Raw genomic sequence first — 72,089 nt, forward strand, 5'->3', positions numbered from 1 at the left:
CATTATGTTTCATTTAGAGTTATTAATGTAACTTTAGTTGTTCTACAAACATTGGCCTATACAGTGCCTTGCGAAAGTATTCGACCCCCTTGAACTTTGCGACCTTTTGCCACATTTCAGGCTTCAAACATAAAGATATAAAACTGTATTTTTTTGTGAAGAATCAACAACAAGTGGGACACAATCATGAAGTGGAACGACATTTATTGGATATTTCAAACTTTTTTAACAAATCAAAAACTGAAAAATTGGGCGTGCAAAATTATTCAGCCCCCTTAAGTTAATACTTTGTAGTGCCACCTTTTGCTGCGATTACAGCTGTAAGTCGCTTGGGGTATGTCTATCAGTTTTGCACATCGAGAGACTGACATTTTTTCCCATTCCTCCTTGCAAAACAGCTCGAGCTCAGTGAGGTTGGATGGAGAGCATTTGTGAACAGCAGTTTTCAGTTCTTTCCTCAGATTCTCGATTGGATTCAGGTCTGGACTTTGACTTGGCCATTCTAACACCTGGATATGTTTATTTTTGAACCATTCCATTGTAGATTTTGCTTTATGTTTTGGATCATTGTCTTGTTGGAAGACAAATCTCCGTCCCAGTCTCAGGTCTTTTGCAGACTCCATCAGGTTTTCTTCCAGAATGGTCCTGTATTTGGCTCCATCCATCTTCCCATCAATTTTAACCATCTTCCCTGTCCCTGCTGAAGAAAAGCAGGCCCAAACCATGATGCTGCCACCACCATGTTTGACAGTGGGGATGGTGTGTTCAGCTGTGTTGCTTTTACGCCAAACATAACGTTTTGCATTGTTGCCAAAAAGTTCAATTTTGGTTTCATCTGACCAGAGCACCTTCTTCCACATGTTTGGTGTGTCTCCCAGGTGGCTTGTGGCAAACTTTAAACGACACTTTTTATGGATATCTTTAAGAAATGGCTTTCTTCTTGCCACTCTTCCATAAAAGCCAGATTTGTGCAATATACGACTGATTGTTGTCCTATGGACAGAGTCTCCCACCTCAGCTGTAGATCTCTGCAGTTCATCCAGAGTGATCATGGGCCTCTTGGCTGCATCTCTGATCAGTATTCTCCTTGTATGAGCTGAAAGTTTAGAGGGACGGCCAGGTCTTGGTAGATTTGCAGTGGTCTGATACTCCTTCCATTTCAATATTATCGCTTGCACAGTGCTCCTTGGGATGTTTAAAGCTTGGGAAATCTTTTTGTATCCAAATCCGGCTTTAAACTTCTTCACAACAGTATCTCGGACCTGCCTGGTGTGTTGCTTGTTCTTCATGATGCTCTCTGTGCTTTTAACGGACCTCTGAGACTATCACAGTGCAGGTGCATTTATACGGAGACTTGATTACACACAGGTGGATTGTATTTATCATCATTAGTCATTTAGGTCAACATTGGATCATTCAGAGATCCTCACTGAACTTCTGGAGAGAGTTTGCTGCACTGAAAGTAAAGGGGCTGAGTAATTTTGCACGCCCAATTTTTCAGTTTTTGATTTGTTAAAAAAGTTTGAAATATCCAATAAATGTTGTTCCACTTCATGATTGTGTCCCACTTGTTGTTGATTCTTCACAAAAAAATACAGTTTTATATCTTTATGTTTGAAGCCTGAAATGTGGCAAAAGGTCGCAAAGTTCAAGGGGGCCGAATACTTTCGCAAGGCACTGTATGTTTTGAATTTTAATACGTTATAAGGCTGCATGATGCGACTCTAATGATGATTTGAAAAATGCTGCTTGAAAGGCATGAGCTCTGATTTGTTTTTTTTTTGCACAGGCTGTACACACTTCACCAGTCTCCCATTCACAATTTGACAAGCTCTTGATATTGCCTCTAATTCCACGGATGCATCCCCTTTGTGTGGTCTTAATGCACCCTAAATAAATCAATGCCCATTGTGGCCAGTGGCTGTTGTGCCCTTGGCCCGGAGTGCTGCATTGTGCCCTTCTCCCTGAGTGCTTCACACTCAGAAGCACCTCTCCCTCACATGTCTGTTTCACCTTTCTCTGTTTCTTGCTCCTGTTTCCTAGTGCTTCCCGGTTTTGACCCTTCTGCCTGCCCTGAGCCTGCCTGCCGTTCTAAACCTTGCCCCACCTCACTGGATTATTGACCCGTGCCTTCCCTGACCCTGAGACTGCCGTTCTGGACCCTTTGCACCTTCTCTGGATTACTGACCCGTGCCTTCCCTGACCCTGAGACTGCCGTTCTGGACCCTTTGCACCTTCTCTGGATTACTGACCCGTGCCTTCCCTGACCCTGAGACTGCTGTTCTGGACCCTTTGCACCTTCTCTGGATTACTGACCCGTGCCTTCCCTGACCCTGAGACTGCCGTTCTGGACCCTTTGCAAATACTCTGGATTACTGACCCGTGCCTTCCCTGACCCTGAGACTGCCATTCTGGACCCTTTGCACCTTCTCTGGATTACTGACCCGTGCCTTCCCTGACCCTGAGACTGCCGTTCTGGACCCTTTGCACCTTCTCTGGATTACTGACCCGTGCCTGCCTTTGACCTGTCGGTTGCCTGCCCCTGTATTAGAAATAAACATTTGTTTCTTTGACACTGTCTGCATCTGGGTCGTACCTGATTTGTGATAACATGATCGGGTCTTTCTTACAGGCTACAAGTGAAGACAGACACATCGGGGATGCAACTGCGCACATCCTTATCCAATTCCGAGGTGCATATTGAAGATATTGGAAGAACTGTCCACATTGACTTTGTCAGCCAACAAGATGAGTAAGCTTAACGAACAGCAAAAGAACTAGCCTATGTCAATCTACTATCCCGCATTGTACAAATTTGACCTATTCTATTCTGTGAAAGAAATGAATATTCCAAACATAGTCTGGGACAGTTGGGTATACGACAGATCCCAATTAATACAACCACTAGCATCAAAAATACTTTTTTTATGCAATGTGGCTGACGCAACAGATCAGAATGTTTAGCTTAAAATGTTAAACTATTAGGCTATTTCTTCACATTATAAGCATAGCAATGTACACATGGCAGTATGCTATAAATGTGAAAGTATAGAATGTCATATTTTTGGGGGAGGTATTTTCATACATAGCAGTTTTACCCCGGTTTTACTGTTTAGAAATGAAATCACTTCATGTATCTAGTCCTCCCATTTAAAGGTGCCATAATATTTTGGAGAAATTCACTTATGTGTATTAAAGTAGTCAAAAGTATTTGGTCCCAAATTCCTAGCCGCCATATTCCTAGTACTTGCAGTTAGTTTTGGTTGTGTTTCAGATTATGTTGTTCCCAATAGAAATGAATGGTAAATAATGTATTGTATTATTGTGGAGTCACTTTTTTGTAAATAAGAATAGAATATGTTCCCGAATACTTCTACATTCATGTGGATGCTACCATGATTACAGATAATCATGAATGAATCGTGAATAATGTTGAGTGAAAAAGTTAGAGGCACAAAAATCATAGCCCCAAGACATGCTAACCTCTCACCTTCACCAATAACTGCAAAGGTTAACCTTTTTTAGGGGGGGTATGATCTTTGTTCCTGATGATTCATAATCATGTTAGTATCCACATTAATGCAGAAGTGTTCATTAACATCTTATATTCTAATTTAGAATGGGGTGGCATATAGTCTAGTGGTTAGAGCGTTGGGCCAGTAACCGAAAGGTTCATGGCTCGAATCCCTGAGCTGAGAAGGTATAAGTCTGTTGTTCTGCACCTGAACAAGGCAGTTAACCCACTGTTCCTAGGCAGTCATTGTAAGAAATAATTTGTTCTTAAGGATCAGCCCCTTTTTTTCAATTTTCGCCTAAAATTTTTGCCTAAAATGACATACCCAAATCTGTTGCTCAGGCTCTGAAACAAGGATATACATATTCTTGGTACAATCTGAAAGGAAACACTTTGAAGTTTGTGGAAATGTGAAAGGAATGTAGTAGAATATCACCCAATTGATCTGGTAAAAGATAATACAAAGAAAAAAAAAAACATTTTGTATTTTTTTTTTGTACCATCATCTTTGAAATGCAAGAGAAAGGTCATAATGTATTATTCCAGCCCAGGTGCAATTTAGATTTTGGTCACTACATGGCATCAGTGTATGTGCAACGTTTTAGACTGATCCAATGAACCATTGCATTTATGTTCAAAATGTTGTATAAAGACTGCCCAAATGTGTCTAATTTGTTTTTTAATAACTTGTCATGTTCAATATTGTGCACTCTCCTCAAACAATAGCATGGTATTATTTCACTGTAATAGCTACTGTAAATTGGACAGTGCAGTTAGATTAACAAGAATGTAAGCTTTCTGCCAATATCCGATATGTCTATGTCCTGGGAAATCTTCTTGTTACTTACAACCTCATGCTAATCGCATTAGCCTACATTAGCTCAACCGTCCCATGGAAGGACACCGATCCCAAATATGTTTTTAACTGGCTTGCCTAGTTAAATAAAGGTAAAAAATAAATAAATAAATAAAAATGGGAGGACTTGATACAGTTGCGGCAAAATATATTGGCACCCTTGCACTTTTCATCAATAATTCCCATTTTCTTCTAAAATAAGTAAAAACAAGTAAATAAATGCTTGTATACCTTGTTATTGGATTTTCAACATTGGAGAACCAATTGTATTTTTGTAAAGTTAAATTTACAATTTTAATTAAGGAAATAAAGACATTCGGCATTAACAAAATGGAGCTAGTACTTAGTTGCACAGCCTTTGGCCAAGATAACTTCAGACAAATGATTCTTGTATCCATCAATGAGCATGTTGCACCGTTCTACTGCCAATTTGGCTCACTTTTCAGCAGCAAACTGTTCTAATTCGTCCACGTTTGAGTGGTACCCTTCACTAACTGCTTGTTAATAGAATTATATGATTAGAATGATTAGAGTATTACACTCTGAAACCATATGATTGTATGAAATTGATTAGAATCATTAGACTATTTTAATGCTGTGTGTGATGTAGTCAGTAGACTACATTTTCAGCTCTCGCGTTTCTTCTTGAACTTTTCCTTGGTGCTTTTTGATGTGTGCTTGTGGTTGTTGTCCTGCTGGAAGACTCACAACCTTCAATGGGGACCCAGTTTTTGAACAATGGGATAACAATTGGACCACAAAACACCTGTTAATCTGATGATTTCATGATGCCTTGCGAAATGTTTAAGGCCGTCAGTACCAGAGGCAGCAAATCAACCCCACAGCATTATCAAAGCTCCCCATATTTGATTGTAGGGAGGGTCAGGATGCCAAGGTCTTTTGGAGTGCAATGTTCAACCCAGTGTTCAAAAACTCTGTCTCTGTTGAAGGTTGTGGAACTGCCAGAAGGACAACAACCCCAAACAAATGCACCATGGAATGGTTCAAGAAAAAAAACGCTGAATTGTTCTGGAGTGGCCAGCGAAGAGTCCAGATCTGAATCCCATCCATAACCTGTGGAGAGATAAAATCAGCAGCTGGTGAAGGGCACCCCTCAAATATTGAAGAATTAGAGCAGTTTGCAGCTGAAAAGTGGGCCAAATTGCCAGTAGAAAGGTGCAGCAAGCTACAAGAAAAAATAACTGCCAACAAATGTTTATCTTGGCCAATGGCTGTGCAACCAAGTATTAGCTCCAGGGTGCCAATACTTTTGTCCAGACCATTTGTCTTTATTTTCAAAAAATAAAATGGTAAACTTAAGTTTACAAAAAAATTGCATTGTTGGAAATCCAATAACATTGTAACTAAACATGTATTTAAATTGTTTTAATTATTTTAGAGGATATTTGAATTATTTAAGAAAAGTGAAAGGGTGACAATATATTTGTCTGCAACTGTACATAAAGTGATTTCATTTCTAAAACGGTAAGACTGGGGTAAAATGGATATGTATAAACATACCCTCAAATAAAAGATGACATTCTGTACTGTCACATCATATGAAATATTTGATTTCAAATCCAAAATGATGGAGTATAGGGCCAAATGTACATCATAAATTGGCATGGCATCTGAGTAGAATTCAAATTTCAACTGTCTCACTCAGTTTCATGTTGATCTCAGTTGATCATAAAAAAAGACAATGCTAAACTAGTACAGAGATCTAACTTGTACATTGTTATTTTGGGACATGTCTTGCTGTTTCCTACCATTAGATGTGATTCCATATGACTGTATCTTGGGAAACCCTCCAGATCTCTTGGGATGTCATACTGTACTTGTTGTGGGTTGTCTAATTAAAACAAAATAAACTCTCAACTGTCTTAATTTTGAAAGATGTTGTTTCATTTATATCAAGCTTGAACTTTTCATAGGTATGATCCAGAAATACACCCCTGTTCTTTTAGCCCATCGAGAAGCATTGCATGATATCAGAGTCGAGAGACAAAATGCTGTATTTAAAAGGAGGCAGTGCAGCAGGTGTGATGTTAGCCAATTAAACTCAACTCCAGGATGTACTTCACATCAACTGAGTTGAGAGGCGACCAATGTTCCCTCTCATGTTTTTCATCACTGAGCAAACTTAATCTCTGCTGAGCGCAAACTTGAACATTGTGAAAATCCTGTGCAACTTCCGGTGCGCGTTTACTGTGACCACTGAGGCTGTACCTGCTTTAAGTTACAGTTTTAACAGTGGCCAAGTAGACTAATGTGGTTATTTGATCATAATGTAGGCCTACCAGAGTGGCCCACCATAAAAAACTAAATGGATCCCATAAAATATTAACAAAGAAATAGCTGATCTGTCAACAAGTCTACTGTAGCAGCAAATGTGTGGTGTTCAATGTTGGCCTACATTCCATGAGACTTTTGAAAAAGGCTTGACATTAATCTGCTTATCCACTTGTCCTTCAGACAAGGAGGTGACTGAACATGTTGTGTTGTTTGATGCAAGAAACCCCTTTACAAAATAAAATACATTATTATTCCCATAACATTATTAGAGAGAATCAGACACATGATGCTACCATCTGTCTTTTGGCTACTTAGCTTATTCAAGACTGTCTCAAAATACAACACTGCCCCTATAAGTTATAAAAAAAAAGGTCTCAAAGATGGCTAGAAAAGCGCACATTATGTGCTCTTGTAGGAAATAACCACTCCCCCATTGTTGACTAGAAATCAGCTATAACTGGGCTAATAACTCACTAACTAGCAAAGAATATGAACAAATGTGCACAGGTGGCAACATGCAGCTCTCACTTTGACATAAAAACAAGCTCATCTACTCATGCTATAAACACAGTCTAGCTCAAAGTGAATGGCACAGATCCATATATGTCAACAACTATTTGCATGTACGTTTACTGCAGCTTTGATTGGTTATGACTCACCAGTCTGTGTAGAGTACAGGCCTGAGTCATCCCAGTCAATGCAATATAATCCTACTCCAATGCGCTCTGCCTACTAGAAAATCTCTTGCACAGTTTTTTATACTATGTCTTGCATAGTTTGTTTTGTTTTGGTAGGTAACATTGAAAGTGGCTAATATTCCGTTGATTCGATCACAATTCCCACAGTAAAGGGAAATGTTGATAGTGTTAACTAAAGGGGAAAACTAGAAAGTTGAGTGAAGTTCACTCTCATGCATCTCTGCATGAGCAGAAATGTCTTCTGCGTGGCGCGCATTCGTGCAGCTTAGAGGGAACATTGGCATGACTAGTGTGTGCCGACATCACATGAAAAAAACTACAGATTTCAGCAAACAAAAATACTGTGTATTTGCACGCTATTCTTTTGGTGCTGAAATACGTAGTTTTTATCTAAACTTAATTTTATGTGACGTCGGAGCTCCAGTCCACCCACACTAGTTGCCGCTGAACTTCGTGGATGGGATGTATATCAGGGAGTTGAGTTTAATTGGCTAGTGCGATGTAAGATATCTGAAGATGGGAACTGCTCCCATGGGTGACAGCGCTTATTCTCTCTGTTTTAATTATTTATTTCCCCTTTAATATGCTGCAGACGACAGCAGCGTTGGGGCAAAGATCATATGGAGACTGCTGATGTCTGTAGTTCCCAAGTTAATGAACGTGCTTAGACCGGTAAGCTTGGGGAATATGGCTTTGCCCTGTGTTATGATCCCCACTCCATAATCTACCTCCTTGAAGTGGCACCAGTGTGGATATGTTACGGTTAGTGAATGAGGACCCAAAAGCGACTTAACGTAAACAGAGCTTCTTTAATAGCAAAACAAACGTAGGCTCAGATGGACCGGCAGATTCCGACAGGACAGGACAAGGTTGCAGCAAACATGACGATAGTCTGGTTCAGGCATGAACAACACAAACAAGAATCCGACAAAGACAGGAGCAGAAACAGAGAGAGATATAGAGGACTAATCAGAGGGAAAAAGGGAACAGGTGGGAAAAGGGGTAACGAGGTAGTTAGGAGGAGACAAGGCACAGCTGGGGAAAAGAGGGGGAGAAAAGGTAACCTAACACGACCAGCAGAGGGAGACAGGGTGAAAGGAAAGGACAGAAACAAGACACAACATGACAATACATGACAGTACCCCCCCACTCACCGAGCGCCTCCTGGCGCACTCGAGGAGGAAACCTGGCGGCAACGGAGGAAATCCTCGATCAGCGCACGGTCCAGCACGTCCCGAGAGGGAACCCAACTCCTCTCCTCAGGACCGTACCCCTCCCAATCTACGAGGTACTGGTGACCACGGCCCCGAGGACGCATGTCCAAAATCCTACGGACCCTGTAGATGGGTGCGCCCTCGACAAGGATGGGGGGGGGGGGGGAAGACGAGCGGGGGCGCGAAGAACGGGCTTGATACAGGAGACATGGAAGACCGGGTGGACGCGACGAAGGTATCGCGGAAGAAGAAGTCGAACTGCGACAGGATTAATGACCCGAGAAATACGGAACGGACCAATGAACCGCGGGGTCAACTTGCGAGAAGCCGTCTTAAGGGGAAGGTTCTGAGTGGAGAGCCAAACTCTCTGACCGCGACAATATCTAGGACTCTTAGTTCTACGCTTATTAGCAGCCCTCACAGTCTGCGTCCTATAACGGCAAAGTGCAGACCTGACCCTCTTCCAGGTGCGCTCGCAACGTTGGACAAAAGCCTGAGCGGAGGGGACGCTGGACTCGGCGAACTGAGATGAGAACAGCGGAGGCTGGTACCCGAGGCTACTCTGAAAAGGAGATAGCCCGGTCGCAGACGAAGGAAGCGAGTTGTGGGCGTATTCTGCCCAGGGGAGCTGTTCTGACCAAGACGCAGGGTTGCGAAAAGAAAGACTGCGTAAGATGCGACCAATAGTCTGATTGGCCCGTTCTGCTTGACCGTTAGACTGGGGGTGAAAGCCGGAAGAGAGACTGACGGAAGCCCCAATCAAACGGCAAAACTCCCTCCAAAATTGAGACGTGAATTGCGGACCTCTGTCCGAAACGACGTCTGACGGAAGGCCATGAATTCTGAAAACATTCTCGATGATGATTTGTGCCGTCTCTTTAGCAGAAGGAAGCTTAGCAAGGGGAATGAAATGAGCCGCCTTAGAGAACCTATCGACAACCGTAAGAATAACAGTCTTCCCCGCTGACGAAGGCAGTCCGGTGACAAAATCTAAGGCGATGTGAGACCACGGTCGAGAGGGAATGGGAAGCGGCCTGAGACGGCCGGCAGGAGGGGAGTTACCGGACTTAGTCTGCGCGCAGACCGAACAAGCAGCCACGAAACGACGCGTGTCATGCTCCCGGGTGGGCCACCAAAAACGCTGGCGAATGGAAGCAAGCGTACCCCGAACGCCAGGGTGGCCGGCTAACTTGGCAGAGTGAGCCCACTGAAGAACGGCCAGACGAGTAGGAACGGGAACGAAAAGAAGGTTCCTAGGACAAGCGCGCGGCGACGGAGTGTGAGTGAGCGCTTGCTTTACCTGCCTCTCAATTCCCCAGACAGTCAACCCGACAACACGCCCCTCAGGGAGAATCCCCTCGGGGTCAGTGGAGGCTACTGAAGAACTGAAGAGACGAGATAAAGCATCAGGCTTGGTGTTCTTAGAGCCCGGACGATAAGAAATCACGAACTCGAAACGAGCGAAAAACAGCGCCCAACGCGCCTGACGCGCATTAAGTCGTTTGGCAGAACGGATGTACTCAAGGTTCCTATGGTCAGTCCAAACGACAAAAGGAACGGTCGCCCCCTCCAACCACTGTCGCCATTCGCCTAGGGCTAACCGGATGGCGAGCAGTTCGCGGTTTCCCACATCATAGTTACGTTCCGACGGCGACAGGCGATGAGAAAAATACGCGCATGGGTGGACCTTGTCGTCAGAGAGGGAGCGCTGAGAAAGAATGGCTCCCACGCCCACCTCTGACGCGTCAACCTCGACAACGAACTGTCTAGAGACGTCAGGTGTAACAAGGATAGGAGCGGATGTAAAACGATTCTTGAGGAGATCAAAAGCTCCCTGGGCGGAAACGGACCACTTAAAGCACGTCTTGACAGAAGTAAGGGCTGTGAGAGGAGCTGCCACCTGACCGAAATTACGGATGAAACGACGATAGAAGTTCGCGAAGCCGAGAAAGCGCTGCAGCTCGACGCGTGACTTAGGGGCGGGCCAATCAATGACAGCTTGGACCTTAGCGGGATCCATCTTAATGCCTTCAGCGGAAATAACAGAACCGAGAAATGTGACGGAGGAGGCATGAAAAGTGCACTTCTCAACCTTCACAAAAAGACAATTCTCTAAAAGGCGCTGGAGGACACGTCGAACGTGCTGAACATGAATCTGGAGTGACGGTGAAAAAATCAGGATATCGTCAAGGTAAACGAAAACAAAGATGTTCAGCATGTCTCTCAGGACATCATTGACTAATGCCTGAAAGACAGCTGGAGCGTTAGCGAGGCCGAAAGGAAGAACCCGGTATTCAAAGTGCCCTAACGGAGTGTTAAACGCCGTCTTCCACTCGTCCCCCTCCCTGATGCGCACGAGATGGTAAGCGTTACGAAGGTCCAACTTAGTGAAAAACCTGGCTCCCTGCAGGATCTCGAAGGCTGAAGACATAAGAGGAAGCGGATAACGATTCTTCACTGTTATGTCATTCAGCCCTCGATAATTTATGCAGGGGCGCAGGGACCCGTCCTTCTTCTTAACAAAAAAAAACCCCGCTCCGGCGGGAGAGGAGGAGGGGACTATGGTACCGGCGGCAAGAGCTACAGACAAATAATCTTCGAGAGCCTTACGTTCGGGAGCCGACAGAGAGTATAGTCTACCCCGGGGGGGGAGTGGTTCCCGGAAGGAGATCAATACTACAATCATACGACCGGTGTGGGGGAAGAGAGGTGGCCCTGGACCGACTGAACACCGTGCGCAGATCGTGATATTCCTCCGGCACCCCTGTCAAATCACCAGGCTCCTCCTGTGAAGAAGAGACAGAGGAAACAGGAGGGATAGCAGACATTAAACATTTCACATGACAAGAGACGTTCCAGGAGAGGATAGAATTACTAGACCAATTAATGGAAGGATTATGACAAACTAGCCAGGGATGGCCCAAAACAACAGGTGTAAAAGGTGAACGAAAAATTAAAAAAGAAATGGTTTCGCTATGATTACCAGAAACAGTGAGGGTTAAAGGTAGCGTCTCACGCTGAATCCTGGGGAGAGGACTACCATCCAGGGCGAACAAGGCCGTGGACTCCCTTAACTGTCTGAGAGGAATGTCATGTTCCCGAGCCCAGGTCTCGTCCATAAAACAGCCCTCCGCCCCAGAGTCTATTAAGGCACTGCAGGAAGCTGACGAACCGGTCCAGCGTAGATGGACCGACAAGGTAGTGCAGGATCTTGAAGGAGAGACAGGAGTAGTAGCGCTCACCAGTAGCCCTCCGCTTACTGATGAGCTCTGGCTTTTACTGGACATGAAGTGACAAAATGACCAGCAGAACCGCAATAGAGACAGAGGCGGTTGGTGATTCTCCGTTCCCTCTCCTTAGTCGAGATGCGGATACCTCCCAGCTGCATAGGCTCAGCACCCGAGCCGGCAGAGGAAGATGGTAGTGATGCGGAGAGGGGGGCAACGGAGAACGCAAGCTCCTTTCCACGAGCTCGGTGACGAAGATCAACCCGTCGCTCAATGCGAATAGCGAGTTCAATCAAGGAATCCACGCTGGAAGGAACCTCCCGGGAGAGAATCTCATCCTTTACCTCTGCGCGGAGACCCTCCAGAAAACGAGCGAGCAAAGCCGGCTCGTTCCAGCCACTGGAGGCAGCAAGAGTGCGAAACTCAATAGAGTAGTCTGTTATGGATCGATTACCTTGACATAGGGAGGACAGGACCCTGGAAGCCTCCTCCCCAAAAACAGATCGATCAAAAACCCGTATCATCTCCTCCTTAAAGTCCTGATACTGGTTAGTACACTCAGCCCTTGCCTCCCAGATTGCCGTGCCCCACTCACGAGCCCGTCCAATAAGGAGAGATATGACGTAGGCGACACGAGCAGTGCTCCTGGAGTAAGTGTTGGGCTGGAGAGAAAACACAATATCACACTGGGTGAGGAACGAGCGGCATTCAGTGGGCTCCCCAGAGTAACACGGCGGGTTATTGATTCTGGGCTCCGGAGATTCGAAAGCCCTGGAAGTGGCCGGTGGATCGAGGCGGAGATGGTGAACCTGTTCTGTGAGGTTGGAGACTTGGGTGGCCAGGGTCTCAACGGCATGTCGAGCAGCAGACAATTCCTGCTCGTGTCTGCCTAGCATCGCTCCCTGGATCTCGACGGCTGAGTGGAGAGGATCCGAAGTCGCTGGGTCCATTCTTGGTCGGATTCTTCTGTTACGGTTAGTGAATGAGGACCCAAAAGCGACTTAACGTAAACAGAGCTTCTTTAATAGCAAAACAAATGTAGGCTCAGATGGACCGGCAGATTCCGACAGGACAGGACAAGGTTGCAGCAAACATGACGATAGTCTGGTTCAGGCATGAACAACACAAACAAGAATCCGACAAAGACAGGAGCAGAAACAGAGAGAGATATAGAGGACTAATCAGAGGGAAAAAGGGAACAGGTGGGAAAAGGGGTAACGAGGTAGTTAGGAGGAGACAAGGCACAGCTGGGGAAAAGAGGGGGAGAAAAGGTAACCTAACACGACCAGCAGAGGGAGACAGGGTGAAAGGAAAGGACAGAAACAAGACACAACATGACAATACATGACAGGATAGACTAGCCCCTCACCTCAAAATGGTACAGACTGTGTCTTATTTCAGCATCTACATTATTCCAATTATCATGGTATATTACAGCCTCCCTGCTTAAGTCCACCAACAAAGATCCCTTTTTGTTGCTTGACAACACTCATCAGAAGGCCTTGACTCCATTATATTTTACCTTTTTTTTTTTACCTCTCAGAGATCTACATCTAGGCAATGCCCTTTCCTTGGATTACCTCTCCTTTTTAAGTGATGTCTGTACCAAGAACCATGTGGACTGTTCCTACACAGAATAGCCAGACAGCCATAATGACTTTCTATCAGTTCCTGGGATGAACACGAGCATGGAAGTAGGTGACTCCCTGCTGTTCCATAAACCACATCTCCCGTGTGCCTCCCTGGTAAATAACAACATTTCCCAGGAGTCTGTCAAGCAATCACTAGGGGGGAAATCACTGACATCCTTGACTGTTAAAGTCCTGCAACATCAGAGTAGTGATAAATCTGTCCCCTATGAGGAAAAATGCAGGGGTCATAAGGGCTAATGATCAATGGGCTTTGGGATTCTTTGTGCAAATGGAAAACATCATCAACAAATACATTCGGGTAAATGACATAATAGCCCTCCTGTTTCTTGGTGCAATGTTATTGTTCTGATTACCTGTTCCTTGCAAAGCTGAGAACTCCATAGCTCTCATCAGGAACTGCTTCTCTGCTGTCTCATAGCAACCTATAAATAGAAATGTCCCTATTAGGCAGTATGGCTGTGATGGCTGGAACAAGTTGTGGCCTCTTTAATTGTGCTGTAAACATGTCCTGTTTTCAAGATTATGATTTACCCATTATTTTTGCAATATAATAAATCCAAGACAAAAATGTCAAAAAACATCTGCAATGTGTATTCAAGAAATAAACATGAGTGTATTTGTCTTTGTGGTCAGGAGGGCTAAATATTGCAACCAAATTACAATTTTGATGTCTTGGACATGTAGACACCCTGACATGATTAGGCTACTGAACCTAACTTCAGCACAAGTTTTCCACTTCTGTCATAGGGCAGACAAGTGACAGCCACCTTCCCTGGCTCAACATCTGTGATGTTAATATGAATGATCACATGAAACTGTATAACTTCCAGTGTACAAAAATATTAAATTATACTTTTTGTATATACTGAATCTTGATTCTCCCTATGTTGTGGAAGTGAGACATAGGCTAATCTCTAAAAATGTTTTGTCATTATATGCTGTAAAAAATGTGTTATAAAACTGTGAACCTTTCCATTTTATTGGAAGGTAGAACTGGATTGTTTGTGTGATGGTTCTTACCAGACGCAATCTTTATTTTTGTCGACTCTGACGTCAAGAAAATGCACGTTTCATTCACCAGGCAAAAAAAAAGAAAGTTATTTACAACCTCAGTATCTTGAGGTTGTGGTTATTGAACGCGCAGTGAAAGGAATGCCGCCTAATGGATTGATTTAGAACGTTTCCATAACAAAAGCGAGGAGCATGATGCGCTACGCTCCCAGAGCTCGGAACCTAAACCAGGACAGTAAGCTCCGAATAAACTCCGAATAAATCCAGGGATTATAAAGAAGAACCTTGTATTTTCATTTTTTTCCCATTATGTTTCAGGGTCGCTAATGACAAAACATTGGGACACCTTTGAACATGACAAGCCTGCATCAGGTAAGATAAGTGGTGGAATGACAGTTACACCTTCTTGATATCTTGAACATAAGAATATGTGGATTAATGCAGGTCATTTTCACAGAAAACGTAAATAGTCTACATATTAATATATATATATATATATATATATATTAAATCCCACACACCTTTTTGAGTAGACAAGTATATTATAATTCGATAATGGAAGATAGTTTGTTTAGCTAATGAGAATATTAAATGTGAGGAGTCCATGGTTATGTGAAGAGTCAAAATAACACATTAAATTGTGGTCCTTCGGGTTACTTCTGCTGATAACAAGTTTACTGTTATTTTAACGACATAAAGGAATCATAGTAAGTACTATATGTCTGTAAAAAAAAGTCGCCTAAATTGTACAACAGATCAGGAATTTTGTATTGAAACGTTTTCTAACAGATGCGCATCTCTAACACAAGTTATCCAAAATGAGGACCATGGACAGCGACGCGGTATAGCCTAGTCTAATGGTAATCTATTAAACAGATAATGCACGTTAGGTAGCCTACCCGAAGAAGATACATCTTAGTTGTCGTTGAATACAGTAAGAAAAAATTATCTGAACATTACATAGATGTTTTTGCTGAAAACATGTGACCCAACTCTTCAACTCTTCTAGGATGATTAGCGCTTATGGTGACGATGTTTTTTTCCACAACCATATGATTATCTCAATATGTCATGTCATTTATTATTGGTATTTAATGATCGAAAAGTTCAGCTAATTCATTTATAGGCTTAGATCTGGGATTAATTGGTCAATTACAGAGCAACAATAACAAAATAACATTACAATATTGAATACTAGGCTATTGTCCATCAATATCTAACAAGCAATACATTCAAGATAAATGGCTTGATTACATATAGGCTATAATGCACAATCTTCCATCTAATTGATGTTTTACACAGGGAGATGGAAGCTTACAGAAGATACATGTGACAAGTTTTGACCACTATTCACAAAATTCTATATTTTTTCGTTGCCACTAGCACAGTTTACTGTTTTGACAATAAAACTACCTAAATAGGTATAAAGTTCCTTCCACAATTTCCATACCTGTTCATGTCTTAATAAAATAGATTTTTAGAACACAGATTGCCTCCTGGTGGTAGTCTTGGGAGAGGCTTGGAAAGTATCCATTGTGCTTGTGTGTTTGTGATAATACTAGATGGATGAATCAGTAAGCCGACCTATATATTAAGCAAAATATCATGCAAAATAATCTATGCTTTGTTTGAAGGGCTGCAGGTAGTGACTGTCTTTCACCACTGAGGGAGGGCACTATCTGTGTATGTCTTGGTGATGATGGCAGACATACTAGAGCTGCGGACAGACGGGAACTCTCTCCTGAAGGCGGTGTGGCTCCGACGCCTGCGGCTCACCAGGCTCCTGCTGGATGGGGGTGCCTACATCAATGAGAGCAACGAGCGAGGAGAGACACCGCTCATGGTGGCCTGCATGTCCAAACACAGCGACCCGCAGAGCGTCAGTAAGGCAAAACTGGTTAAGTACCTACTGGATAACAAGGCTGATCCCAACATCCAGGATAAAGCAGGCCGGACGGCCCTGATGCACGCCTGCAGCCAGAGGGCGGGACATGAGGTGGTGTCCCACCTGTTGACCAATGGGGCAGACCCAAGTCTGGAAGACAGGAGTGGGGCCTCTGCTCTGGTCTATGCCATTAACGGAGACGATAAGGAGACCCTAAAGGGTCTCCTAGACGCATGTAAAGCCAAGGGCAAAGAGGTCATCATTATCACCACAGACAAGTCACCCTCTGGCACCAAAACCACCAAGCAGTACCTGAATGCCCCCCCTTCCACAGAGCTAGAGGATAAGTGCTCCGCTGCATTCTGCACCACTCCCTCTGACATTGAACTCAACACCTCCTCATCACCTAACTCAGCCGAGCAGCACAACACGATCTTCAGTTTCCAGACAAAGTTGAAAACATCATCCAGCACAGCAGCAAAGCTTCCCAATGGGCCGACTTCTCCCACGCGGCGACCAGCCAACCCCAAGCGTGCTCGTTTACCCCAGCTGAAACGTCTGCAGTCAGAGCCCTGGGGGCTGATCGCTCCCTCCGTCCTCGCTCCAGCTGCGGCCCACGAGGAGAGTAAAAGAACGTCCTCTGATGAGGACGTTGTCACAGGCATCAATGGACTTTCTCTGTCCAAGAGATCGACTCTGTCTCGACAAAACAGTGTGAATGGCAAGGATGTGTTGTTTCCACAAATTTCGTCCTCATTATCTGTCCCTCCAACTTCCAAATCGGCATATGAGAAGAGTCTGTGTCAGCAGCACCAGCCCCTAGCCCGGCGTAGCACCGTCCCTGCAGAGCAGGACAGTAGCAGTAACACTGGGCCAGCCAGTTTGAGAGACACAGTCTACAGGAGATGGCTGGGCACTGACCACTATGACTCAGACTTCCAGCTGTACTCAGACTGTTGCATGCTGGACTCTCCTAAGGTTCCTCTAGAAAGGAAGAAACTCAACGGATCTCCGTTAGCCATTCTGACCAACTCCACTGACATCAACAACAGCACGTCATCTCCCAGCACAGCACGACGGTGCGCACCAGGCCTCCTGGAGAGGCGAGGCTCAGGGACTCTGCTGCTGGACTACATTTCCCATACCCGGCCTGGCCATCTACCCCCCCTGAACTTCAACCCCAACCCTCCTATACCTGACATTGGAACCAGCAGCAAGCCCTCATCCCCTCTTGCCTCAGGTTTCAGATCAATAGCTCCAGTAGCAGCAAACTCACCAAATAGAGGCCAGCTCAAGTCAAAGAAGAAACTTGTAAGGAGGCACTCTATGCAAGTGGAGCAAATGAAACAACTCTCTGCTTTTGAGGAGCTGTAGTGGGACTCATTGTTTGTAGACGTAGCAATGTTCACCACATAAAAAAAAATGTAACCTTTCTAAAGAAAATGTCCTGATTTTGTAGATTTTTTTTATTTCAACCTTTCCTCTTAGAAAATCAGTGGAACAAGAATATAGCTTGCTTATACAGTTGTAAATGTTATTAATGCTCTTAGAATATCAGCACCACCTATTCAACATTACAGGTTAGACACTAGCAACATCTCAAGGTAACAACTGATGGCTGAGAGATTCAAAAGCATTACATTTCTAGACAATTAAAAATCACAAAAACTATTTGAATGTAACCGTATGAATAACAATTATTTGTTGGGCCATCAAGTCCTTTAGATGTGCAATCCTAAGAACACATACAGTAGGAAATACATGTGTAGCCAACAAACCAGATGGTTGTGTAGAATTATGTTATTCATTCAAAATGCAGGTGGGCTAACTAGAAATACAAAAAAATGTGTTATGTTTTGTATGTTGTAGCTCTAGTATGAAAGGGAGTTTGACTGTTTTGTAGCAAATTTGTATACAGTGCCTTCAAGACAATTATCGGAAAAGAAGGTGGATCAAAAAGTTATTTATAAGTCCCAATGCAACCAAAGGGTGTTTTGTTTTAGTGCCGTTGGTTTCCTGCCCAATATGAAAGGCTAAGAAAACGTACAAATCCTATGACTTATATGCCTTAAGTACAATTAAAGAGATTATGGAAATCAGCACTTCATTATCGTAAATTCTAAATTGCCCAAGAGAAAAATAAAATGTTGTTTCTCCAAATGTTTTGTAGATATAGCAGGGCATGTATTTTCATACATTAGTTCCATGACAAAACAACACAAATTCAGCAAAAAAAGCAACTGCGTTTATTTTCAGCAAACTCAACATGTGTAAATATTTGTATGAACATAACAAGATTCAACAACTGAGACATAAGCTGAACAAGTTCCACAGACATGTGACTAACGTAAACGGAATAATGTGTCCCTGAATAAAGGGAGGGGTCAAAAGTAACAGTCAGTATCTGGTGTGGCCACCAGCTGCATTAAGTACTGCAGTGCATTTCCTTCTCATGGACTGCACCAGATTTGCCAGTTCTTGCTGTGAGATGTTACCCCACTCTTCCACCAAGGCACTTGCAAGTGGCCCTGGCCCTCACCATCCGATTCAAAGGGTGCCAGATGTGCTCAATGGGATTGAGATCCGTGCTCTTCGCTGGCCATGGTAGAACACTGACATTCCTGTCTTGCAGGAAATCACACACAGAACGAGCAGTATGGCTGGTGGCATTGTCATGCAGGAAGGGTACCACATGAGGGAGGAGGATGTCTTCTCTGTAACGCACAGCGTTGAGATTGCCTGCAATGACAACAAGCTCAGTCCGATGATGCTGTTACACACCGCCCCAGACCGTGACGAACCCTCCACCTCCAAATCGATCCCGCTCCAGAGTGTGTAACGCTCATTCCTTCGATGATAAACGCAAATCCGACCATCACCCATGGTGAGACAAAACAGCGACTCGTCAGTGAAGAGCACTTTTTGCCAGTCCTGTCGACGGAAGAGCACTTTTTGCCAGTCCTGGTCCAGCGACGGTGGGTTTGTGCCAATAGGCGACGTTGTTGCCGGTGATGTCTGGTGAGGACCGGCCTTACAACAGGCCTACAAGCACTCAGTCCAGCCTCTTTCAGCCTATTGCGGACAGTCTGAGTACTGATGGAGGGATTGTGCATTTCTGGTGTAACTCGGGCAGTTGTTGTTGCCATCCTGTACCTGTCCCGCAGGTGTGATGTTCAGATGTACCGATCCTGTGCAGGTGTTGTTACACGTGGTCTGCCACTGCGAGGAAGATCAGCTATCTGTCCTGTCTCCCTGTAGCTCTGTCTTAGGTGTCTCACAGTACGGACATTGCAATTTATTGCCTTGGCCACATCTGCAGTCCTCATGTCTCCTTGCAGCATGCCTAAGGCACGTTCACACAGATGAGCAGGTACCCTGGGCATCTTTCTTTTGGTGTTTTTCAGAGTCAGTAAAAAGGCCTATTTAGTGTCCTAAGTTTTCATAACTGTGACCTTAATTGCCTACCATCTGTAAGCTGTTAGTGTCTTAACGACCATTCCACAGGTGCATGTTCATTAATTGTTTATGGTTCATTGAACAAGCATGGGAAACAGTGATTAAACCCTTTACAATGAAGATCTGTGAAGTTATTTGGATTTTTACAAACTATCTTTGAAAGACAGGGTCCTGAAAAAGGGACGTTCCTTTTTTTGCTGAGTTACATATCTGGACACTACAAACGTAAATACAGACTTTAGTGGTTGTTGTTCCTCTAGAATATAATTTACACTTATGGCAATTTAAGTAAAAGTTAATACAGCTGCCATGTAACTTAACTGTAAGACATTCCTTCTGATTAAACATTAACATATTTTGATGCATAGTATTTTTGTATGTAGTTTGCTGTATATTCTAAATAAATGTCTCTAAGCACTTGTCATTCAACAGTTTCTTACCAAATGCAATGATATTTGAACGCATTTCACTTACAGAGTTCATCATCATCAGATGGTAATATGTGTTGACTGCTGTGTATAGTTTCATTCTAAAGGCTAGGCCAGTCCTGGTGGTAATCAGGTCCATCATGCCAGACCAACCATGGAAGCACTTAAGTCCCACAGCTTCTGGCAGCTGCCCTGAGGACCCACAGTTTTTGAGGTGCAGTCACTTTAGCTAGGATAGAAAACAAAGTCAACTGCAATGTCTCTCCTGCCCTCTATCCACCATTCATAGTGACAATAGCAGTAGGTGGATGGTTCTTTATGGTATTTATGAATGTCTTATTCAATGCGTCTCTATGGGCTATAGTAGTAAAGGTCAAAGAAAACATTATATCCCCCCCAAAATATATACTTTTTCTACACCTAAAGGGGTCCTAAAATTCCTAATCAAATATCTAAATGATCCATGGTATGACCATCTTAAAACAATTCCATGTGTTAGCTTAATGCATCTGTTCAGAGAGAGATGAAGCCTGGGCCAAGTACCATAGAACCAAAGATCAGAATGATTGGAAATCATAGAAAATTAAGAAACGCCAGTAAAACTAAAATTAGAAATGCAAAAGCCTCGTTCTATATGGATAGTCTTATAAATAATTCAAAAACAAGCACAGCAGTTTTGGAAATACACATATTGTATTACCTTTTAAATAGGTTAACTAACCAACCCATTCAGCAACTAATCCTCCAGGACAGTCATGAGCCAGCAGATATAGCTGCTGTTTTTAATCACTATTTCTCACCTATTAGCTCATCTGTTACCTCAAATAATAATTCTACCCATAATTCCATTAATGCTACAGTGCCTTCGGAAAATTCAGACCCCTTCCCTTTTTCCACACTTTGTGAAGTTACAGCCTTATTCTAAAATTGATTAAATAAAACATTTTAGTTATCAATCTACACACAATAACCCATAATTCCAAAGGAAAAACAGGTTTATAGAAATGTTTGTACATTTACAAATGTTTTTAAACTGAAATACCTTATTTACATAAGTATTCAGACCCTTTGCAATGAGACTCGAAATTGAGCTCAGGTGCATCCTGTTTCCATTTATAATCCCAGAGATGTTTCTACAACTTGATTGGAGTCCACCTGTGGTGAATTCAATTGATTGGACATGATGTGGAAAGGCACACACCTGTCTATGTAAGGTCCAACAGTTGACAGTGCATGTCAGAACAAGAACCAAGTCATGAAGTCAAAGGAATTATCCGTAGAACTCTGAGACAGCATTATTTTTTACTATTTTTTATTTATTTAACCTTTATTTATAGTTTTTTCCTCATTGAGATAACATCTCTTTTCCAAGAGAGACCTGATCCAATAGCAGCAGGGGGAACAACGTTTCAGACAAAACAACTTACATACACTAACATAACATTAAACAAAACTATAAACACACATACAGTACAACAATTACATATTACATTAAAAACACAAACATCTTGACTAAAAACAGCTGGCCTAAAAACAATTACATTATTATTACAATTATGTTGAGGCACAGTTCTGGGGAAGGGTACCAAAAAATGTCTGCATAATTGAAGGTCCCCAAGAACACAATGTCCTCCATCATTCTTAAATGGAAGAATTTTGGAACCAACGAGACTCTTCCTAGAGCTGGCCGCCCGGCCAAACTGAGCAATCTGGGTTGAAGGGACTTGGTCATGGAGGTGACCAAGAACCCAATGGTCACACTGACATAGCTCTAGAGTTCCTCTAGTTCCTCCACCAATCTGGCCAGATGTAAGCCACTCCTCAGTAAAAGGCACATGACAGCCTGCTTGGAGTTTGCCAAAAGGCACCTAAAGGACTCTCAGACCATGAGAAACAAGATGCTCTGCTCTGATGAACACAAGATTGAACTCTTTGGCCTAAATGCCAAGCATCACTTCTGGAGGAAATCTGGCACCATCTCTACGATTAAGCATGGTGGTGGCAGCATCATGCTGTGGGGATGTTTTTCAGTGGCAGGGACTGGGAGACTAGTCAGGATGGAGGGAAAAATGAACAGAGCAAAGTACAGAGAGATCCTTGATGAAAACCTGCTCCAGAGCGCTCAGGACCTCAGACTGGGGCAAAGGTTCACCTTCCAACAGGACAACAACCCTACGCACACAGCCAAGACAATGCAGGAGTGGCTTCAGGACAAGTCTCTGAATGTCCTTGCGTGGCCCAGTCAGAGCCCAGACTTAAACCCGATCTAACATCTCTGGAGAGACCTGAAAATGGCTGTGCAGCGACACTCCCCATCCAACCTGACGGTGCTTGAGAGCTTCTGCAGTGAAGAATGGGAGAAACTCCCCAAATATAGGTATGCCAAGCTTGTAGCGTCATACCCATGAAGATTTGAGGCTATAATCGCTGCCAAAGGTGCTTCAACAAAGTAAAGGGTCTGAATACTTAAGTAAATGTGATATTTCAGTTTTTTTTTATACATTTGCAAACATTTCTAAAAACATATTTTCACTTTGTCATTATGGGGTATTGTGTGTAGATTGATGAGAATAAGAATAGAAAAAAATCATCCATCACAAAATAAGGCTGTAAAGTAACAAAACGTGATAAAAGTCAAGGGGTCTGAATACTTTCCCAATCCTCTGTAGGTCTTTTTTCCATGTTTTTATTTATTTAACCTTTATTTAGCTAGGCAAGTCAGTTAAGAACAAATTCTTATTTACAATGATGCCTACCCCGGCCAAACCCGGACGACGCTGGGCCAATTGTGCGCTGCCCTATGGCACTCCCAATCACGGTCGGATGTGATACAGCCTGGATACATTATACATTGTACATTATACATACTAGCCACTTTAAACAATGCTACTTAATATAATGTTTACATACCCTAAATAGTATCTCTATCCACAGTTAAACAAGTCCTATATCGACATAACCTGAAAGGCCGCTCAGCAAGGAAGAAGCCACTGCTCCAAAACAGCCATAAAAAAAGCCAGACTACGGTTTGAAACTGCACATGGGGACAAAGATCGTACATTTTGGAGAATTGTCCTCTGGTCTGATGAAACAAAAATAGAATTGTTTGGCCATAATGACCATCATTATGTTTGAAAGAAAAAGGGGGAGGCTTGCAAGCCAAAGAACACCATCCCAACCATGAAGGGGTGGCGGCATCATGCTGTGGAGGTGCTTTGCTGCAGGTGGGACTGGTGCACTTCACAAAATAGATGGCATCATCAGAACGAAAATTATGTGGATATATTGAAGCAACATCTCAAAACATCAGTCAGGAAGTTAAAGCTTGGTCGCAAATGGGTCTTCCAAATGGACAATGATCCCAAGCATACTTCCAAAGTTGTGGCAAAATGGCTTAAGGACAACAAAGTCAAGGTATTGGAGTAGCCATCACAAAGCACTGACCTCAATCCCATAGAAAATGTGTAGGCAGAACTGAAAAAGCGTGTGCAAGCAAGGAAGCCTACAAACCTGACTCAGTTACACCAGCTCTGTCAGGAGGAATTGGCCAAAATTCACCCAACTTATTGTGGGAAGCTTGTGGAAGGCTAGCCGAAACGTTTGACCCAAGTTAAACAATTTAAAGGCAATGCTACAAAATACTAATTGAGTGTATGTAAACTTCTGACCAACTGGGAATGTGATGAAAATAAATAAAAGCTGAAATAAAATCATTCTCTCTATTATTATTCTGACATTTCATATTAAAATAAAGTGGTGATCCTAACTGACCTAAGACGGGGAATTTTTACTCAAATTTCAGGAATTGTGAAAAACTGAGTTTAAATGTATTTGGCTAAGGTGTATGTAAACTTCCGACTTCAACTGTATCATCATTAATTGAATTTAGACAAATGACCAAACCCGGTCGGTCACAGGCTTGGATAACACTGGAGGCCCCTTTGTTCTCCACAGAGATGGGTATAGCTGCTTTTATATTTTGATTTGTTTAACACTTTTTTGGTTACTACATGATTCCATATGTGTTATTTCATAGTTTTGATGTCTGCACTATTATTCTACAATCTAGAAAATAGTCTAAATAAAGAAAACCACTTGAATGAGTAGGTGTGTCCAAACTTTTGACTGGTACTGTATGTTTGATGTATTAATGCAGGCCTCATCTAAAAAAATAGAACCTAGTCTCAGTATGACTTCCCAGTTCATTGTTATTAATATTAGACAGTAGTTGCCTTATTATTCTTGTTTCTCTGCATTTTCTTTCTAGGTTTGTTTACATTTTTTCATTTGGATACTTGAAAATTAGATGGTGCATCTCAAAATATTTCATTGCGCAAAAACCTCAAAAAAAGAAATAGATTTTTTTATATATTTTTAAACCTGTGATTGTAATAAGAGCGATCCCTGTCGGATGTCCAAAAAAAGTATTTATTGCTTTACTGTAGTGTAGTTCTGCATGTTTTCAGTTTTGTAACAGCTTCTGACTATTGAAGTAGTCTCTGATTCAATGGTGCATGCGTCTATTCAAAGTTATAAAACCTGTGTTTAATTCAACAAAAATATATTACCATCCCATACATACCAACTTTGTCAAAATACAGTAAAATTGTTTACCATTGTGATATAATGTACAATCAGGAAGTAGTGGAAGGTCACGGGAACAACTTGTTACAGAGCGGTCAGTGCTTTGGAATCCTTGGGATGTCCCTACCCTAAACTTAACCCTAACCTTAGGCCCTACCCTTAGCCTATCCATAACCCTTACTTAAACCTAGTCTCAACCAGAAGTTCCGGTTTTCAGGGCAAATGGAAAGAGAGCATGTGACGTGACTTGCGCTTTTGGACGTTAATAAGGCGACACTCCAGATGAACTCCTCCTCCACATTTACTGGATTGGTTGAACAGTATCAGAAGAGAACCTCCTCAGACAGTTTTTTTCTTCACGTCAAAACCAGTATGTAGGGGGATCTAGTTTGAGGCGTTTCTTTTAAGCCCTCTATGTTAGGTTACCCTAACCTTTTTTTTACCTTTATTTAACTATGCAAGTCAGTTAAGAACAAATTCATATTTACAAATGGCACTAAACTCATATATGGTTCCATGAAAATGTTTTAACTGGTACCCGGGATCTTCAGATGTGTCTTGTGAGGCTTATGAGCATCCTAGATCAACACAATCATACTTGTGAGAGTCTCCGCTTTCAATAGTGGTTAGAATAGTTTGTAGGCCAAACCATTCTGATGCTACAGAGATTTTTGAGAAGACCGATTTTGGAGATCTTCTGGATTTTCTTTGTGTTATGTTAATTCGATTTCTGTGGTGGCGCAAACATTGTAGGCCAAGGGTTAAGGAATGATTCCCTCTAAAAAACAACAAATTAATACCTTTGAAAACCTCTTATGTGACATTGATATGAGTCAGTAAGAAACATTTATTATAGTTTCAAAATTGGCTACAAAGTGTAAATAAGATCATTTTTGACATAAATTCAGTCTTGTTAAGAAAAGAGTGTGTCACAAGTCAATTGTAGGTTGGGTTTGGATTACAATTATGTCAACAATTCATGCACTCTTTTGCCAAGCTCCATCCATGTGGAAATTGCCCCTCCGCCCACTTCACTTTCCTTCATTGAATGAATGGGTCGCTGATGTTTCATCTGCCGTTTGAGACTGAAAAGCCCAATACGTATTGACCATGCCTTCGGCTCCAGTTCGACAATGCATGCTTCCAACAGGATGCACAGCCAACAATAGTTTGCATGCACTGCTGAAGGACCCTGCCGTGTGGAATAGGTGGTTGGAGTTCATTGGTCCCCAGTGGTGGTAAGTATACCGGTAACTAGACCATAGACTGCTGGTTATGTATCTGACATTATTTTTTGCTTAATATCTACTTAGATGCATATAATGTCCAGGGCATAACCTAGCCTGGTGGAACCTACCTAATCGCTGTGTTCACCATTCTATTGGACTTCACATGTTATGATATCTGAAGTGAAATAAAGGTGAGCGCATCGATCTGGTTGATTCCACCAGGCTAATCATAATAGACATTGATAATGTAATCAGTGCTCTGTGTGTGTGTGTGTGTGTGTGTGTGTGTGTGTGTGTGTGTGTGTGTGTGACCGACCAGTATCTGAGCTGATCTACGCTGCTATTTCCATCAATGAGGCTCTGGCAAAGGCCTCACCTCCAGCCTCACCTCTTGTCTTCTCACCAATGGTTGTTGATGGGAAGAACAGAATAAGGTAGGTTTAGTCTGACCTGTTCAAACTTCAACATAGTATCTGTTTGTGTGTCAGATATCACCTACTCTAACTGCCATTGGTAATAGAACAGCAACTACGTACGTATGTGTGTATTTTTTCACAGATACCTACTGTATATGGAGCCAGCATTTGGGAGACTTGCAAGATGTGATAAGAGGCCAGACTGACAGACGGCTTGATGCTGATGTCTCTGAATGGAGCGAGCCCTTGCACTCAGCAATAGAATTATACAAGACATCTATAACTTGTTATCATATTTTGTTATTATTGAATCAAATGGCACTATCAAGGGTGGGGGAGGGGGGGGGGGGGGGTGGTATGTGACACCATATAGGAAGGTTTGACGACTGACATGTTTGGTTAAGGTGGCCGTCTGGAGGCGGCAAGGTAGCCGCAGCACCACCAGACAAAAAGTTGATAGGTACACTATCTCTGTCGGCTGTGAATGCCAATATAAGATGAAAGACGGGTGTAATATTTGCACATTGTTATATTAGCAGAACACTGCTTCTACAATATTATGTGAAGGATGGTTTATTCTACATGGAACTTATACTTGAAAGTCGTCAAAACACTTTGTTAAGAATATCTTTAGCAATTTCATTCTTCTCATATTACTCTTTAAGCTATCTTGCCATAACCGATTTGACAGAGAAATATCAGCTAGATTGGATAGCCAGCTTCAGCCATCACCAAGCTATGCTACAGTGCCTTGCGAAAGTATTCGGCCCCCTTGAACTTTGCGACCTTTTGCCACATTTCAGGCTTCAAACATAAAGATATAAAACTGTATTTTTTTGTGAAGAATCAACAACAAGTGGGACACAATCATGAAGTGGAACGACATTTATTGGATATTTCAAACTTTTTTAACAAATCAAAAACTGAAAAATTGGGCGTGCAAAATTATTCAGCCCCTTTACTTTCAGTGCAGCAAACTCTCTCCAGAAGTTCAGTGAGGATCTCTGAATGATCCAATGTTGACCTAAATGACTAATGATGATAAATACAATCCACCTGTGTGTAATCAAGTCTCCGTATAAATGCACCTGCACTGTGATAGTCTCAGAGGTCCGTTAAAAGCGCAGAGAGCATCATGAAGAACAAGGAACACACCAGGCAGGTCCGAGATACTGTTGTGAAGAAGTTTAAAGCCGGAAGGAGTATCAGACCACTGCAAATCTACCAAGACCTGGCCGTCCCTCTAAACTTTCATCTCATACAAGGAGAAGACTGATCAGAGATGCAGCCAAGAGGCCCATGATCACTCTGGATGAACTGCAGAGATCTACAGCTGAGGTGGGAGACTCTGTCCATAGGACAACAATCAGTCGTATATTGCACAAATCTGGCCTTTATGGAAGAGTGGCAAGAAGAAAGCCATTTCTTAAAGATATCCATAAAAAGTGTCGTTTAAAGTTTGCCACAAGCCACCTGGGAGACACACCAAACATGTGGAAGAAGGTGCTCTGGTCAGATGAAACCAAAATTGAACTTTTTGGCAACAATGCAAAACGTTATGTTTGGCATAAAAGCAACACAGCTGAACACACCATCCCCACTGTCAAACATGGTGGTGGCAGCATCATGGTTTGGGCCTGCTTTTCTTCAGCAGGGACAGGGAAGATGGTTAAAATTGATGGGAAGATGGATGGAGCCAAATACAGGACCATTCTGGAATAAAACCTGATGGAGTCTGCAAAAGACCTGAGACTGGGACGGAGCAAAATCTACAATGGAATGATTCAAAAATAAACATATCCAGGTGTTAGAATGGCCAAGTCAAAGTCCAGACCTGAATCCAATCGAGAATCTGTGGAAAGAACTGAAAACTGCTGTTCACAAATGCTCTCCATCCAACCTCACTGAGCTCGAGCTGTTTTGCAAGGAGTAATGGGAAAAAATGTCTCTCGATGTGCAAAACTGATAGAGACATACCCCAAGCGACTTACAGCTGTAATCGCAGCAAAAGGTGGCGCTACAAAGTATTAACTTAAGGGGGCTGAATAATTTTGCACGCCCAATTTTTCAGTTTTTGATTTGTTAAAAAAGTTTGAAATATCCAATAAATGTCGTTCCACTTCATGATTGTGTCCCACTTCTTGTTGATTCTTCACAAAAAAAATACAGTTTTATATCTTTATGTTTGAAGCCTGAAATGTGGCAAAAGGTCGCAAAGTTCAAGGGGGCCGAATACTTTCGCAAGGCACTGTAGATAGCTGCAGTCAACTTGGCTAAACACAAAGTCAGCGCAAGCTTTAGCCTACACATAGAACTGACCACCTTGAGATGGTGAGTCAGTTAGGAGGGGAGAAGTCCTCAACTTCAAAAATGTGTTCTTGCCAGAGCAAAGCTAGCCTAGCTTACATCGCTGTACTCACTACTGCATTTGTTTGTTGTGATTGCATGGCAAAGACACACCCACATCAAACTTCTTAGGATCCCTCAACCTTGATCCATCATCCTCTACATTCTTCACTGCCTCAGCATACGACACCTGTACTTCTCTGGCACTGGCCACCTCAACCTGCCTATTTCACACCAGACACTTCTGATCCCCAGTAATATTGGCACCCCTACAGTTGTCACGCACAACTTGTTCACCCAAACAACACATTCCTCTGTCCCATGCCCTCCTGCACACTCCTCACATCTAGGAATATCCCTCCTACACACTGCTATAACATGACCATAAGCATGGCACCTGAAACACCGTAGTGGGTTCGGCACAAAAGCTCTAACAGGATACCTGACATATCCTAACATGACTTTGTCAGCCAAAAGGCAGTGATCCACTTTCTCCAAGAATGTCACTCCTACTGGGCCAGAATCATTGTTGTCATAACCATTGGGAAAAGACTTGGGGATCTTCACCACACCTGCCAACTCACTCAACTTCACTTTCTAAGCACACTTTGCACTTAGCGGCAATCCTCCTCGACACACTGTTTCCCTTTGCACTCAGCTCCTCTCCTTCTTCCTTGCTTTCCCATCTCCGCTTCCGACCAAGAAACAGGGTCTCCTCCACTCGCCATCTTTCCGGGCTGCTTCTCTCTCTTCATAACCGCCGGTCTCCAATTATCATACATTTCTGACAGATTCCAAGAACACAGGATGAGATGTTACTATCCTTTGTGCAAGCACTTCCAAGAGTTCATGAACAGTGAGCCTGGTGAAATTTGGGGAGTGCATCGTCAGTAGTGTACCTTTGGTTCCTAGGGTGTTTCAGCCTTTCACACTATACACCCTCCCCAAAGGCGGCCAGCGACTGGGTGATCAATCCTATGCTTGCGTCCCATTCCCAATTAGTCATAGAAGTTGCCTTGTTGATAGCCAACATCCTAACATCCTAACATCAACAACATACTTGAAAATGTACCATGTCCTCCTCTTAATGTTTTTAACTCGGCAAGTCAATTATGAACAAATTCTTATTACGGCCTTACCTGGCCGACGCTGGGCCAATTGCACACAGCATGGGACTCCCAATCACGACCAGATGTGATGTAGCCTGGATTTGAGCCGGGGACTGCAGTGATGCCTCTTGCACTAAGATGCAGTGCCTAAGACCACTGCACCACTCGGGAGCCCCATTTCTGCCATCCTCGCAGATAACCCTTGTTTTAACACAATACAATTAATCTTCTTAGCTAACTTAGCTAACCATCCAGCTAGCCAGCTGCCATAATACCTCCAATCGAACAGTGGAATCATGTTGGTATTAATGAATTGTATGGGTTGCCTATCATTTAATCTACAATATTCAATCCAGCAGAGGTCGCTCTAGGCCCACTCAGGTTCTACAAATGCATTCATATTTTATTCCAGCAGGTAGGGCTGATAGAACACAGTGTCAAATGATTTTTCAAAGACCTACAACTGTATAAAAACCACACTTAGGAGATAACATTTCTTGGGCCACATTTATGCAATGTGATTAATTACATATTGCCTATTGGGTGACATCTACACTTAAATAAAGGGTGGCAGGTAGTCTAGTGGTTAAAGGGTTGGGCCAGTAACCAAAAGGTTGCTAGATTGAATCCCCGAGCTGACAAGGTAAAACTCTGTCGTTCTGCCCCTGAACAAGGCAGTTAACCCACAGTTCCTGGCCGTCATTGTAAAAAATAATTTGTTCTAAACTGACTTACCTAGTTAAAAATAACCTCTTTCACGTGGAGAAACTTATCCTATAAGTGTAGAATGTCATACATTTTTCTCTCTTACTGGTTTGTATTGTGATACAGGATGTTATGCTAGATTTAGATAATTTGAAATGTTTTTACATTTCACTAGGGTGTCCTAGAGAGATGTGGGTAACCTGGACCCTGTCATCTCTGAACCCAGACACGAATCGTGTGTGCACTGACAATCTGTCACAAGATGAGAGACTACTAGGTGTGCCATCCAGAACAGAAGGTGCCCTAAAGATATGTACCTGACCTTAGTACCGTAGAGCCTTTTGTTGGGTGATTCTTCATCTGTTAGACTATTTGAACTGGCATTGGTTGAACTGCATTCCAACTGTATTACAAAACTGTTTACATTCCAAGGGTCCAAAGGTTGGGTGCTCACTCAAGTCATCACATTATGTCATAGCACTGACTCTCCTCTGACTGACCTTTCATCTAGATCACTGTAATAGTGAAAATGAATGCAAACATATTGTCCAGGTATCTAGAGGTTAACCAACCACATGCCCATCTATTCGGAAAATTGATACATTTGTGTTCTTCTGAGTTTCAAAGATGTGCAGTGTTTTTGTCCTTTAATGCTCCCTCTTCCTTGGGAGGTGACCTGGCTGCTCTGAGCTGAGGGACTTTAATGTGCTGCAAGCTTCGACTCCCACATGACTACACACTACCCATTCTTTCTCCCAGTATGGTAAACAGCCCCAGCTAAAATTAGGGCCCTTCACAGTGGTGACTGAGGATATGGAATGTGAGAGGATTGTTTCAGCTTCATAAACCAGTCATAAATCAACCCTTATAATATATAACCTACACTGAATTTGGACTACCAGCAAGGTGCCTTTGCTCTTACTGCTGAGAATCAATTATACCTACATAAAGACATACTCATCTATTCACATTATAATCTATTACGTCTATACATGGCTGCATGGCTATTCACTCTATAATCTATTCGATCTATGCATGGCAGCATGTAACATTCTGCCTGTATGAAGGTCCAGGCTTCTAACATCAAATCAAATTGTATTTGTCACATGCGCCGAATACAACAGGTGTAGACTTTACCGTGAAATGCGTACTTACGAGCTCTTTCCCAATGATGTTAAAAATAAGAAATATTTTAAATGATAACACAGAGGAATAAAGACCACCTGAATGCGGCTATATACAGGGAGTACCATATCTCGTACCATACATCTCAATGAACGAAAATTAACTGACCCTTATCTGGAGTCCAGACAGCAGTACTAGAATGAAAGTCATAAATACTCTTCTGATTGGGGCTGGTCAATTAGAAGTCCCTCCCTCTATCACTTTTTTTGTCGTAGCGTCAAGCGCGTAGAGTGGGGAGGTGCTGAGTCTATTGCAGTGCGCCGCATTTCATTTCGACCCTTCTTTGCTCGGAGTTTGTCGGGTATCAGCTGCTAGTAATTTGGGCAAGCCATGGCTGGATACTTGAAGGTCCTCAGCTCTCTATCTAGGTCGGCGGCCACTTTCTCCAAAAACCCCGCGGTACTCGCTCCAGCTGCAACCTTCCAGAGTTTGCAACAGAGGAACTGTGAGTTTTGAGCAAAATGTCCGACCTTTAACATGGTTACATGATATTTTACAAAATCATACAGAAAGTGAATGTATAATGCCTAACGCAAAACCCCGTCAAATAACGTTGGCCTTTTCACTGTGTGGAAGCTAGCCATAGACGGAAGAGGAAGCGAGGCTTCCCACTCATTTTTTCTGGTTCATATGTGTGAACTAAGAAAGTAGACCAGACCCAGTTTTAATCGCATTGGTGGCTTAGCTAGTAGTCTAGCTTTCTCGCCGTTACTTTTAGCTAGGCATAATTTTGCGCCACATTTGGCCAGTTTTGGATTGTTTGTTGGTGAAGTAACTGTTGCTACCATAATGAAATATTCGTCAGTTCGCTAAATTATCCCATTAATGCAGAGTCCCACATTTGCTCGGTGAATGGAGCTAGGTAACGTTAGTTGTCACAAAATGAACTCTCCTCGCAAGCAAAGTCAGCCGCCTTCCCTAGAAACCGCTAGCGAGGGGAAGATAAAAGGGTCGAGGGAGATTTCTTTGTCTGCGTCACTCTATTGGCCATAAAAATAAATCACATTTGCTTTGGCCTAAAAAGTAGAGTGAATGTACATACTGTTAAATATACTGTTAAATAAATCAGCTTATCTCGAGATTGGTTTAAAATACTCTTAAATAGTTTAATCTAAAATGTGACCATTTCCATTCGCCACGCAACCAAACCAATTGGCAGCAATTGAATCGAAGACTCCAAGCCACCTGCCCATGCCAATCATGCATGTGAACTGTGTAAACACGCTGTGGAAATGTGTCAATCAATTAGAAATATTGAATATACATTGATACAATTGTTTTCAAAAGTTTACACCTTCATTGTTTGAGCGCTAGCTACTTTTTTTGCTAAGAAACTTCCACAAGGTCAGCCTATAGTGGGACGCTCTGCAATGGCTGCCACAAGTGTTCAATGGCCCACCAAATCCTATTTTCTGCAGCAGCATAACTAAATCATGTCTGAACTGTGGAGTCGATCTAGGAAGCTGTTTTACACGCACTGTACAAATAAATTTGACCCTCTTTGTCCTCCTATATAACCTTCCAGAATAACTTTCAAATTAGAAAGTCCAAAATATGGTATTTAGGCTAGCTGTTTTGTTAGATAGCTTTAAGGCCTAAAATGCCCTGCCCCCTCTATTTGACTTTGAAGGACTGTATAAAGTAGCAGGTCAATTGAAGGGCAGTTCGTCTTCCCCAGTCTGCACATTCTACAGTCAGCTGTCTCTGAATCATGATCCTGATATTCACCAGATTGCAGAAGTCACCGATGTGTTTGTATAGGGTTATGTGATGATTGAATCAAATTGAGGGGCTCTAGATAGTGTGTTGCTTTAACATGACCAAAGCCTTGAAACTATCTAGCCAGTCACATACCCTTGTGGTTGTTAAGGACAGATGTAAAATAAAATATATAACAATGATCATGAATGGAAAATGTTTCAAAATATGGGGTATTTTCTGGGTCATTGTATTTTGGTGTGACATTATTTGACACATTTTCATGTCTTGGGACCAATGTTTTTTGCCTGGTCATGCAATACAGATCATTGATCTGATTTGTATTGCATTGATTCAGATCATTGATCTGATTTGTATTGCATTGACTCAATTGACATGTAGATCAAATTCAGTGATCTGTTTTTGTTTTATTTGATATAAGATGTTAGTTTAAAAGTTGAGTGATATAAATAATACAGAAAATGGAGTCATAGTGGCACAGGTTTTGGTCATCTTTTACTACCATACACAATCCCTTCAAATCAATGAATACTTTCATTTGCTAGTTTAATGTGTCTTGAAGAGTAGCCAAGTGCAGTTGTGAACATAGGGCCTACATTTTAGTAATATGTTTTAAAATGATCATAAACACAATCGTAACAGATTTTAACTAGCAGAATATGCATAGCAAAGGTGTTGCCCTTCGAAAAGTTCAGCTGTCACTACATATTCCACTTAGTTGTTAGAAATGGCATATAAGCACCTTTCACCCATCCCCCTACAGGACTGATGTCTGCAGTGAATTTGATCTATACTGATTGTGCAGATGGATTTAGGTGTTTCTGTAATTCAGCCAAAATCATCAGCTTAAAAACAATGAGTTTGAGGTTGTTGTTTTTTTTACAGGGACAGTGCACATTAATCAATGTTTCAGTAAAAGTGACTGTTTTAGCCAGCCGGCAATTTTTTAAAATATATATATCTCTACCCATTATACATTGCAGCAAGACACAGCTGGGGGGGTAACTCTGTCTCATTCAGACTTCACCCGGTGTCTGTATGCTTTTCACACCTGGCAAACTTGTGCTCAAAACACATCTTCTGAGTTCTGCTACGTGTTCAATACAGTATTATAAAGGATAACCTAATCCTTGCCTATTGCGGTGGCTCTTCACGCAAAGTAAACTATTGTCTCTCAATGGATGAAGCTAACAGGCTTGCGGGAGAAAGGAATAGGCGATCAGTCAGTGTATATACCCAGGTCTTTGCTTGCGGGCAAGGTTAGCCTATATGGGCTTTGTTTTACAGTCTCTTGCTGTGAGGGTTTGTTCATGTCCAACTGAGTTGTGAGTAGGTTGTTTTGACAGGTGCGTAGTTGCAGTAAAGGTCTCATGTTCGTGTGTATACTTGGTATCAAGGTTGTCATACAGCACAGATCCACGTGATGGTGTTATTTCATCATTCCGCTGGATACCGCCATTTTGTTTCTCCTTAAGTATAAACACTATTCTTGGATGTCATGGGGAGCAGTGGAAGCATAGACTTGGCAGGAACATTAGAAAGTCACTTGATTCCCTGCACCGCCCCTCTTCCACTCTGTCTCCACTGCATGGTCTAGCTGGGAGAGTGGGTGAGGGCCTGCCTTCTCCCAGGGACACTAAAGGGCAGAGCAGTGTGGGAGCAGAGACTTGTTTTACTAGATAATTGGACTACTAGTTTGGGTGAATCAAAGGGCAAGATGCATGGTAGCTACAGATGAATGAAAATAGAAATGTCTTGCTGTCAATATTCTGTATGTATAGGCATGAAGAGAGCTGAATATGTTACTGTCCATGGAGAGATGAAACCATGAAGTCTAAATGACAGTGCAGTCTCTTTGTAGGATGAGGTGACTTTGATCACACAACTCCCCTAATTTAGAACCAACTGTTTCTTGAACCCTCACAAACGGCATGAGCCTATTCAGGGAACATTTCCCGAGACCTTTAGACGCCGTATAGGCTATTCATAGAGACCATGTCAAACAAAAATATTCCAGTATGTAGTATTGGTTGTCATAGTTCTTCGGGGCCATGTTGCCAGTCAAACAGATGTATTATTGTAATATATAATTGTATGTCGTAATAAGCTATAATCAGTGACTGGTTGCTCAGCAGTTTTTGTGCTGAAAACACGCTAACGTGCTCCTTACTAATGTGTGTAGGTCACAATTGTGACGACAGGCAGTCTCCATTTAATGTACGGTTTCTTTTTATTTTGGACAGATGGGGACAAGCGCATCAAGGTGTCCCAGCCTGTGGTGGAGATGGATGGAGATGAGATGACCAGGATCATCTGGGAGTTCATCAAAGAGAAGGTGCTGAACTTGGAGGGGAGGGGAACGACAGTGGTGTCTGTCACCCCCAGGGAAGGCCTGTGCTGACTAGTCTATTTTTACACAACTGACTGAAGCATAGATTCAGAGTGAATGAGTGTGTATGTGCCTGAGTGTAGGGAGATTGTCTGTATGATGTGGGAGGAGGGGTTTTTGTAAGGTTTGTCACCCATTGGCTACTCACCTCTGGAGTAGTTGGCTCAGTCTGAACATGGAGATTCATGGGAGTAAAAAACATTACCTTTTTTTTCTGACAATTTTAAATGTGTATTGTCCCCCACGTAAAACTACACATGAATGAAGATACGATTATTACATCTATCAATAGATATGGTGCAATCTATATTGCATTAAGTTATAGTATTTTTAAAGATTGTTCTTGTAAATATTACTGTTTTTGTATTTGACCTTTTTAACTAGGCAAGTCAGTTAAGAAAAATTCTTATTTACGATGACTGTCTAACCCAGGCGACACTGGGCCAATTGTGCTCTGCCCTGTGGGACTCCAATCACGTCCGGTTGTGATACAGCCTGGAATTTTGACCCTTATGTGCTTGGACTGGGGTGCGTCCATTGACTAAAGCACGTCCATTCTAAGTTCACTGACATAAACAGTGTGAAATCCTGTAGAGCAGTTGACAATGTAAAGAAAGAATGAGTTCTGATTCCTCTGTCACTATGTTCTGCTTTTCCAGCTCATCCTCTCCAATGTGGATGTGGAGCTGAAGTACTATGACCTGGGTTTGCCATACCGTGACCAGACTGACGACCAGGTCACCATTGACTCTGCCATCGCCACCCAGAAGTACCATGTCGCTGTTAAATGTGCCACCATCACTCCTGACGAACAAAGAGTAGAAGGTATTTGAATAGCATATAAGCAGTGTTTTTATAGTTTGCTATAAAGGTTATATAATTATATAATTATATTAATATTATTATTATTATTATTATTATATTATTATTAATTATAATTATATAATTCCCTCTCCAAATGCTCCCTTTAAGGGTCACTTGGCTTAGAGAGCAATCACACATTGCACTATTTTTGTAGTTAAACCGACAATAGGAACCTATGGTTGGTGTTTTAAATGTTGCTGTTTTGTGAGAACTGTCGTTTACCATCAGAGTTCAAACTGAAAAAGATGTGGAAGAGCCCCAATGGAACCATCAGGAACATCCTGGGAGGCACAGTCTTCCGTGAGCCAATCATCTGCAAGAACATTCCCAGGCTTGTTCCAGGTTGGACACAGCCCATCACCATTGGCAGACATGCCTTTGGTGACCAGGTCAGTTCCTTCTAAATTGGAGCGATTTTAATATTTATCTTCATTGTGTTATTTGTAACCGATCCATTGTTTTACAGTACAGAGCAACAGACTTTGTTGTCAGCAAACCAGGCACTTTCAAGATGGTCTTCTCTCCTACTGATGGGAGCAAAGGCCAGGAGTGGGAGGTATACAAGTTCCCCGGAGGTGGCTGTGGAATGGGCATGTACAACACAGATGAGGTGAGTTCAGCACTGTGGTTTGTTTTGCTAACTAGATTTATTTTATTATAATTTGTCAGACTTTATTTTGCCACAGATTTTTCCCTTCATGAAATTATAGCAGTAGTGAATGGAGTGAGTTGGCCTCCTGTAAACATGCCTTAATATTGTTTGTTTACCATCACAAGCAAGATTTTGTTTGATTTTATGCCGTCAGAGGTCATGTGGCAGACTTTCAACTTGTCTAGTGGAAATGGAAGTGTGAATTGGGGACTAGTTGAGGGTTAAGAGATAAAGGTTGTTAACCTCTTACTGCTGCTCATATGACCTACATGCTACGCTAGTGGAGACCTTTGTACACTTTCTATTCCATCAGTCTATTTCAGGCTTCGCACATAGCTGCTTCCAGTATGCCATTGGCAAGAAGTGGCCCCTCTATCTGAGCACCAAGAACACCATTCTCAAAGCTTATGATGGCAGATTCAAGGACATCTTTGAGGAAATCTACCAGGCGTTAGTATTTGTTGCTTTTTATGATCTCATTAGCCTCAACATGTATTGGGCTGTGGTCCTGGATACTGATTGGTTGAAACAGGATTCCAGACCTGTGAATATAAAACAATTGGGCAGTGAAATACCAGTACCTCAGCCATGCACACTTTATTAACTAAAGTCTAATATTGGGTTTCTAGCATATTGGCCATTATAAACTGGGTGGTTTGAGCTCTGAATGCTAATTGGCTAACAGCCGTGGTATATCAGACTGTATACCACGGGTATGACCAAACATTTGTTTTTACTGCTCTACTTATGTTGGTAACCAGTTTATAATAGCAATAAGGCACCTCGGGGCTATGTGATATAGAGCGGAGGTGTTATAATGCTCTATTTACTGAGATTCTAAAATGCTAATTAGCATCAGTAGACATCATGCAAAACTACAAATCCCTGCAAGCTCCTGCATGTCATATTTTAGCTGACACCTTTGCCCACAGGTTTTGTGTCTGTTTAAAACTTGCACAACACAGTTCACACAATTTTCCATGTAAAGAAATGTTGCCAATTTATTCATTACTACATTTAACTATGTAATGTTAGCTAATCTAGAGATTTTTACTTTTGCCTCAATTTGGCGGTCTCGTCCAGATGGTCATGGAATTTGTAGTTCTTTATGATAGCCACATTAGCGGCTAATTAGCATTTCATTTTTTTGGGGGGGGGGGGAGTAAATACAGGCAACTATATTGGAAAGTCACATTGTCCTAGATTGACATGGTTATCAAAACGTCACGCCAGGGTAAGCCTACACGACACCCAGTCCTTATTTTAAGTGTTTCTAAAATTCCCTATGGGGAAAGATGAATGGTGGAAAGACCATTGGAACCATTAACCTGTTTGACCTCTAGGTTTTGTGGGTATTATGACTCATACTGTGGTGCTCTATATACCGTGGCTACGGGCTGTATCCAAGCACTCTGCATTGCATCGTGCGAAAGAACATACCTTAGCTGTGCTATATACCACACCCCCTCGGGTTTTATTGCTTAAATATACGCCTTAGGGCTCTTCTTAGCCACAACGTGATTGCCTGGATACAGCCCTTAGTTGTGGTATATTGACCATATAACACAAAACCCCAAGGTGCCTTACTGCTATTATAAATTGGTTGCCAACATAAATATAACAGTAAACAAGTAGTTTTGTGCCATACCAAGGGGTATATTGTTTGTTATACGCCTAGCTGGAATGCTGCTTCAGCATCCAGGACCCAAATTACCCAGGTTATAATGTTTAATGCAGTGCTCTCACACTACCATGTGTTTTGTGTCCATAGGAACTACAAGCCAGAGTTTGACAAGCTGAAGATCTGGTATGAGCACAGGCTCATTGATGACATGGTTGCCCAGGTGCTGAAGTCTGATGGTGCCTTCGTGTGGGCCTGCAAGAACTACGATGGAGACGTACAGTCTGACATCCTGGCTCAGGGTGAGGGATTAGGAACACCTCAGTCTAATTTCAAATGGAATATAAATTATGATCCAAATGTTGAGTGCAGTAGAGATTAGATTAAGAGAGTCCTATATCAGACTATGGGTGATGGACATACTATTTGGGCTCCATAGGTTTCGGCTCTCTGGGTCTGATGACGTCAGTGCTGGTATGTCCTGATGGTAAGACCATTGAGGCTGAGGCAGCCCACGGCACAGTGACCAGACACTACCGCGAGCACCAGAAGGTTAGACTCATTCTACTAACTTTCATTGCAGCCCTAGATCCATATTTAGAGAAACATAAATCATCTTCCGTGGTACGTACAACAGTCAAATTTCAGTGGCTCTATTTGAATGTCTTATGTGAACAGTGCCATCTTGTGGTGGACAATATGCTGCCAGAATGACTTCATAGGATGAAGGAAATGATCCCTCAACATGGGATTATTGGAGTTATGTTGTCCATACTTTACAGATTATGTAAAAGTATCTGTATTTCCACTGGTAAACTGTAACCTAACTTTACCCCTTCTGTATCCACCTTTAGGGAAACCCAACCAGCACCAACCCCATTGCCAGCATCTTTGCCTGGACCAGAGGGCTTGAGCATCGGGGTAAACTTGATGGGAACCCTGACCTGATCAAGTAAGAAATGAATGCATCATGTCATTTTTTTAAACTAATATTGTCACTAACTATATAATGGTGTACTGTCCCCGTGTCCTATTCCATTGGGGCAGCAGGGTAGCCTAGTGGTTAGAGCGTTGGACTAGTAACTGAAAGGTTGCAAGTTCGAAACACCGAGCTGATATGGTACAAATCTGTCATTCTGCCCCTGAACAGGCAGTTAACCCACTGTTCCTAGGCCATCATTTAAAATAAGAATTTGTTCTTAACTGACTTGCCTAGTTAAATGAAGGAAAAATAAATAAATTGGTGTTTGCCAGGCAATTGGCAAAGTGTTTTATATTCACAAGCCAATTGTTTTGCCCATTACTGAATCTTGTCTGTTTGACCTGCAGGTTCGCCCTGACTCTGGAGAAGGTATGTGTGGAGACCGTTGAGAGTGGTGTTATGACTAAGGACCTCGCCGGCTGCATTCACGGACTTTCCAAGTGAGCTCCTTACTATTGCGTTGACCAAATTCTTGATCTAACATGTTTATTAATGCATGGATTGTATTATAATCAAGGGGGGAATCCTATTTCCCTATTGGAAGTTTGTATGATTCTCTGTCTCAGGAACAGGGTCCTGACTGTGAGGACTGAGTAACTTATGTTCTGATCTGTGATTGCAGATGCAAGCTGAATGTACACTACGTCAACACTGAGGACTTCCTGGATGCCATCAAGAACAACCTGGACAAAGCCCTGGGCAAATGAAGGATTTAAATTTGGAGTACAGCTAGCCTGCAAATGACAAATGTCATTCTGTTTTTGTACCTCGTTTTTAATTTAGGTCAAGATATCCACATGCGTATTGTCTGAAGGAAGAAGTCATCTGTAGAGCATTATTCAGTGTACCAGATTAGGTCCTTCTATTCAGAGCTCTGTTCCATCTAGCACTCCTTCAACCTTCTTTCCCCATGTCTCTGAGGTTATATTTATATGTGAAGTACTGTATTATACCTTGGAAGAAACTTGAAGGCCATGTCAAGAATATTTGCTAATAAATCTTCCTTGTTGGATCCTATGCTTGTATTCTGCCTTCATTTTAATATTGTAAGATAAAGTGCACACTGATTTTTAAAGTTTTAAAATAAATTTATTATTTTACAGTATTGTCTGGTACACATTTGAAAATTTCTATCAACAGCATATTTCCACACCAATGTTTAACACAGAAAGCCATTCAAGTTCCAGATCTTGTTTTTCTCCATTTGTTTCATCACTAGAGGTGTTTGTTATCCCCCACAAAAATGAGCATTTTGTATATTAAGCACACTATATCAACATTGTGTATGGATACCATAATGGTGTTACAACAAATGGCTGCTTCAGACAAGAGGCCATGTCTGGCAAATCTACCCGATACAGTCACACACTGAACCTTCCCTCTACTCAGACTGGCAGGTACTACAACAGCCCTATGCCTTTGAGTCTGCATAACTACAATGTTGTATACTACATCTCTTAATTTACGTAGGCCTATGTATTCAGCTTTTAGCTGCAAATGTGTACAATTCAAAATTAACCTTGCATATATACCTAGTTTGCAGGTGGTTTTAAAGCAAAGCACAGGGGGAAACAATATATAGGGAATTTCCCAAGTCATTTTCTGCTCGGTCTGTGGCCCTGTCACATGTTGGGAGGTTGTCGTTCATCACTTTAGACCAGTGTGTAGCATGATGGATGGCACAGTCCTGGAGACACAAGGGCACTTTATTTCTGTCTAAAGTTTTTTAGGACAGATCCTGTTGCGATTCACCCATCAAAACCACAATGAGTATGCAGGGGCTGTGTTTGCGTTTGAGAAATGTTGCAGTCTGTTCCATGAAGGCTTGCATGGGGCATGAATTGTGAAGGATCCTAAAAAAACTGCACTAGTGTCTTCTCAGTGGTAATCGTTTGGAAAAAATCTACTGGGAGGAGCATGAAGCCTAAAAAGTAATTGCATGAAGTCTGCTATTGGGGGACGTGAAATCGAATGTCCCAGCTCTACAAAGCAGAGAGTGGGTGCCACTAGACTGCTATTGTCCTCAGCTGTAGGCTTTGGCAATGTGGCCCAACATTGGTCAGATTCTTTGGCACATGGTGGCTACATCAGAAGAGCAATTCGAACATACTTTATTTTGCTTTTAGCTCACTTAAAGATGTGGGCTGCATCAGTACAATTATTTAACTCGGGATCAATAACAAAAATGTCTGCCAATGCAGACACTTCAAATCAAGCTAGTAACATGGGGCCATAAAGTGATGATGTGCAGAACCAGCCAACTCGAGGAGTCTGAATGACACTGGCCGAATGATTCTTTCTGCACATTTCAAATACAACAGAATATGAAATGAGCATCCTATGTTATCTAAACCTAGAACTGTAGTTGAAACTACTCACAGTATAAAAGTAAAACAGAGAAGTAAATAAAAATAAAAGTTGGTTGGCTAACCATCATGAGAACTGCTTGAATGTTATCAGCTTTGGTAAGTGACGTGAACAGAGGACACATTTACTTGACTGGCTTGTATGCATTGTTATATATGTTAATAAAAGCAATAATACTCAGCTGTATTCTAATTTACCCACACACACTTACTGGGGGATGGCTCTGAACGAGTAAGTGCATTTTACTATTACATTTTAGTCATTTAGCAGACACGCTTGTCCAGAGCGATTTACAGTAGTGAGCGATTTACAGTAGTGAGCGACTTACAGTAGTGAGTGATTACATTTTCGTACTGGTCCGCCGTGGAAATTGATCCCACAATCCTGGTGTTGCAAGTACCGTACGCAACCAACTGAGCCACGTCGGTACCGTATGGGTGTTTCCCTACAAAGTGTGCTTACAGAGTTAGGCCACCTCTGGGGATGTATGTTGAGTATGTCTCTCCCAGAGGTTTAGATGATGGTTTATTTTCAGATATGACCCCTTTTTCCTGTGAACACTACATTTATCAATCACAATGTTGTGGCAGCTAGAGCTGAAGTCACATTTCAGCACAAAACAAACAGACCGATGAGAAATGTACAATCCCAAATTACCCGTCTCTCACTCCCAATGAATGCCGGAGCGAGAGAACAGATTCCAGTGTATACAAATGGGCAGACTCCACCACTTTATATCATGTCCTTACAGTGAGTAAAAGCTCATCACATTGCTGTCAGCTGCTAGTGGCACTAACTTCCTTTATTAGTTTACATTTCTACTCAATATGGGGTCTTTTAATCATTCATGCAGTTTTGTAGCGCCCTGCACCCTTGGCGTAGCTGCTATAATACTCAATTTCAGATAGTTTAGCGATGTCTGGTGTGTTGTTACTGGCCAGGTTCTCTCGTTCGCTGAATTCAAAGTTGTCTTCATCATAGTCCTCCTGGTTCTCTATGTCAGGGGGGGCTGAGGAAGGAAATACACAGACACACACATGAGCCCATCCTGTCGACACACACACACACAAGCCCATCCTGTCCACACACACACAAACATACGAGCCCATCCTGTCTACACAACCACACACACCCACACACACAGCTACTCCCAGCCTCATAGAGGACAGTACAGTCCTCCCCTGCCTCCCTATCCCTCTCTACCGATAGAGACCGGCATGTCTAGTCCAAGCACTTCTATATTTGCGAAACACAGAGGGAGGGGAGTGGCAGAGAAGCACCAAAACACTTGTCAGTAGATTACATACATGCTGAGTTAAAGTGCATTAAGGGCAGACTGACTAAAAACACAATGAAACACGGAGCCCACTGAAATGTCTAGTGTATAAACATTCTGTACCAAGAAACAAAAATCACATAACTGAATTAGCTAATTCAAGATCAAATCATAACTAACAAGGTACATAATTGAAGAAAAGTATCAATGAATAATGTTAGTCACCTTGTCCGTCTGGTGAAGCGTCCAGGATGCCGTGTTTGACCTTCATGTGTCGGCTCAGATTGCCCTTCAGGTTGAACTTGCTGGAGCAGTAAGGACACTTGAATGGCTTGCTGCCAGCGTGGAGGTGCATGTGACCCAGGAGGTTGTACATTCTGTTGAAAGATTTGCCACACACCTGGAACACAAGAGAACAACACTCAATCTCAACACTCTAGAAACAGTGGAACTCAACCCATGCTGTCTATAGAGACCTCTACTGACCTTGCATTTGAAAGGCTTGACAGGCAGGTGGACGATCATGTGTGTTTTGAGGGTCTGTTTCTGGACAAAGGTCTTGAAGCAGACGTGACACTGGAAGGGCCTGATGCTGGCGTGGATCAGCATGTGCCTCTTGAGGTTAGCAGAGAGGGTGAACTCCCGGGCACACACATCACATTTGAATTCCTTCATACTCTGGGAAAATAAAGAGGATTGGCTCTTTAATTCATTTGGTTGAATAAAGTTGGGTTTATTGTTGATAAACAGCAAGTTACGGTTTGAACAGCAAGTTACACGTTGAAATGAACACTAAGATTGGTGGTTGTTATAGTCATTTATCAGATCAAGCTTTCACACAAAAACACACAGACATTATAGGTCAAGAGGTGTAACTGCTGTAGGGTAGATGTGAAATCCTTGCATAATGGCAGCAACCTGATGCATACACGTTAGCACCACCAAGTGTTGGCTCTCTAAGCTTGTGATACTCTCACAATATGGAAAGGTGCATGATTAGTATTGAAAAGCATGTTAAAACATTAACATGAATGTTTGGATACACCTACATTTTGATGAACGCTACAAAATAAATCTAATTGTTTGTGACAATATGTGTAAGCCAATATTTAAGTAAATACCCTGTCAATGTGACACTACAATTTCTCCGACTGAGGCTCTAGGCCTAGGATGAATCAGTGTAGAGATCAGAGCAGTGGAGGCTGCTGAGGGGAGGACGGCTCATAATAATGGCTGGAACGAAGCTAATGGAATGGCATCAAACCTTGTGTTTGTTGTATTTGATACCATTCCACCTATTCCACTCCAGCCATTACCACAAGCCCGTCCTGCCTAATTAAGGTGCCACCAACCTCCTGTGGATCAAAGCATAGACTGTAGCATCAGGCATGAAGGGTGGTATGTGTTTGCATGACAACACACAGCACAAAGCACATGCTGGATTAGGTCAGACCAAACATAAAAAAACAAGCATTTTGAAGGCTATGTTTACATTGCAACTTGTTCAGGCAATAGGAATAACAGCCTAACAGGTATTTTGATATACCTCTGAGTTTACCTAACCCTGTCTGTCTCTGCCTGTTAATTAATTCAAGTTACTGGGAATTCATAGAAACAGCTCAGAGAGTGTTGTTCAGTGAGCAGCATGCTATGGATGTTTTCTCAGAGTTTATCGCATCAATCAAGAAATGTGTGATTCATAAGAAGCGGAGATCTTGATGACCTTCTAGAGCTGGTGTGACCCCTGGGTGACCCTGTGAGAACCTGGACTACTCTGATACTCTGAGCTGGAGTTAGAACAAGGGTTGGTACAGAATAATGTAATATATGGAATATCAAGTCAGTGGGGTTTTAGTACCTGGTCGGCGAGGGCCTGTGGTGTCAGTACCTTGTGAGTGAGGGAATGCTGCTTGAGATGATGGATCTGGACAAACTCCATTCCACACTCTGGGCAGACGTAGGGCCTTACGTTCTGGTGCTTCATGAGGTGGTTCTGCAGCTGGCTGCGGTAGGCAAAGGACTTGTTGCACTCAGTGCACTGGTAGGTGGTGGGGCCCTGGTGACTGGTCTGGTGGCGCTTCAGGTAGGCGTGGGTGGGGAACTCCATGGCACACTGGGAACACACATGGCAGTGGCCGTTTTCGTGTTTGTTTTCGTGGGACCGGAGCTCGCTGGGGTAGGCGAAGCCTCGGCCACAGAAGCGGCAGCTGTAGGGCTTGACGTCCGAGTGCTGCAGCATGTGCCTCTTCAGGTGGCTGGTCTGGGTGAAGGCCTTCTTACACACGGTGCACTTGTGTGGCCGGGTGCCCTGGTGGGTGAGCAGGTGGGTCTGGAGGTGGCTGGGCTGCTTGAACAGCTTGCCGCAGTGCAAGCACTCATGGGGCTTAATGCCGTTGTGGCCCAGGATGTGGGTGACCAGGTTGTACTTGGAGGTATAAGACTTCTCACACATGCGGCACTTCCATCTCTTCAGGCCCTCTCCCACATCCACGCAGTAGGACTCATCTATCTGGACGTTGACGTCCAGCCGGTCGATCTGCATGCGCCTGGCTATCCCCTCAGCGTCTGCAGCCCACAACATTCCCTGGCTGCCCTCGTCATAGTCCCCCACGGCCATGTCAGCAGACTCATAGGCCACCTCGCTGGACTCAAAGTAGCGGTTCATAACGGGACTGGGACTGTGTCCCCTGTCTCCTCCAGTCTTGAGGTTCAACACTCCTTCTTCCTCCTCAGCTACCTCCTCTTCTTGTCCCTCTCCTCCTCCCTCCCTCCTCTCCTCTGGCCCCTGCTCTGGCCGTACTTCTGTCTGGGTCTGACTGGACGTCTCTCTCACACACACAACACAGTTACCACAGCTCTGCTCCTCCTTCAGAGGCCGTCTGTGAGTGGCTGGCTCATCTGTCTTGCCTGGGCTGCTACGGCTCTTCGCCATGTGGATGCAGGACGGAGGGGTGTCAGACTCTCCCCTCTCCCCTTTGACCTGAGTCTGTGTGTTGGGGACTCTGTGAGGGGGCTCCCCTGGCGCTCCTCCTTCACTCCTGGGTCTCCTGGTCCTCCCTCTGGGCCCGGGGCGTCTCCTCTCACTGCTGTGGGGCTCCGACTCCCCAACAGGCTCAGCCAGGTAGTCCCCATTGGCCCCAATCAGCTGGTCAGCGTACTCATACTCCATGCCCTCTGGAGTAGGAGGGGTCCTGCCATTCTCCCTGGGCTCGCCCATGTAGAAGCCATTGGGGGCGATGGTGGCTCCAAAGATCTCATTCTGGGAGATAAGGCCCAGAACAGCAGCCTGGGCCAGTGACAGCACCACCACGGGTTCTGTCTGTGTTCCTGCATCCACCTGGCCCTCCACCACCTTGGGGTAGCACCGCACCAGACGGCCACTCTCCTCCTCCTAACAGAGAACACACACACAGCACTGATCAGGTCAGCACACAGCAGCAGACCACACCACACAAAGACATGTATTCAACATTGTGAGATTGCTTTATAATATACTACCGTTATATAAGCCACATATTGCTTAAGTACAAGGACTGACTGTCAGATCTCTCTAAGTGATATGTATTCCTAAGAAATCAATGGTAGGTGTGTGTGGTGGGAATAATGATTGATAGTTCATAAGATCCCTGAAGTGGTCTGACACATTTGTTTTTTATGCAACTCCCTCCCAACTCCCAACTCCCTTGCTAGAGACAGTCAGCTGCATTCTGACAACGTCTTGCTTCTTTGCTCTGAATCCAGCAGAGAACATTAGATGGAGGAGATAAGGCAGATCGGTACTCGAGCCCCGTTTCCTTCCTTGACAGCCTTTAAAATCATAAGGAACACAAATGGAATGCAGGCCCACCAGGAAGTGGACTTCCGTGACCTGTCCACAGAGCTTCCTGTGGAGTCCAGAGTGGCCCTGGCCAGGCTGACCATACTGGGTTCATCATCACTGGGCTGGAGGCTGGGGCTATCTATCAGTCCGATTCGTGAGGAGCAAGCCTAGCCGTCTGCCTTGCACTGCTAATAGTAGGCTAACACCAAACACATGGTCTCCTCTCACAGTTCACCTCCACTGCCACAGGGCTTCCGTTACAAGGTGGTAGAAGACATACTCAGTTATAACCATGACAGAAATATGATCGCGCGGAGAACAGATTAAGTATGCAATACTTATACATAAGAGTATTGTTATTGTTATACACCAAAAAGCAGCATTTTGGTCTACAAATGATTGTGTTTGCCCTCTAGATGATTGAAAAGGCAAAACAGAGTGGAACTAGAAGAACGCTAAATGCTGGCACAACCAAGCTCCAGCTCTATAACAAATGACAGGTCCCAAGTGTACCCCAATACTTTCAGGTAATTTCCTTCAAACCTGGTGTAATGATGGAAAAATACATGAGATAGACCCTAGCCTCTTCATACACCTTAGTCTAGGACCCTCAAACTCAACTCTGGAACCCGTAGCCAGTTCCACTGCATTTTTTCATTGTTCCCCTCTAATCAGGAACTGATTTAGATCTAGGACACCAGGTGGGTGCTATTAATTATGAGGTAAAATAGAAAACCAGCAGGCTCTGGACTTCGTAAGGTAAGAGTTGAGTACCCCTGGTCTAAGACATACACTACAACAGATTACGAGCTGCTATCTTTCATAATACAATACTGAGGAAAGAGACAGAGAGGGGATGGAGACAGAAAAAAAGGAGGAAGAGAAATGAGGGAAACAGGGAAGAGTGGGGGGGGGGGGGGGTAGACCTGGATGCCCTGGTAACCACATAATTTATAATTACTCCTTTTAAAGTAGTCAGACAGAGACAGACTTTGTGTTTGTGAGAGGAACACAGAGAGTGAGGTGTGTATCTCTCTCTCTCTGTGTGTGTGTGTGTGTGTGTGTGTGTGTGTGTGTGTGTGTGTGTGTGTGTGTGTGTGTGTGTGTGTGTGTGTGTGTGTGTGTGTGTGTGTGTTTGTGAGAGAGAAAGTAGGAGAGGGAGGAAAAGAAAGAGAAAGCGAGATGTGGGCAGGGGAGGAGTGGAGGGAGAGGGAGCGAAATGAGATGCAGAGGCTGAAAGATAAAGAAAGGGGGGGAGGGGAAGGGAGAGATTGAGTGAGCATGTGAGAGAGATGGGGAGAGGGAGAGAAAGGAAAAGGAGAGGGAGGGGTGTGGGAGGAGTGAGAGAGACAGAGAGAGACAGGGTGAGTGAGTGAGTGAGTGAGAGAAAGGAGGGGAGGTAGAGAGGGGGAAGGAAGGAGAAAAGCACGACAAAATGAAAGGCAGGCTAAATGAAAGACAAAAAGACAAATGACAGAGAAACAGAAAGGCAAGATAGTAATTGCAAGTCTATACTTATACATTTGAAGTTCTATGTGAAAGAAGGTTTAAGACAAATATCAAACAATCAGAACAATATGAAGCTTAGCAGCTTAGCAGAGGTGTGACAGAGACAGAGAGGAGAGAATAGTTAGTAGTCTAGTCTGGTGGTCTACTCTTAGCTGTAAAATATGTTCTTGCTGCAGCACTGTATGAATGTAGAAAAGTAATCTCCTTTGACTTAGAGAGAGACAGTGTAACCACCTTTAAATCAACATACAACATCCCCACTGAACTAGTATTGTAATCACGGTCTCAGTTTAGGCTAACAACTCACCACATTGTTCCTGGTGTGATGTTTGAGGTGTTTCAGGGATCTCATCCTTCAGGAGAACTGAGTGGAGTAAAAAAAATCCGGCTCCTATTTATATCTGTGGGAGAGTGGGGCGGTCCCACGACTCATCCTCCTCCTACTGTTGCTGTTATCAGAACTGACTGTGCCTGCCCCCCCTCCACACACACACACACACACACACACACACACACACACACACACACACACACACACACACATACACACACATACACACACACACCATTTATTTCTCTCTCCCTCCCTCTCTCCCTCCCAGCTCACTTCTCTTTATCTCTCTCCCCCTCTCCTTTTTCTTTCTCTTCCTAGTCTCTCTCTCTCTCTCTTTCACTCACACAGACACACCGACAAACACACGCACATACAGCGCACACATTTTATCTCTCTTTCTCACACACACAATTCAGCATGACCCTCCAACAGACGTTTGTCTTTAAGGCACACAGAAACCCAAGCCTATCTTCTCTTTATCACACTCATACTTTGCATTTCCTTTAGCAAGCCTAATCAAACACACAAACAATTATAACATCTAATCGGTAGTTCCTCTGTGCGTGCGCACGTACACACACAGACATACACATTCACACACATGCACACACACACAGTATAGGTGGATGTGTCTCTGTCAGTGGCTAACTGTCAAATAAGATATGCTAACATTTTAACTTTCCAGAGAACATGTATATTTCTGTCTTTATTTATTACATTTAATGAATTAAACGCGAGACAGTTTGAAGTGTACCATGTCTGAGATTCAGTAGAAAAATGAGTGACAAAAGAAAGAGAAGGAGAAAGAAAGGAGAGAAAAGCAGTCAGGAAAGAGAGGGAGGGAGTGAGACAGACGTGGGGGAGAGAGAATAAGGAAGAAAGAGGGAGAGGGAGGGGGAGTGAGGCAGAGAGGAGGGGGGGGGGTGAGAGAGACAGAGACAGAAAGAAAAAGAGAGAGAGGAAAGAGAGATGGGGGAGGGGGAGGGAAGAACAGAATGCAGCAAAAAAGGAGGAAGAAGGGAAAGGAGAGACGGGGAGAGCAAAAGCATAAGAAAGGATGTGGTAAAAGAAAGAGAAAAAGAAGGAATGAAAGAAAGAAAAGAAAAGAAAAGAAAAGAAAAGAGGAGGGAGGGAGGGAGGAGTGCTCTAGAGGGGGTGGGGATGGGGAAGAGAGATAAAGAGAGGGAGGGCTGAAAGAACATGCAGTGAAAGAGGGAGAAAGGGAAGGGAGGGCTAGAGGAAAGAAGGAGAGGGAAAAAGAGAACAAAAAAGGGGGTATGGTGGAGTGTGAAAATAAAAAGAAGAGTCCATCAGCAAGAGAGAGAGAGGGGGAGTGCAGAATGAAGGAGAGAGGGGTGAGAGCGAGGGGAAGGGAGAGAGGGGAAAGGAGATAGAGGGAGCGAGCGAGGGAGAGAGTGAGGAAAAGGAAAAACAGCAAGGGAAGACATTAACTATTGAACTTCCAGATTTCTTTCAGGCTGTGTTCAGAAAGAGTGCGGCAAAGTATCTGCGGGCTGGGCACTGGGTGTGTGTGTGGGAAGGCAGTCAGTGGTCGAGCTGATCTTGATAATGAGACAGGTACGTTATTATGAACGTGCTTCTCTTTAATTCAGAAACAACTGATCAATATCCCTGACAGGGGACTACTATCACAACACACAGACACACAGTCTACAGTAAATGAGCACATGCTAATCCTGATTGTATGGAGGCAGGCTATGCATACTATTCTCCACTAAATAACAGGAAAGGGCAAACCTTGAAAACCTTGATAAATAATCAGTGGTTGGGAGTGCTGAGAATGAGAGAGAGATAGAGAGAGGAAGGGAGAAGGAGATACAGAGATAGGGAGTGAGAGGGAGGGAAGGAGGGGGAGAGAGAGATTGAGTGAGGGTGTGATTGAGGGGGAGAGATAGCAGGAAGTCAAGAGAGAAAATAGGAGAGAAAATAGAAGGAGAGCAAGGGAAGAAACAAAGAGATAAGAGGCTGAAAGACAAAGAAACCACATGGAAGAAACAACAAGGGACACGTACATAAAACAACACAGAACTATCCTATGGGGAAAATGAAAAAGACGACAAAAGTTTTGGGAAGGAACACACAATCTCTGTTCCAGGCCCGCATCTTTACAACACCATAACACCAGAAAAAGTTGATAGTTACGTACCTCAATATTATTTTGGACAATATTATATCGATACTTTGACTACAAGTATCGATTTGTACTTGGAGTATCGAGGTAGCGTTAGCTAAGTAGTGTTAGCTAGTACTAGTTAGCTGTACCAAAACTCTGGTATTTCTCATCTTAAAGCTTGTTCTCCACTTTATTTCGAACTAGTGAGCCAACATGTTTTCAGTACTTTTATTTCGGTTACTGATCTAAACGTATCTTCTAATGCTCTCTCTTGTCTCTGCAGCAGACATAATGAGCAATAACATTATGTTTGTAACACCAAATCGCAATAAAATTGCTCTATCGAATTGTAGTAAAACAGAATCGTGAGAATCGCAATACATATCGTATCGGCGCGTAAGTATGGTGATAATAACATATTGTGAGGTCGCTGTCAGTTCCCAGCCCTATCCAATTGGCAATTTGCCAGTAAATATGGGGCTGCTGTTGGAAACCAGCACTAATATGATAGAGAGAGAGAGAAACATACAATGAATAATGAGAGCCTGCTCATGTCACTCCTCTCTGTGTTTCCACAGGTTTCCACATGCATCTTATACTGAGAGAAACAGAGGGAAGTGAGCCATGGCCCAGCTCTCACTAGTGTATCTACTAACACTCAACTGGGGTTTCCACTGTGTGTGTGTGTGTGTGTGTGTGTGTATGTGTGCGAGCGCTTCTGTGAACAGGGACAGGCGCACACTGACATCAACACACACTTTCAGGTCCCTCCACCACCCTACAGCTCTGAAACAACACACTTGACATGGGTGTCTGTGTAAGTTACTGTAAAAATTTTCCTTTAAATTTCCTCACAGACTGGTTCTTTACATCTGTAATAAGAACCATAATATAGCCAACAGTATCATATCTCAGTGATAGTCAGATTTGATACAATTTATTCTGGGAGAGAGAGAGAGACTCAGCTACCAGGGGTCAGGATGGACTTCTAGTGATGAGTAATTATTATGTGAGACACATGCAGAAACACCCACACACTCTTCAGTCTCAGGTTAGTCCTTCTCCATACATTGAGTATACCAAACATTAGGTACAACTTCTTAATATTGAGTTGCATCCCCCCTGCCCTTTTGCCCTCAGAATACCTACATTTGTCTCTCATGGACTGCAAGGTGTCGACTGCTTTCCACAGGGATGCTGGCCCATGTTGACTCCAGTGCTTCCCACAGTTGTGTCACATTTGCTGGTTGTTCCTTTGGGTGTTGAACCATTCTTGATACACACTGCAAAATGTTGAGTGTGAAAAATCCAGCAGCATTGCAGTTCTTGACACAAACCGGCGCACCTGGCACCTACTATCATATCCCGTTCAAAGCCTCAGGTGAGGTATAGAAAGTGTATTCGTTGACCCGTCGTTCCAGTAAACCCTTTTACATTTTCTACACCCTGGGAAACAATGTGAAAAAACTTCAAAGGAAATAACTTCCCTCTCTGGTTTTGAACCTGGACTTGTGATCAGTCCTATGGGCTAATGTTGTTTGGGGTCAAGTGGCCTCCCATCTCAGACCTGTATCAGGAAGCAGCCATAACCAGAGTCAGAGCCACACAAGCCTCACCTCTGCATGACACACTGATATAATAGTGTGCCTCAAGCATGATTAGCTGCCGTAATTAAGCTTTTTCCAAAAAAACACAGCAGGCTTTTTCATAAGCACAGACAATTGCACAGCTTGAATGTGAGTGTCACAGATGGAATATTGCAATGGGTAAAAAAGCTGCCTCACCCTGCCTGCATCTCTCCAACTGTCTTCTTAACCTGGACACAGGGCTAGACTAAACATAGTAAACAAAATCCATATGATATGTTACGATTGGTATGGTATGTATTCATTTATGGATGTCCATCATCCATTTCGTATGATATGTTACGAATTCCAATTCGTATGATATGCTACGATTTGCAATTTGTTGTGTCTAATGTTAGCTTGGTAGCAAACGCTAACATTAGCAAGGTGGCTAACATTAGCTAGGCAAGGGGTTAAGTCAGGGCTTAAGGTCAAATCAAATTATTTGTCACATGATTGCTTACAAGCCCTTAACAAACAATGCCGTTTTAAGAAAAATATGTGTTAAGTAAAAAATAGATAAGTAAAAAAAAATATTAAAGGTAGCAAATAATTAAAGACGAGAAGTAAAATAACAATAGCGAGGCTATATACAGGGGATACTGGTACAGAGTCAATGTGCGGGGGCACCAGTTAGTCGAAGTAATTGAGGTAATATGTACATGTAGGTAGAGTTAAAGTGACTATAATAAACAGAGAATAGCAGCAGCGTAAAAGAAGGGTGGGAGAGGGCAATGCAAATAGTCAGGGTAGCCATTTAATTGGCTATTCAGGAATCTTATGGCTTGGGGGTGGAAGCTGTTGAGAAGCCTTTTGGACCTAGACTTGGCACTCCAGTAACGCTTTCCGTGCGGGAGCAGAGAGAACAGTCTATGACTAGGGTGGCTGGAGTCTTTAACAATTTTTAGGGCCTTCCTCTGACACCGCCTGGTATATAGGTCCTGGATGGCAGGAAGCTTGGCCCCAGAGATGTACTGGGCCGTAGGCACTACCCTCTGTAGTGTCTTGCGGTCGGAGGTCGAGCAGTTACCATACCAGGCAGTGATGCAACCACTCTCTGGTGCAGCTGTCAAACTTTCTGAGGATCTGAGGACTCATGCCAAATCTTTTCAGTCTCCTGAGGGGGAATAGGTTTTGTCGTGCCCTCTTCACGACTGTCTTGGTGTGCTTGGACCATGATAGTTTGTTGGTGATGTGGACACCAAGGAACTTGAAGCTCTCAACCTGCTCCTCTACAGCCCTGTTGATGAGAATGGGGGCATGCTCGGTCCTCCTTTTCCTGTAGTCCACAATCATCTCCTTTGTCTTGATCACGTTGAGGGAGAGGTTGTTGTCCTTGCACCACCCGGCCAGGTCTCTGACCTCCTCCCTATAGGCTGCCAATCGTTGTCGGTGATCAGGCCTACCACTGTTGTGTCATCTGCAAACTTAATGATGGTGTTGGAGTCGTGCCTGACCATGTAGTCATGAGTGAACAGTGAGTATAGGAGGGGACTGAGCACGCACCCCTGAGGGGCCCCCGTATTGAGGATCAGCGTGGCGGATGTGTTGTAACCTACCCTTACAACCTGGGGAAGGCCCGTCAGGAAGTCCAGGATCCAGTTGCAGAGGGAGGTGTTTAGTCCCAGGGTCCTTAGCTTAGTGATGAGCTTTGAGGGCACTATGGTGTTGAACGCTGAGCTGTAGTCAATGAATAGCATTCTCACATAGGTGTTCCTTTTGTCCAGGTGGGAAAGGTCAGTGTGGAGTGCAATAGAGATTGCAATCTGTGGATCTTTTGGGGAGGTATGCAAATTGGAGTGGGTCTAAGGTTTCTGGGAAAATGGTGTTGATGTGGGCCATGACCAGCCTTTCATGGCTACAGATGTGAGTGCTACGGGTTGGTAGACATTTAGGCAGGTTACCTTAGTGTTTTTGGGAACAGGGACTATGGGGGTCTGCTTCAAACATGTTGGTATTACAGACTCAGACAGGGAGAGGTTGAAAATGTCAGTGAAGACACTTGCCAGTTGGTCAGCGCATGCTCGGAGTAAAAGTCCTGGTAATCCGTCTGCCCCTGCGGCCTTGTGAATGTTGACCTGTTTAATGGTCTAACTCACATCGGCTTAGGAGAGCGTGATCATACAGTCGTCTGGAACAGCTGATGCTCTCATGCATCAGCTGAGCATAGAAGTTATTTAGCTTGTCTGGTAGGCTTGTGTCACTGGGCAGCTCGCGGCTGTGCTTCCCTTTGTACTCTGTAATGGTTTGCAAGCCCTGCCACATCCCACGAGCATTGGATCCGGTGTGGTACGATTTGATCTTATGGTTATGGTTAGAATTAAAGGGCTTAGGGGTTAGGTGCAAAGTAGCTAAAAAGTATACTGGACAAAAATATAAACGCAACATGTAAAGCGTTGGTCCAATGTTTCATGAGCTGAAATTGTCATGTACTGTCATGTTGTGTCTTGTCTCTGTCCTTTCCCTTCACCCTGTCTCCCTCTGCTGGTCGTTGTTAGGTTACCTTTTCTCCCCCTCTTTCCCCCAGCTGTGCCTTGTCTCCTCCTAACCACCTCGTCACCCCTTTTCCCACCTGTTCCCTTTTTCCCTCTGATTAGGTCCCTATATCTCTCTCTGTTTCTGCTCCTGTCCTTGTCGGATTCTTGTTTGTTGTGTTTCATGCCTGAACCAGACTGTCGTCATGTTTGCTGTAACCTTGTCTTGTCCTGTCGGAATCTGCCGGTCCGTCTGAGCCTACCTATGTTTGGTAATTAAAGAAGCTCTGTTTAAGTTAATTCGCTTTTGGGTCCTCATTCACGCACCGTAACAGAAGAATCCGACCAAGAATGGACCCAGCGACTTCGGATCCTCTCCACTCAGCCGTCGGGATCCAGGGAGCGATGCTAGGCAGACACGAGCAGGAATTGTCTGCTGCTCGACATGCCGTTGAGACCCTGGCCACCCAAGTCTCCAACCTCACAGAACAGGTTCACCATCTCCGCCTCGATCCACCGGCCACTTCCAGGGCTTTCGAATCTCCGGAGCCCAGAATCAATAACCCGCCGTGTTACTCTGGGGAGCCCACTGAATGCCGCTCGTTCCTCACCCAGTGTGATATTGTGTTTTCTCTCCAGCCCTACACTTTCTCCAGGAGCACTGCTCGTGTCGCCTACGTCATATCTCTCCTTATTGGACGGGCTCGTGAGTGGGGCACGGCAATCTGGGAGGCAAGGGCTGAGTGTACTAACCAGTATCAGGACTTTAAGGAGGAGATGATACGGGTTTTTGATCGATCTGTTTTTGGGGAGGAGGCTTCCAGGGCCCTGTCTTCCCTATGTCAAGGTAATCGATCCATAACAGACTACTCTATTGAGTTTCGCACTCTTGCTGCCTCCAGTGGCTGGAACGAGCCGGCTTTGCTCGCTCGTTTTCTGGAGGGTCTCCGCGCAGAGGTAAAGGATGAGATTCTCTCCCGGGAGGTTCCTTCCAGCGTGGATTCCTTGATTGAACTCGCTATTCGCATTGAGCGACGGGTTGATCTTCGTCACCGAGCTCGTGGAAAGGAGCTCGCGTTCTCCGTTGCCCCCCTCTCCGCATCACTACCATCTTCCTCTGCCGGCTCGGGTGCTGAGCCCATGCAGCTGGGAGGTATCCGCATCTCGACTAAGGAGAGGGAACGGAGAATCACCAACCGCCTCTGTCTCTATTGCGGTTCCGCTGGTCATTTTGTCACTTCATGTCCAGTAAAAGGCCAGAGCTCATCAGTAAGCGGAGGGCTACTGGTGAGCGCTACTACTCCTGTCTCTCCTTCAAGATCCTGCACTACCTTGTCGGTCCATCTACGCTGGACCGGTTCGTCAGCTTCCTGCAGTGCCTTAATAGACTCTGGGGCGGAGGGCTGTTTTATGGACGAGACCTGGGCTCGGGAACATGACATTCCTCTCAGACAGTTAAAGGAGCCCACGGCCTTGTTCGCCCTGGATGGTAGTCCTCTCCCCAGGATTCAGCGTGAGACGCTACCTTTAACCCTCACTGTTTCTGGTAATCATAGTGAAACCATTTCTTTTTTAATTTTTCGTTCACCTTTTACACCTGTTGTTTTGGGCCATCCCTGGCTAGTTTGTCATAATCCTTCCATTAATTGGTCTAGTAATTCTATCCTCTCCTGGAACGTCTCTTGTCATGTGAAATGTTTAATGTCTGCTATCCCTCCTGTTTCCTCTGTCTCTTCTTCACAGGAGGAGCCTGGTGATTTGACAGGGGTGCCGGAGGAATATCACGATCTGCGCACGGTGTTCAGTCGGTCCAGGGCCACCTCTCTTCCTCCACACCGGTCGTATGATTGTAGTATTGATCTCCTTCCGGGAACCACCCCCCCCCCCCCCCCGGGGTAGACTATACTCTCTGTCGGCTCCCGAACGTAAGGCTCTCGAAGATTATTTGTCTGTAGCTCTTGACGCCGGTACCATAGTCCCCTCCTCCTCTCCCGCCGGAGCGGGGTTTTTTTTTGTCAAGAAGAAGGACGGGTCTCTGCGCCCCTGCATAGATTATCGAGGGCTGAATGACATAACAGTGAAGAATCGTTATCCGCTTCCTCTTATGTCTTCAGCCTTCGAGATCCTGCAGGGAGCCAGGTTTTTCACTAAGTTGGACCTTCGTAACGCTTACCATCTCGTGCGCATCAGGGAGGGGGACGAGTGGAAGACGGCGTTTAACACTCCGTTAGGGCACTTTGAATACCGGGTTCTTCCTTTCGGCCTCGCTAACGCTCCAGCTGTCTTTCAGGCATTAGTCAATGATGTCCTGAGAGACATGCTGAACATCTTTGTTTTCGTTTACCTTGACGATATCCTGATTTTTTCACCGTCACTCCAGATTCATGTTCAGCACGTTCGACGTGTCCTCCAGCGCCTTTTAGAGAATTGTCTTTTTGTGAAGGCTGAGAAGTGCACTTTTCATGCCTCCTCCGTCACATTTCTCGGTTCTGTTATTTCCGCTGAAGGCATTAAGATGGATCCCGCTAAGGTCCAAGCTGTCATTGATTGGCCCGTCCCTAAGTCACGCGTCGAGCTGCAGCGCTTTCTCGGCTTCGCGAACTTCTATCGTCGTTTCATCCGTAATTTCGGTCAGGTGGCAGCTCCTCTCACAGCCCTTACTTCTGTCAAGACGTGCTTTAAGTGGTCCGTTTCCGCCCAGGGAGCTTTTGATCTCCTCAAGAATCGTTTTACATCCGCTCCTATCCTTGTTACACCTGACGTCTCTAGACAGTTCGTTGTCGAGGTTGACGCGTCAGAGGTGGGCGTGGGAGCCATTCTTTCTCAGCGCTCCCTCTCTGACGACAAGGTCCACCCATGCGCGTATTTTTCTCATCGCCTGTCGCCGTCGGAACGTAACTATGATGTGGGTAACCGCGAACTGCTCGCCATCCGGTTAGCCCTAGGCGAATGGCGACAGTGGTTGGAGGGGGCGACCGTTCCTTTTGTCGTTTGGACTGACCATAGGAACCTTGAGTACATCCGTTCTGCCAAACGACTTAATGCGCGTCAGGCGCGTTGGGCGCTGTTTTTCGCTCGTTTCGAGTTCGTGATTTCTTATCGTCCGGGCTCTAAGAACACCAAGCCTGATGCTTTGTCTCGTCTCTTCAGTTCTTCAGTAGCCTCCACTGACCCCGAGGGGATTCTCCCTGAGGGGCGTGTTGTCGGGTTGACTGTCTGGGGAATTGAGAGGCAGGTAAAGCAAGCACTCACTCACACTCCGTCGCCGCGCGCTTGTCCTAGGAACCTTCTTTTCGTTCCCGTTCCTACTCGTCTGGCCGTTCTTCAGTGGGCTCACTCTGCCAAGTTAGCCGGCCACCCTGGCGTTCGGGGTACGCTTGCTTCCATTCGCCAGCGTTTTTGGTGGCCCACCCGGGAGCATGACACGCGTCGTTTCGTGGCTGCTTGTTCGGTCTGCGCGCAGACTAAGTCCGGTAACTCTCCTCCTGCCGGCCGTCTCAGGCCGCTTCCTATTCCCTCTCGACCGTGGTCTCACATCGCCTTAGATTTTGTCACCGGACTGCCTTCGTCAGCGGGGAAGACTGTTATTCTTACGGTTGTCGATAGGTTCTCTAAGGTGGCTCATTTCATTCCCCTTGCTAAGCTTCCTTCTGCTAAAGAGACGGCACAAATCATCATCGAGAATGTTTTCAGAATTCATGGCCTTCCGTCAGACGTCGTTTCGGACAGAGGTCCGCAAGTCACGTCTCAATTTTGGAGGGAGTTTTGCCGTTTGATTGGGGCTTCCGTCAGTCTCTCTTCCGGCTTTCACCCCCAGTCTAACGGTCAAGCAGAACGGGCCAATCAGACTATTGGTCGCATCTTACGCAGTCTTTCTTTTCGCAACCCTGCGTCTTGGTCAGAACAGCTCCCCTGGGCAGAATACGCCCACAACTCGCTTCCTTCGTCTGCGACCGGGCTATCTCCTTTTCAGAGTAGCCTCGGGTACCAGCCTCCGCTGTTCTCATCTCAGTTCGCCGAGTCCAGCGTCCCCTCCGCTCAGGCTTTTGTCCAACGTTGCGAGCGCACCTGGAAGAGGGTCAGGTCTGCACTTTGCCGTTATAGGACGCAGACTGTGAGGGCTGCTAATAAGCGTAGAACTAAGAGTCCTAGATATTGTCGCGGTCAGAGAGTTTGGCTCTCCACTCAGAACCTTCCCCTTAAGACGGCTTCTCGCAAGTTGACCCCGCGGTTCATTGGTCCGTTCCGTATTTCTCGGGTCATTAATCCTGTCGCAGTTCGACTTCTTCTTCCGCGATACCTTCGTCGCGTCCACCCGGTCTTCCATGTCTCCTGCATCAAGCCCGTCCTTCGCGCCCCCGCTCGTCTCCCCCCCCCCCCCCATCCTTGTCGAGGGCGCACCCATCTACAGGGTCCGTAGAATTTTGGACATGCGTCCTCGGGGCCGTGGTCACCAGTACCTCGTAGATTGGGAGGGGTACGGTCCTGAGGAGAGGAGTTGGGTTCCCTCTCGGGACGTGCTGGACCGTGCGCTGATCGAGGATTTCCTCCGTTGCCGCCAGGTTTCCTCCTCGAGTGCGCCAGGAGGCGCTCGGTGAGTTGGGGGGTACTGTCATGTACTGTCATGTTGTGTCTTGTCTCTGTCCTTTCCCTTCACCCTGTCTCCCTCTGCTGGTCGTTGTTAGGTTACCTTTTCTCCCCCTCTTTCCCCCAGCTGTGCCTTGTCTCCTCCTAACCACCTCGTCACCCCTTTTCCCACCTGTTCCCTTTTTCCCTCTGATTAGGTCCCTATATCTCTCTCTGTTTCTGCTCCTGTCCTTGTCGGATTCTTGTTTGTTGTGTTTCATGCCTGAACCAGACTGTCGTCATGTTTGCTGTAACCTTGTCTTGTCCTGTCGGAATCTGCCGGTCCGTCTGAGCCTACCTATGTTTGGTAATTAAAGAAGCTCTGTTTAAGTTAATTCGCTTTTGGGTCCTCATTCACGCACCGTAACAGAAGAATCCGACCAAGAATGGACCCAGCGACTTCGGATCCTCTCCACTCAGCCGTCGGGATCCAGGGAGCGATGCTAGGCAGACACGAGCAGGAATTGTCTGCTGCTCGACATGCCGTTGAGACCCTGGCCACCCAAGTCTCCAACCTCACAGAACAGGTTCACCATCTCCGCCTCGATCCACCGGCCACTTCCAGGGCTTTCGAATCTCCGGAGCCCAGAATCAATAACCCGCCGTGTTACTCTGGGGAGCCCACTGAATGCCGCTCGTTCCTCACCCAGTGTGATATTGTGTTTTCTCTCCAGCCCTACACTTTCTCCAGGAGCACTGCTCGTGTCGCCTACGTCATATCTCTCCTTATTGGACGGGCTCGTGAGTGGGGCACGGCAATCTGGGAGGCAAGGGCTGAGTGTACTAACCAGTATCAGGACTTTAAGGAGGAGATGATACGGGTTTTTGATCGATCTGTTTTTGGGGAGGAGGCTTCCAGGGCCCTGTCTTCCCTATGTCAAGGTAATCGATCCATAACAGACTACTCTATTGAGTTTCGCACTCTTGCTGCCTCCAGTGGCTGGAACGAGCCGGCTTTGCTCGCTCGTTTTCTGGAGGGTCTCCGCGCAGAGGTAAAGGATGAGATTCTCTCCCGGGAGGTTCCTTCCAGCGTGGATTCCTTGATTGAACTCGCTATTCGCATTGAGCGACGGGTTGATCTTCGTCACCGAGCTCGTGGAAAGGAGCTCGCGTTCTCCGTTGCCCCCCTCTCCGCATCACTACCATCTTCCTCTGCCGGCTCGGGTGCTGAGCCCATGCAGCTGGGAGGTATCCGCATCTCGACTAAGGAGAGGGAACGGAGAATCACCAACCGCCTCTGTCTCTATTGCGGTTCCGCTGGTCATTTTGTCACTTCATGTCCAGTAAAAGGCCAGAGCTCATCAGTAAGCGGAGGGCTACTGGTGAGCGCTACTACTCCTGTCTCTCCTTCAAGATCCTGCACTACCTTGTCGGTCCATCTACGCTGGACCGGTTCGTCAGCTTCCTGCAGTGCCTTAATAGACTCTGGGGCGGAGGGCTGTTTTATGGACGAGACCTGGGCTCGGGAACATGACATTCCTCTCAGACAGTTAAAGGAGCCCACGGCCTTGTTCGCCCTGGATGGTAGTCCTCTCCCCAGGATTCAGCGTGAGACGCTACCTTTAACCCTCACTGTTTCTGGTAATCATAGTGAAACCATTTCTTTTTTAATTTTTCGTTCACCTTTTACACCTGTTGTTTTGGGCCATCCCTGGCTAGTTTGTCATAATCCTTCCATTAATTGGTCTAGTAATTCTATCCTCTCCTGGAACGTCTCTTGTCATGTGAAATGTTTAATGTCTGCTATCCCTCCTGTTTCCTCTGTCTCTTCTTCACAGGAGGAGCCTGGTGATTTGACAGGGGTGCCGGAGGAATATCACGATCTGCGCACGGTGTTCAGTCGGTCCAGGGCCACCTCTCTTCCTCCACACCGGTCGTATGATTGTAGTATTGATCTCCTTCCGGGAACCACCCCCCCCCCCCCCCCGGGGTAGACTATACTCTCTGTCGGCTCCCGAACGTAAGGCTCTCGAAGATTATTTGTCTGTAGCTCTTGACGCCGGTACCATAGTCCCCTCCTCCTCTCCCGCCGGAGCGGGGTTTTTTTTTGTCAAGAAGAAGGACGGGTCTCTGCGCCCCTGCATAGATTATCGAGGGCTGAATGACATAACAGTGAAGAATCGTTATCCGCTTCCTCTTATGTCTTCAGCCTTCGAGATCCTGCAGGGAGCCAGGTTTTTCACTAAGTTGGACCTTCGTAACGCTTACCATCTCGTGCGCATCAGGGAGGGGGACGAGTGGAAGACGGCGTTTAACACTCCGTTAGGGCACTTTGAATACCGGGTTCTTCCTTTCGGCCTCGCTAACGCTCCAGCTGTCTTTCAGGCATTAGTCAATGATGTCCTGAGAGACATGCTGAACATCTTTGTTTTCGTTTACCTTGACGATATCCTGATTTTTTCACCGTCACTCCAGATTCATGTTCAGCACGTTCGACGTGTCCTCCAGCGCCTTTTAGAGAATTGTCTTTTTGTGAAGGCTGAGAAGTGCACTTTTCATGCCTCCTCCGTCACATTTCTCGGTTCTGTTATTTCCGCTGAAGGCATTAAGATGGATCCCGCTAAGGTCCAAGCTGTCATTGATTGGCCCGTCCCTAAGTCACGCGTCGAGCTGCAGCGCTTTCTCGGCTTCGCGAACTTCTATCGTCGTTTCATCCGTAATTTCGGTCAGGTGGCAGCTCCTCTCACAGCCCTTACTTCTGTCAAGACGTGCTTTAAGTGGTCCGTTTCCGCCCAGGGAGCTTTTGATCTCCTCAAGAATCGTTTTACATCCGCTCCTATCCTTGTTACACCTGACGTCTCTAGACAGTTCGTTGTCGAGGTTGACGCGTCAGAGGTGGGCGTGGGAGCCATTCTTTCTCAGCGCTCCCTCTCTGACGACAAGGTCCACCCATGCGCGTATTTTTCTCATCGCCTGTCGCCGTCGGAACGTAACTATGATGTGGGTAACCGCGAACTGCTCGCCATCCGGTTAGCCCTAGGCGAATGGCGACAGTGGTTGGAGGGGGCGACCGTTCCTTTTGTCGTTTGGACTGACCATAGGAACCTTGAGTACATCCGTTCTGCCAAACGACTTAATGCGCGTCAGGCGCGTTGGGCGCTGTTTTTCGCTCGTTTCGAGTTCGTGATTTCTTATCGTCCGGGCTCTAAGAACACCAAGCCTGATGCTTTGTCTCGTCTCTTCAGTTCTTCAGTAGCCTCCACTGACCCCGAGGGGATTCTCCCTGAGGGGCGTGTTGTCGGGTTGACTGTCTGGGGAATTGAGAGGCAGGTAAAGCAAGCGCTCACTCACACTCCGTCGCCGCGCGCTTGTCCTAGGAACCTTCTTTTCGTTCCCGTTCCTACTCGTCTGGCCGTTCTTCAGTGGGCTCACTCTGCCAAGTTAGCCGGCCACCCTGGCGTTCGGGGTACGCTTGCTTCCATTCGCCAGCGTTTTTGGTGGCCCACCCGGGAGCATGACACGCGTCGTTTCGTGGCTGCTTGTTCGGTCTGCGCGCAGACTAAGTCCGGTAACTCTCCTCCTGCCGGCCGTCTCAGGCCGCTTCCTATTCCCTCTCGACCGTGGTCTCACATCGCCTTAGATTTTGTCACCGGACTGCCTTCGTCAGCGGGGAAGACTGTTATTCTTACGGTTGTCGATAGGTTCTCTAAGGTGGCTCATTTCATTCCCCTTGCTAAGCTTCCTTCTGCTAAAGAGACGGCACAAATCATCATCGAGAATGTTTTCAGAATTCATGGCCTTCCGTCAGACGTCGTTTCGGACAGAGGTCCGCAAGTCACGTCTCAATTTTGGAGGGAGTTTTGCCGTTTGATTGGGGCTTCCGTCAGTCTCTCTTCCGGCTTTCACCCCCAGTCTAACGGTCAAGCAGAACGGGCCAATCAGACTATTGGTCGCATCTTACGCAGTCTTTCTTTTCGCAACCCTGCGTCTTGGTCAGAACAGCTCCCCTGGGCAGAATACGCCCACAACTCGCTTCCTTCGTCTGCGACCGGGCTATCTCCTTTTCAGAGTAGCCTCGGGTACCAGCCTCCGCTGTTCTCATCTCAGTTCGCCGAGTCCAGCGTCCCCTCCGCTCAGGCTTTTGTCCAACGTTGCGAGCGCACCTGGAAGAGGGTCAGGTCTGCACTTTGCCGTTATAGGACGCAGACTGTGAGGGCTGCTAATAAGCGTAGAACTAAGAGTCCTAGATATTGTCGCGGTCAGAGAGTTTGGCTCTCCACTCAGAACCTTCCCCTTAAGACGGCTTCTCGCAAGTTGACCCCGCGGTTCATTGGTCCGTTCCGTATTTCTCGGGTCATTAATCCTGTCGCAGTTCGACTTCTTCTTCCGCGATACCTTCGTCGCGTCCACCCGGTCTTCCATGTCTCCTGCATCAAGCCCGTCCTTCGCGCCCCCGCTCGTCTCCCCCCCCCCCCCCCATCCTTGTCGAGGGCGCACCCATCTACAGGGTCCGTAGAATTTTGGACATGCGTCCTCGGGGCCGTGGTCACCAGTACCTCGTAGATTGGGAGGGGTACGGTCCTGAGGAGAGGAGTTGGGTTCCCTCTCGGGACGTGCTGGACCGTGCGCTGATCGAGGATTTCCTCCGTTGCCGCCAGGTTTCCTCCTCGAGTGCGCCAGGAGGCGCTCGGTGAGTTGGGGGGTACTGTCATGTACTGTCATGTTGTGTCTTGTCTCTGTCCTTTCCCTTCACCCTGTCTCCCTCTGCTGGTCGTTGTTAGGTTACCTTTTCTCCCCCTCTTTCCCCCAGCTGTGCCTTGTCTCCTCCTAACCACCTCGTCACCCCTTTTCCCACCTGTTCCCTTTTTCCCTCTGATTAGGTCCCTATATCTCTCTCTGTTTCTGCTCCTGTCCTTGTCGGATTCTTGTTTGTTGTGTTTCATGCCTGAACCAGACTGTCGTCATGTTTGCTGTAACCTTGTCTTGTCCTGTCGGAATCTGCCGGTCCGTCTGAGCCTACCTATGTTTGGTAATTAAAGAAGCTCTGTTTAAGTTAATTCGCTTTTGGGTCCTCATTCACGCACCGTAACAGAAATAAAAGATTAGTTTATATCCCTATTAGTGAGTATTTCTCCTTTGCCAAGATAATCCATCCACCTGACAGGTGTGCTATGTCAAGAAGCTGATTAAACAGCATGATCATTAAACATGTGCATCTTGTGCTGGGGACAATAAAATGACACTCTAAAATGTGGAGTTCTGTCATGCAACACAATGCCACAGATGTCTCACGTTTTGAGGGAGTGTGCAATAGGCATATTGACTGCAGGAATGTCCACCAGAGCTGTTGCCAGAGATTAATTTATCTATCATAAGCCGCATCCAATGTCATTTTAGAGAATTAGGCAGTACGTCCATCCGGCCTCACAACCACTGACCACGTGTAATCATGCCAAACCAGGACCTCCACATCCGTCTTCTTCATCTGCGGGATCGTCTGAGACCTGCTACCCGGACAGCTGATGAAACTGTGGGTTTGCACAATTAAATAATTTCTGCATAAACTGTCAGAAACCGTCTCATGGAAGCTCATCTGCATGCTCATCACCCTCACCAGGGTCATGACCTGACTTCATTTCGTCTTCGTAACCGACTTCATTGGGCAAATGCTCACCTTCGATGGCCACTGGCACACTGGAGAAGTGTGTTCTTCACAGATTAATCCTGGTTTCAACTGTACTGGGCAGATGGCAGGCAGCGTGTATGGTGTCGTGTGGGCGAGCAGTTTGCTGATGTCAACATCGTGAACAGAGTGCGGGTGGGTTATGTTGTGGGCATGCATAAACTATGGACAATGAACACAATTGCATTTTATCAATGGCAATTTGATTGCACAGAGATACCATGATGAGATCCAGAGGCCCATCGTCGTGCCATTCATCCGCCACCATCACCTCATGTTTCAGTATGCTAGTTGGCGTGCTGGCATATTTTTTTTTGATATACAGTACCAGTCAAAAGTTTGGATACAAGGGTTATTCTTTATTTGCAATATTCTCTACATGGTTGTGAAGACATCAATACTATGAAATAACACATATGTAATCATGTAGTAACCAAAAAATGTCCAACTCATCCCAAACCATCTCAACTGGTGATTGTGGAAGCCATGTCATCTGATGCAGCACTCCATCACTCTCCTTCTTGATAAAATAGCCCTTACACAGCCTGGAGGTGTTTTGGGTCATCGTCCAGTGTAAAACCCAAATTCTAGTCCCACTAAGCGCAAACAAGATGGGATGGCATATCACTGCAGAATGCTGTGGTAGCCATGCTGGTTAAGTGTGCCATGAATTCTAAATAAACCACAGACAGTGTCACCAGCAAAGCACCCCCACACCATCACACCTCCTCCTCCATGCTTCACGGTGGGAACAACACATGCAGAGATCATCCATTCACCTACTCTGCGTCTCACAAAGACACTGCAGTTGGAACCAAAAATCTAAAATTTGAACTCATCAGACCAAAGGACAGATTTACACTGGTCTAATGTCTATTGCTCATGTTTCTTGGCCCAAGCAAGTCTCTTCTTATTATTCGTGTCCTTTAGTAGTGGATTCTTTGCAGCAATTCGACCATGAAGTCCTGATTCATGCAGTTGATGTTGAGATGTGTCTGTTACTTGAACTCTATGAAGCATTTATTTGGGCTGCAATTTCTGAGGCTGGTAACTCCAATTAACTTATCCTCTGCAGCAGAGGTAATTCTGGGTCTTCCTTTCCTGTGGCGGTCCTCATGAGAGACAGTTTCATCATAGCGCTTTTTTCGTTTTTTGCGACTGCACTTGAAGAAACTTTCAAAGTTCTTGAAAATGTCCATATTGACTGATCTTCATGTCTTAAAGTAACGATGTACTGTCGTTTCTTCTTGCTTATTTGAGCTGTTCTTGCTATTATATGAACTTAGTATTTTACCAAATAGGGATATCTTCTGTATACCACCCCTACCTTGTCACAACACAACTGATTCGCTCAAACGCATTAAGAAGGAAATAAATTCTACAAATTAACTTTTAAGAAGGCACACCTGTTAATTGAAATGCATTCCAGATGACTACCTCATGAAGCTTGTTGAGAGAATACCAAGAGTGTGCAAAGCTGTCATCACGGCAAAGGGTGGCTACTTTGAAAAATCTCAATTATAAAATGAATTTTGATTTGTTTTACACTTTTTTTGAATAGTACATGATTCTATATGTGTTATTTCATAGTTTTGATGTATTCACTATTATTCTACAATGTAGAAAATAGTAAAAATAAAGAAAAGCCCTGAAATGAGTCAGTGTGTCCAAACTTTTTACTGGTACTGTATACAATGGAATGTTGGGCTACTTTTCAGGCCTTTTGGGTGGGTTTTGAGTGTGCATTCGCCTAGAAATGTTATCTAGACCTGGCAACCCTGCCCGCTGGAATATACTCTCTGACGACCAGAAGATTCTAGACTGCCGATGAATGAAGATTCCACCAGAGAAAAGGACAGAAAAGTGCTTGAAAATAGTTATAATGTTGAATATTTTGGATAAATTAAACCACTACAACTTCCTCCTCACCTGAAGCTTCCGTTCCATGTTGAGGGATAGTTTTGAACAAGATTTTGTTGAGTTTGTGAGACCTAGGCTTTGGCGAACTACAATGTTTCAAAATGTTCTAGCTCTGTTAGTCGCTAATCTAGTTAGCATGCTAACTGCTCCATTCACTTAAAATTGAACATTGCTCTTTGCTAGGCATTAAAGCTAAATGCAATTTTTTATTATTTTAAAGAATCACTATGCAGATATCGCTCTGCCATTTTCTGGTTACTAAAATTATAATAGTTTGTCTAATTTCAGTTTGTGACAAAAGAAGCTAGTGTAGAGAATCACTGTAACATCTAAACCGCTGTGAAATATCTTTTCAATAACCAGAAATATTGTATTTTCAGCTGTTTGAAGCTAGTGTACAAAACCAAAATTATAAGACGCAAAAAGTAAACTTAAGAACGAGAAGCATAGAAATTGCGCACATAGAACATATCTACCACATGTTAGACTTGCTTTCAATGAGAATGACAGATCTATAACGTACATTTATACAGTGCCTTGCGAAAGTATTCGGCCCCCTTGAACTTTGCGACCTTTTGCCACATTTCAGGCTTCAAACATAAAGATATAAAACTGTATTTTTTTGTGAAGAATCAACAACAAGTGGGACACAATCATGAAGTGGAACGACATTTATTGGATATTTCAAACTTTTTTAACAAATCAAAAACTGAAAAATTGGGCTTGTCATTGTCATTGTTGGAAGACAAATCTCCGTCCCAGTCTCAGGTCTTTTGCAGACTCCATCAGGTTTTCTTCCAGAATGGTCCTGTATTTGGCTCCATCCATCTTCCCATCAATTTTAACCATCTTCCCTGTCCCTGCTGAAGAAAAGCAGGCCCAAACCATGATGCTGCCACCACCATGTTTGACAGTGGGGATGGTGTGTTCAGTGTGATGAGCTGTGTTGCTTATACGCCAAACATAAAGTTTTGCATTGTTGCCAAAAAGTTCAATTTTGGTTTCATCTGACCAGAGCACCTTCTTCCACATGTTTGGTGTGTCTCCCAGGTGGCTTGTGGCAAACTTTAAACGACACTTTTTATGGATATCTTTAAGAAATGGCTTTCTTATTGCAACTCTTCCATAAAGGCCAGATTTGTGCAATTTACGACTGATTGTTTCCTATGGACAGAGTCTCCCACCTCAGCTGTAGATCTCTGCAGTTCATCCAGAGTGATCATGGGCCTCTTGACTGCATCTCTGATCAGTCTTCTCCTTGTATGAGCTGAAAGTTTAGAGGGACGGCCAGGTCTTGGTAGATTTGCAGTGGTCTGATACTCCTTCCATTTCAATATTATCGCTTGCACAGTGCTCCTTGGGATGTTTAAAGCTTGGGAAATATTTTTGTATCCAAATCCGGCTTTAAACTTCTTCACAACAGTATCTTGGACCTGCCTGGTGTGTTCCTTGTTCTTCATGATGCTCTCTGCGCTTTTAACGGACCTCTGAGACTATCACAGTGCAGGTGCATTTATACGGAGACTTGATTACACACAGGTGGATTGTATTTATCATCATTAGTCATTTAGGTCAACATTGGATCATTCAGAGATCCTCACTGAACTTCTGTAGAGTGTTTGCTGCACTGAAAGTAAAGGGGCTGAATAATTTTGCACGCCCAATTTTTCAGTTTTTGATTTGTTAAAAAAGTTTGAAATATCCAATAAATGTCGTTCCACTTCATGATTGTGTCCCACTTGTTGTTGATTCTTCACAAAAAAATACAGTTTTATATCTTTATGTTTGAAGCCTGAAATGTGGCAAAAGGTCGCAAAGTTCAAGGGGGCCGAATACTTTCGCAAGGCACTGTATGTGAATTTGGTTGGCTCACGCAAAAAGTGATATATTGCAGCTTTAACTGTAAAATAGCTCTTGAATTTGAACTGTATTACTTTCCCCTCATGCCTTATGTTTTGATAATTAATTTAAGTTGCACTAGATGCACTGTTGTTTGTTTTATTGCACTTTTAGCCCTTACTTAATTTACTCAATGAAAAAGTCTGTTCATGCCACATTGTTGGATATCTTTTTTCCCCTATCTGTGTCCTCGTGTACTGCACACCGCCACCTCGTGATGGCCTGAGTGCATGCAGAGTGCATGTACCATTGAACGATTGGTGAGAAAAGCAATTTTACTTGATTTCATGTTGAAATAATGTTTATTTTGAACCAAAGCTAATTGAATGAATGTAATTTGTTATACTTGAACTTTACTATATTGTAATTATGTTGATGTCTATCTCTTTTGGCCTTATGCGAATACTTTTTTCCTTGGAAGGACGTTAATAATATAATATTCTCCACTCTTCTGGGAAGGCTTTCCAATAATTGTTGGAACAATGCTGCGGGGACCTGCTTCCATTCAGCCACAAGAGCATTAGTGAGGTCGGGCATTGATGTTGGGTGATTACGCCTGACTTGTAGTCGGTATTCCAATTCATCCTTAAGGTGCTCAATGGGGTTGAGGTCAGGGCTATGTGCAGGCCAGTTAAGTTCTTCCACACCGATCTCAACAAACCATTTCTGTATAGACCTCGCTTTGTGCATGGTGGCATTATTATGCCGAAACAGGAAAGGGCCTTCCCCAAACTGTTGCCACAAAATTGGAAGCACAGAATCGTCTAGAATGTACTTGTCTACTGTAGCGTTAAGATTTCCCTTCACAGGAACTAAGGGGCCTAGCCCGAACCATGAAAAACAGCTCCAGGCTATTACTTCTCCTCCAAACTTTACAGTTGGCACTATGCATTTGGGCAGGCGGCATTCTCCACTGCTCCAGAGTCCAGTGGCAGAAACAGGATGCATGGTTTTCCATGGCAAGCTTTACACCACTCCAGCCGATGCTTGGCATTGCGCATAGTGATCTTAGACTTGTGTGCGGCTGCTCGGCCATGGAAACACATTTCATGAAGCTCCCAACGAACAGTTCTTGTGCTGACATTGCTTCCAGAGGAAGTTTGGAACTCAGTATTGACTAAGGTCAGGCGATTTCTACATGCTACGCGCTTCAGCACTCGGCTGTCCCGTTCTGTGAGCTTGTGTGGCCTACCATTTTGTGGCTAAGCCGTTGTATCTCCTAGACATTTCAACTTACAGTTGACCGGGGCAGCTCTAGTAGCGCATACATTTTCGAACTGACTTTTTGGAAAGATGGCATCCTATGACGGTACCACATTGAAAGTCTCTGAGCTCTTCAGTATGGCCATTCTACTTCCAATGTTTGTCTATGGAGATTGCATGGTGGTGTGCTTGATTTTATACACCTTTCAGCAATAGCTGAAATAGCTGTATCTACTTATTTGAAGGGGTGTCCACATACTTTTGTTTATATAGTGTACTGGTAGGAGGAAACTATTCCCACTCATTGCTCTGCACATTTCAGTGTAGACTCACATTTCTATTGTACTCACGTTGGTTTCACTGTGGGTTATTTACTAACGTGGTGGGATTGTTGTATTATTGAATGGGTGAATTGATTGTATTTAACTATAGATTTTTTTATACATTTCTGAAACAGATTTTGTGTTGCTACATTGTATTTCTATCAGGTTTAGATTTAAAGGGTACACCCAATATATTATAATTACTCTGTTAGATTATAATGACCTTGAAATACTATTGACTGCCAAAAAGTTGATGTTCAAAACAAGATTATTATGAGTTTTTTTCTTACCCATTGTCATTACATGGTTATTACAATTTTCTGTCGTAACTGTATTAATTTGAGCGCTTTGTATATTGATCGATCATATTACCTTATTCCTATCTCTATTTTAATACAAGCCTGCATTATCTTTTACACTTTACAACTGTCCCCCAGCCTTATTATTTATCCATTCTGCTCCAGCAGAGAACCTTGACTGGTCCAACCCTTGAATGTGGTTGAATGGTGTGCATAGCAGTACTAGACATCACAAGTGCTACATAACCCTACCAAACATATACTAATTTGAGAGTTTACTTTGTTTTGTCTAGTCTATGAGACCAGCCTGCTCTGCTATCAGGTGAACCCTGATAGGAAACGACACATGGACAGGTGAGCACCCAACACAGGGCTCAGTCCTCATCTGAGTACATACTATGCAGTAACTTTAAGTGTCAGATATGCATGATCTCAAAGCGTATTCAGACGAAGTTGGCCTGTAGGTGACTCACACGGACAACGCTTACTCAAGCAAACAAACAAGTATTTGCAGCAAATGCAGCATTAGTGATTTATCAACACTGATTTCTGAAATGTTTTTTTTACACTGTTAGATTCTTCTAACAAATCAGTCTCACAGACGCAGAGAGACAGGATGC

The 72,089-nt window shown here is 44.4% G+C and overlaps 3 protein-coding genes across 4 annotated transcripts; 2 read left to right on the forward strand and 1 right to left on the reverse strand.

Annotated features, from left to right (window-relative positions):
* Positions 1-16,163: 16,163 nt before the first annotated feature.
* Positions 16,164-17,887, forward strand: LOC110520271 (ankyrin repeat domain-containing protein 34C-like). The gene has a single exon (XM_021597495.3). It carries the CDS (start codon positions 16,164-16,166, stop codon positions 17,724-17,726), a length of 1,563 nt encoding a protein of 520 aa, XP_021453170.1. The 3' UTR covers positions 17,727-17,887.
* A 14,201-nt stretch (positions 17,888-32,088) lies between these two features.
* On the forward strand, positions 32,089-41,054 carry LOC110521263 (isocitrate dehydrogenase [NADP], mitochondrial). The gene is made up of 11 exons (XM_021598719.3): positions 32,089-32,255; positions 35,773-35,864; positions 36,578-36,743; positions 37,011-37,171; positions 37,249-37,392; positions 37,748-37,884; positions 39,206-39,357; positions 39,495-39,607; positions 39,910-40,007; positions 40,385-40,477; positions 40,660-41,054. The coding sequence occupies exons 1-11, from the start codon at positions 32,141-32,143 to the stop codon at positions 40,742-40,744; spliced, it is 1,356 nt and encodes a 451-aa protein (XP_021454394.1). The 5' UTR covers positions 32,089-32,140; the 3' UTR covers positions 40,745-41,054.
* A 50-nt stretch (positions 41,055-41,104) lies between these two features.
* Positions 41,105-49,517, reverse strand: LOC110521251 (uncharacterized). 2 transcript variants are annotated; one of them, XM_036975701.2, is made up of 5 exons: positions 49,317-49,517; positions 45,569-47,071; positions 44,167-44,358; positions 43,906-44,080; positions 41,105-43,413 (listed from the first exon to the last, which is right to left on the reverse strand). In XM_036975701.2, the coding sequence occupies exons 1-5, from the start codon at positions 49,359-49,361 to the stop codon at positions 43,250-43,252; spliced, it is 2,079 nt and encodes a 692-aa protein (XP_036831596.1). In that variant the 5' UTR covers positions 49,362-49,517; the 3' UTR covers positions 41,105-43,249. The 2 variants fall into 2 exon arrangements, with proteins under 2 accessions (XP_036831596.1, XP_036831590.1); XM_036975695.2 differs by having other exon boundaries at positions 45,539-47,071.
* Positions 49,518-72,089: the final 22,572 nt, after the last annotated feature.

This window comes from Oncorhynchus mykiss, chromosome 1 (genome assembly GCF_057628025.1).
Source record: "Oncorhynchus mykiss isolate SJ-2025 chromosome 1, ASM5762802v1, whole genome shotgun sequence".
NCBI lineage: Eukaryota > Metazoa > Chordata > Actinopteri > Salmoniformes > Salmonidae > Oncorhynchus > Oncorhynchus mykiss.

Coding starts and splice junctions, on each gene's coding strand:
- LOC110520271 (XM_021597495.3), top strand. CDS start 16,164: ATGATGGCAGACATACTAGAGCTGCGGACAGACGGGAACTCTCTCCTG.
- LOC110521263 (XM_021598719.3), top strand. CDS start 32,141: ATGGCTGGATACTTGAAGGTCCTCAGCTCTCTATCTAGGTCGGCGGCC. Junction 32,256..35,772: donor GAGTTTGCAACAGAGGAACT/GTGAGTTTTGAG, acceptor TATTTTGGACAG/ATGGGGACAAGCGCATCAAG. Junction 40,008..40,384: donor GGGAACCCTGACCTGATCAA/GTAAGAAATGAA, acceptor TTTGACCTGCAG/GTTCGCCCTGACTCTGGAGA.
- LOC110521251 (XM_036975695.2), bottom strand. CDS start 49,361: ATGAGATCCCTGAAACACCTCAAACATCACACCAGGAACAATGTG. Junction 47,072..49,316: donor ATCACACCAGGAACAATGTG/GTGAGTTGTTAG, acceptor GTTCTCTGTTAG/GAGGAGGAGAGTGGCCGTCT. Junction 44,359..45,538: donor CACAGGCCCTCGCCGACCAG/GTACTAAAACCC, acceptor TTATTTTCCCAG/AGTATGAAGGAATTCAAATG.